Genomic DNA, 72,089 nt, shown 5'->3' on the forward strand with positions numbered 1-72,089 from the left:
GTTAAAAAAAAAAAAACCGCTGTTCCTTTTCATCCGCAGTACCTGTCTGCAGCCCTAGTGCGATGAAGGCTGATCATATTTCTCTGTTATGGACAACTAAATTGCCGCCACAAGAAAAGAGGCAACCCACCTTAGCTATGCAAAGGCATTCCAAGTAAGGTGGGTGACCAGAGAGGACTCTGACATCAGGCCAGCAAAGCTTCCCAGTTCCAATGGCCTTCATTGCTGCTATGCTGAGTCAGCCTTAGCAGAGAGAGAGAGAGAGAGAGAGAGAGAGAGAAAGAAAGAAAGAGAGAGAAAGAGAAAGAGAAAGAGAGAGAAAGAGAAAGAGAGAGAGAGAGAGAGAGAGAGAAAGAAAGAGAGAGAAAGAGAAAGAGAAAGAGAGAGAAAGAGAGAGAGAGAGAGAGAGAGAGAAAGAGAGAGAAAGAAAGAGAGAGAAAGAGAAAGAGAAAGAGAGAGAAAGAGAGAGAGAGAGAGAGAGAGAAAGAGAGAGAAAGAAAGAGAGAGAAAGAGAAAGAGAGAGAAAGAGAGAGAGAGAGAGAGAGAGAAAGAAAGAGAGAGAAAGAGAAAGAGAGAGAAAGAGAGAGAGAGAGAGAGAGAGAGAGAGAGAAAGAGAGAGAAAGAAAGAGAGAGAAAGAGAAAGAGAGAGAAAGAGAGAGAGAGAGAGAGAGAGAAAGAGAAAGAAAGAAAGAAAGAGAGAGACAGAAATAGAGAGAGAGAGAGAGAGAGATACTTTCTATTCAGAGTATATTATTTTTGTTACTACCCGTCTTGTCCCCATCTAATATCTGCATTTGACCCCCCTCCGCTCTAGGATAAGCTATATCATAGAAAAGCATCAGCGTCATGTCTCTCTTATTTGAATTCCAGTTTGAACTGTTTCATGGTAGTCCTATTATTAAATTTCAATTTGCCGATTTTGAACTCTACCTCGTTCATTTTATTTGATCTTTTTATTACAGTTATGCTGTTAACAATTGAAAGTTTTAAGCTGAATTATACCTGCTGTACACCGCCTTGGGTGAATCTCTTCATGAAGGTGGTTAATAAATCCCAATAAATAAATATTTTTTTAAAAAAGTTTAAAACCTTTTTTTTTTCTACATTGTTTTTTTGCTTCTCTTTCCCCTTGGCTTTTGCTCCTGGTTGATTTTATGGCTCGCTTTAGCCTTCATTGGTGACCTACTCAGGTGTCTGCTCAACCTTTCTTCAGCCCAAGAGCTGGTAAGTTGTGTCCTTTGAGATGTACCTCAATGCCACTGGTTGGGGGGTGGGGGGGGGGGAGTGGTGCCCAAAGAGTGGCAGTCATCTGCCATTCCTTCTGCTGTTAGTTTCCTCTGCTGATGTACTTTGCTTTCCATTTATTCTGTTCAGAATCTTATTGTAACATATTAATTGCTGTTAGTAATTTACTTATGTAAAATTAATAACATAAATTTATAACTGGGGTTGTAATCCTTCTAGAATGTTAATAGTGCAGTGTGGACTAGAAATGTTGAAACTGAATTAAATTATGGGGATATTAAGCAACACTGAACAGGATGGTGTTGCCGAATATTCCTGCTAACTGGTCACCGCCTAACCGGCAAGGCTAGGGGCAGGCCGGGACAGAGCTAGGATGGAACGGCGACTTTGCCGGTTAGTGATGATATTCAGACTGCTAACTACCTAGGCAACCGCCTAAACCCCCTCCTTTCCAAAGCCGTGCTAGCGTTTTTAGCGCCGGCTGCCACGCTCGTAGAGTTCCTATGAGCGTCCAAGCTGTTACTGTGGCGGCCGGTGCTAAAAACGCGTGCGCAGCTTTGCAATGACATCATCGGTGATGCGGCAGAGGGGAGGCCCCGGCGGGGAAGGCCAAGAAGCAGCCCATTCAAAGCGCTGCCAACGCTGCTGTTTTTGGAGGCCTCAGAGGTATGGTATGTCGATCTCACAGTGGGAGGGTCGGTGGGGTTCTGCTGCACAAGAGGATGAGTGAGAGGGGAGGAAAGATGCTGCACATGGGGGGGGGGTAAGGAACGAGGAAGAATTGGGCTGGAGGAGAGGAAGGGAGAGATGATTGTTGCACATGAAAAAAAAAAAAAAAAGACATGCCCCCAAAATAAGCCCTATTGCATTTTTTGGAGCAAAAATTAATATAAGACCCGGTCTTATTTTTTGGGGAAACGGGGCCTTTTTACTAATGGTTTTCTCCAGTTTTGCCTCCTCACAGCAGTCCTGGACAAATCAGTTTCCATATCCTCTGGGCAAGTGCATTATAAGGAAATCCTTCATATAACCTGACTGGCCAGCCATTGGCAATAGAGCAGTTTTCACAGTGCTGGATGGATGCAAACTTATCTAGCTATGCTCAAACCTTAACAATGGAACCACTAACCCTTAGAAACTAGATCCAAAAGTTTAATTCCAAAACAATACAGCTTTCACCTGCTGGGACTCATGAACAGTAAATGTGTCATTGCTCAGTGGATGTTTGTGATATAATCAATTACCGTGAAGGCTGCGCTCCGTGCTATTGGCTATATATGCAAACCGCTTCTCTATGACTTAAACTGAATGGTAAGGTAGGTGCTACAACACCTCAAAAAATTCGAAAACAAGACGACACAAGAGCTGTAGAAATATAAATCCACCAAGTTCACCCTCCCATGATTGTCTTTTTTGCTCTAGTGAGCTTGGACAGCAACTCCGGCACTGGGGCCCTGAAAACAGCACGGACAAATCAAGAACACTTCTGCAGTATTACATCCAACTTAATTAATTTATCGTGTTAGGCAGACCGGATGGACCGTGTGGGTCCTTATCTGCCGTCATCGACTATATTACTATTATACGTCTACGGTTTTGGCACAATATCATTTCTGCAGCAACAACGTGTTCTAGACAAGTGCTTTGTCGTACTTGGCCTTGCTTGTCTTCTCAAGCTCATACGGGGGGTCGCATGAGCAAGGGACTCTTGGGCCCCGATTGTATAAACAGCGTTTAACTCCTAGGCACCATTTTGCATGGTTGTCATTCAACCGCTAGACGCCATTTATAGAATCGCACCTAGCAGTGCCTAAGCGTTCTTAGGTGCTGGTAGGCATTAAGGCCCAAATTCTGTAACCAACGCCTAAAGTTAGGCAACTCTTTCGGAGGCGCCCATCTACATAGGAGCCTATCTAAATTGAAGAACAAGCTCAATTAAGCTTTTTAATCAGCACGGATTGAAAAATAGGCGCCTATGAAGAAAGCGCGATTCTGCAACAAGATGCCTCTAAAAATTGAGGCGGCCTTCAAAAAAATAGGCGCTATGTACGTGAGGCATGGGCATGGCGCCTTGTTGCAGAATCGCTGTTCTTAAGCTCAGCTGCAGCATTTTCCGATATCTCGATAGCGCATTCAACTGGCCCAAGTTCAAATAAGATGCAAGAGTCTACTTGGTACTTTTAGAAACCCCCCATGTCCATGACGCCTCCCTTGAGTCTCTCCAGTTCCCTAAATGTGCCGTTTTGCTTGGAGACTGCTGTGCCACGTTGACCGAGGGTTTGCGACCACATCTCTAGACTTGCTGAGACGGCTCCGCCCTTTCCACATTCATAGGTTTTCATTTTGCTTTGACTAAGGCAATACTTAATGCAGTTATAAAAGCCCCCTGAAAAATGTAGTGTCCCTGAAGAACATATCAATCAGTCACACCTCCCAGAAATGACATTATAACCATCGGCTCCTGAAATTGCCACAGCATGAAAGCAGCTGTGCTCTGCTTCCTGTTGGTAATGTACATATGTATAAGTCGCTTCGAGGCAGCCGCCTGTCCTGGGTCTTTCTCCACAGAAATTTGTGGACATCTTCTCCTCCCCTGGCAACTTCAGGCTAGGCAGCAAGAAGAGAGAGATAGATTGGGTGCACTTTGCTCATTATACGCAGTGCGATTCCAAGACATCCAAAGGACATGTTTCTTCTAATAAGGGCACTGCATGGACAGAAGAATTTAGCACATGGCTGGTGAGAAGGTTTACTCTCATTTTAGTCTCTTAAAAGGAAAACCCTGGGTTCCAACACCAAATTTCAACAATTGTCGACACCTAAGAGAGATAACGCTGGATCTGCCCATTTGGCAAACTGCATTGCATTAAAAAAAAAAAAAAAAAAAAAAAAAAAAAAATTAACCACCAGAGCATTCAGCTGCCTGTGATGTCCACTAGCTCAGTGTTTCCCAACTCTGACCTGGCCACACACCTAACAGGGTTGGTTTTCAGGATATGAATAAAGAATATGCATGTGATAGATCTGCATTCCTCGGAAACCTAGAGAATGCAAATTTCTCTCAGGTATCTTCATTGTGATAATCTTGACGAAGGTTGTCTTCGAGAAACTTCTGACAAAGACTACACTAACTCAGCTGTCAACACCTCATTTTTTTATTTCCTACCTCTGTTGCTATATAATTTGCATTTTTTTTTCTTTTGTTTTGTTTTAAATGTGTGGTTTAGTCCTTCCACTTTGACCAGGATCCAAATGATTTATTGTCTCCAGTGGAGGAGATAGGGTATTAGCCCTTTTCCCCCTGTTCTGTTGTAGAAGTTGTCACTCTCAACCACAAGACCAAGGAAGGACCATTCTCAAATTATAGCTCAAACCCTACACTTGGATCTTAGGAAAAAGGAAATGAGATAATTAGAAAAAGGCCACGGGGGTGGCATCAACCAAACATTTTTCAACATTCACGACTGCTTTGTCAGGGCTGCGTCACACTCGCTGCTGGAGGAAATTCTACGATGGCTTCTGATGGTAAATGTGATTCAACAGAAATCCCTGCCGTCACTTATAGATTACCTCTGTATTCAATTAACATCAGCAGTTGGTTCTCAGCTTGGTCCTCAGCCAGGACATACCCAAGCAGCCAGATTTTCAGGCTATCCATCATTAATATGCATGCGATAAATTTGCATGCATCTCTTCCACTACATACAAATTATTGCAAGCATATTAATTTGTAAATTTCCTGAAAATCTCACTAGCTCGGTATGACCAGAAAACTGAGTTGAGAACGTCTGGCGTATAGGTTAAAATTCTAGGCCAAATATAGTTCTCCATGTCCCCTCCTTGAGGGCCGCGCTAAGCTTTTTAGCGTGGATTTAGTGCACGCTGAATCAATGCACGGGCTAACCGCTAATGCTAATCCATAGGATAACATGCACGCATTAGCGTTTAGCGTGTGTTCAGCATGCGATAATATTTAGCGCGCGCTAAAAACCTTAGCGCGCCTTTGTAAAAGAGGGGGCAGGTTTCAGGGCTACCAAATATGCCTGATCTCAGAAGGAACATGTAGATAAAGCTGCTGAATATTCATGGTAGATAATACCACAAAGACTAGATCAATTTTGTAGCCTTCCAAAACTGGAATTAAAGAGCCTCACGATGGCCGTTCCAGTACTGCCTGTGGTCTGTGGAAGATTCTTTCATGAGTAGGCGGTGCCTCCCTCTTGATGCTCATATGCTATTTTAATAAAGCAACTAAATTATGAATGACTTTAATATAACAATATGATCTGAATGGAGTTTTTTTAATATCTGAATGAGCATCAGCACTTCAAGGCAACATTTTCACATATCAGCCACGAGACTTTAATTATTTGAAAACCAAAAGATGAACTCAGGTCTGCCACTGTGAGGTTCTACCACAATGATCGCACCTGAGAATCCATCTTCCTTTGCAGGTGTTGATACATTTTCAGCCCCATTTTGTATATGAGAAAGATTGTCCAGGTCAGGAGGTTCTTCAACACTTGCAATGTAATTTACAAAAGGCTTGCTAAATACAGATCCTTTTGTAAAATACACATAAAGACGCACAAATATGTGTATTTAATGGCACATAAAGCCCACAGAGCAGCATCACACAGAATTTTGTATAGTGAGAAATGTTCCTACCTTCCCATGTGAACACCACCATTTAGACAAATAAGTAGGTTTTTGCAAAACTGTTGGGGAAATTCTAGATATGGGGGCTAACCTTAGGCCAACCAAACAAGCAAAGAGAAAATCTTGCCATACTGTAGTAATAGACCAAAGGAAAGGCAGGAGCGATGTCCTCTCAATCAAATAGTATTTATTCTTTAAAATGCATATTGTCCCCACATGGATCCAGGTTTTGGCATACGGATATGCCTTCTTCAGGGGACTCTGTAAGCCAGCCAGCAGCACAGCGGGAATGTTCTAGAAGAGTCACCCTGGCACCAATAGAAGACACCTATGCCGCTTGAGAAGGCTATCTGAAAAAGGAAAGAGGGGCAGTAGAGACCAAGCTTAGCTGCAACTCTCAGTTCCTTTAAACAATTAGGTCCTAAATCATTTCTTCTTCTGCCTCTAAGCTTTCAGGATAAGCACTTTCAAAGTCCATAGGCTCTACCTCTTCAGCGGCTGCAATATTCTCCTCTGAATACTGGACATCTGTTCCTCTAGGGCTTTTCCCTCTGGACAGCTTACAGCAGGATTCAAATAATATCTGGACCCACCAAGCACAGGCTGCACAGATCGCTTGGGCAGAGGGAAGGTAGGCAGGAAGCCCGTCCCTGTTCTCAGAACTAGCTGAATAAGGAGGCTTGGCGAGTCCAGATATTATTTGAAACCTGCTGTAAGCTGTCCAGGAGTTTAAAATGTTTGAGAGACGTCTGGTTTAGAGGGAACAGTGCCAGAGAGGTAAATATTATTCCCTGTTCAAACTCTTTTCCAAACTACAGTCCCACATGAGCAGTCAGCTGACTTGGAGCAAATATAAGCGCTGATGGGGGAAATATTTTAGATGTGCATTCATTTGCAAAATAGAAAATGCACATGTTCCCTTCAGCTCTTTGCACGCCACTTTCAAATATGCGCAAATACTGCCTCTTCTACAATCATCACTTACATGTGACATGAAGTCTCTCTAAAATCAATTCCTTTAGGGGACCCACAAACAAATTGTCTATGACTCGGCGGTACAAATATTTTCTAAAGCCACAGAAGTCCCATTTTCAAATCATTCGGTAAAATCTTACCTGACCATGCAATCTGTTTCCAAAATATTTGATGACTTAAAAAGCTACTTCCGATTATGTAATTTGCAGTTTGGGTATTATTCTGTTATTAATATTGATTGTAATTCACCAGAATATACTGGGCATCTTTAGTTGTAATATGCTAAAAACCACAAGGTATTGCCTAGGAAGTTTTTCCCAGACCTATATGGATCCTAAAATGTTGCGCTTCTCATATTGCATGAAATAAAAGATGAGGGATCTCTCATCCGCTACCCCTCTGAATAGGGTTTCTGGACACCTTTGGTGGCTGAATGCTCTGGTGGTGAGGATGGGGTCTTATCCTGATCTCCTTCTAGAAATTACTTTTTCGGTTTCCCGAGAGCTTTGGATCTCACCAAATGCTCTTTTCTCCTCCTCATTCTGCAACTTTTGCTTTCTTAAAGAAAGTCATGATCTAAAAAGCTTATTGGGTTCTGCGGCTCACCTTTCATTTCCCTTAAATGCAAAAATCTTGCTGTTCTCCTTCTCCTCTGTTGTAAATTGATGAGCGATTACAGAAATGTTCTCCTCTGCCACTTTTTGAGAGATCAGTTTATCTTGCTTCTTCCAATTCTGTTCCTTTTTTTATCCACTAAAATCTGTCTTTGGCTGTCCAAAATCTAAAAGGCAGCAGTCTTTTTTTTCTGATTTACTGTTAATATTAAATTGTCTTTAATTCTTCTTTATCTTTCTTTATAAATTGTTTCTGTTTCTTTTTATCTTCCATTGGAACTCTGTTAAATATATCAATCCTCCCATAGGAAGTCTTTAGAATATTTAATTCTTTAAAAAATGAATCCAATCAAAAGAAAATATTACTGAGGTTTCCTTTTCCCTATCCCCCTCCGCCCAAGTCACTGGATTAAAATTCCGTGGTGCTGATTTGGGTAATTTCTGATTGAAGTTCATCTTCCACCCTGCAGCGGGAACTGCGTTGGCGGTTGTCCATGCCTAGTCATACCGGCTTGTTCATGACCTCTGACGGGGTGCAGGTGGACACCCGCTCCCTTGTAGCATTCTTAGCCCGGGTGAAACTATTCTGTTCTATGCTTGAGCGGAAGGGTAGGCAGAACTCTCGGAAACATCTCTTGAAATTCTCATCAAGGAACGCATAAAGGACAGGGTTGAGGCTGCTGTTGGTGTAGCCCAGGGCAATGCAGAAGTGCCAGCTGGCGACCACAAAGGGATTCTTTTTATCAATGTCCACCAGAGTCCAGACGATGACAAAGATGTGGATGGGGGTCCAGCAGATGATGAAGGCTGCCACAACCACCAGCACCATCCGGGTGATTCTGCGCAAGTTACGGTCTTTTTCCTTGGAACCTGAGAGGAGACGCACGCTCTTGAGACGGAGGATCATCAGGCCGTAGCAGACTGTGATTACCAGGACGGGCACCACGAAGGCAAAGATGAAAACGCAGATCTTGGTCACCGTGTCCCAGTACCAGTCGGGGCTGGGAAACTGGAGGGTACAGATGATCGTTCCAGCTGCGAGAGAGGAAACAAAAAAGACTTCCTTGAACATAAGAACATCCATGTTGGGGAGTGGGGCTCCATCTGTTCCAGAATCTGATGCGCCATAGTGGCTAATAATTGGTGCTTGCTGGAAGCCTAAAACGGGTAAGACATGTAGAGTGATCAAGCCCTCTCAAAACCTCCCAGTTTCCAGCAGCCACAATTTATAGAAACTCCTTCACTTCAACTCTCTCTTTGCGAAAAGAAGTTGAAATAAGTAACATGCCTCTTTTTAAGTGGAGGTGGCAAAGTTGTCTTGGACATGACTCTTTATCGAAAATCATTTTAAAATCAAGATGTCTCTGAATCTAGAGATGTTTACTTTCTGTTACTGGAAAGTTCATCGCTCACTTTCACAGCTGTTCAATGGTGTAAGGCAGTGTTTCTCAATTCGGTCTTGGAGTACCCCTTTGCCAGTCAGGTTTTCAGGATAGCCACAATGAATATGCATGAAACAAATTTGTGTATAATGGAGGCAGTGTATGCAAATCAAGTTTATGCATATTCATTGTGGATATCCTGAAAACCTGACAGGCAAGGGGGTACTCCAGGACTGAGTTGAGAAACTCTGGTGTAAGGTAGTGATTGTAGCAGAGATGGATGGAAGTGGGTGGGCCTGGGGGGCAGGTCTAGGGTTTCAGATTTTACTACAGTAAAATCTGGCAACCATACCTAACCTCACCCAACTTTGGGTGTGAGGACTTACACTTGCTATAACATGGCATAAATCCTAGTGCACAAGTTGGACAGATAACCTTACTATTTTATAACACTGTACCTATATTTGGGGGGGGGGTGTCCTTGACCTGCCCATGCTCCTCCCATGACCACACCACTTTTGGGGGCCACACAAGATAATTTAGGGGAGATTCTAGAAACGGCACCTAAATGTAAGTGCCAGTAGGTGCCTTATAAGCGCCATTTAAAACAGCAACGAATAACACCATGAAAGCGCCTACTGGCACCTAAATAATATGTACCAGAATCATGCCTACATAGGTGCTTTAGGACACTAAATGCCACTATGGGTGTGGCTAACACCAGAAGTAGCATTAGGCGTCCTAAAAAGCCTATGTAGGCGTGATTCATGACAAAGATAGGCGCCATAAATGTAGGCCCAGAAAACGCTGGCCTACATTTCCGGTGCCTATCTTTTACGGAGGCACGGTTCTCTATAGGGCGCCATTGCATGACTAACATGTGAGCAGCAGCCACTGATATCGGCGCCTGATAGAGAATCCAGGCCTTTATGCACACGGTGTTATAGAAAAGCACACAGGAAGATTGGCACGCAAATCCAAATTCGTGTCAATTAACATCAATAACTGACATCTCGTTAACTCATGAATTTGCATCCACATCTGCCCCGCACACTCAGATTCTGGCGCCCAATTTTGAGGAGCCCTCTATAGAATCTGGAGGCAAGTCAGTGAGATTTTTAGGAAATCCACAATGAATATGCATGAGGTCTCCTACATATTCACTGAGGATATCTTGAAAACTAGACTGGTAGGTTTGTCCTTTGATTTAGAGGATGGAAGAGGAAAAAGTGGATCTCCTCCTACCCTTGTCCGTCTTGGTAACTGCCATGACCATAATTGGGACACCAATAATGGAGGAGAGAATCCAGATGCAGACATTGATGACCTTGGCCTTCATGGGTGTGCGGAAGTCCAGCGCCTTGACAGGGTGGCAGACGGCCACATAGCGGTCCACGCTCATCATGGTGAGGGTGAAGATGCTGGTGAACATGTTGTAGTAGTCAATGGACAGGACCACCTTGCAGAGATGCTCCCCAAAGGGCCACGTCTCCATGAGGTATTTGGCACTCTGGAACGGCAAGGTGCTGGTTGCCAGGGCATCAGCCAGTGCCAGATTGAAGATGTAAATGTTGGTGGCAGTCTTCATTTTGGTGTATCTGTCAACACAATTTTTAAAATAAGCACGTCATTTCATATAATCAATCAGATTTTATGTTTTCATTTTCATTTTTAATTCTCTTTATTAGCATTTTAATATAACAATACAAACATCCAAAGAAAATACAGGTCATATACCATGTTTGAAAAATGATGGTACACACAATCTTGACCAAAGTAAAATAGGCACATAGAGGCACAAACCAGTAAGTAAAATCATGCCTACTACCAAGTCCAAAAAACAGTGTAACAAAACAACCGTAAAGTAAGGATTTGCATATTGATATATCGTCTGCAACAAAATCAAATACTACAATTTCACATGAGTGAACAGTTAGATAACAAAGTACAAATACCTTATGATAAGGAGGAGAACAAATAAAGCTGGAACCAGTAATAGCCGAAAAACCATCAGCCAAAGGCAACCAAATCTCGATTTTGTATCTGACAAGAGAATTCTTAGTCGCCAAATATTCATAATGCGTCATCATAACAGTGGCACACCAAAATGTAGCATTAAGTAGGTTAGCGGACTTCCAATTAGACAAGATCATTTGAATCGTTAACGCAATTAACATGTCCAACAACTTTTTCTGATCCTTAGTGAACGCATCAGGTAAAACCAAAAGATCTAAAAATAATTATGTCAAATGTTGGAACAGAAGAGATAGGAAGAAGCTTGCATATAAGTTTCTGTAAGGAGATTTATGTTTTAAGTGAACGTATTGTCTGTCGATAGCTTTTTAATTTTTATAAAACATCTTTTTCAAAAATTCTACAGAGTTCTTTAACATATTGGCACTTGTCAGCAGGGGACAGGGTTTTTTTTTTCAACGCTAAAGAATTAAATTAACGGCAGGGGGAATTATAGCAAGGATTTGGGTCAATATTTGTTAGCGTTTAAGCTGAGACCTCCTGCAAGTTGCCTGTGGAACTCTATAGCCCACAAATTACCTGTGACTTAGTTTAACTCTTAAGATCACAAGGTTGCATGCTCTTGATTAATGCACTCTGATTGGCTGAAAGTGAAGAGGCTGTCTTGCATAAACAATCACCAACCCTGCCTCCGTGCACTCACGCAACAAGGGATGCATTATGCCTAGGACAAACTGTGTATTAATCAAAATTAATGCAATCCCCGGGTTTTTTAACAGCTAATTGAAATAAATTAACTTAGTAGGTCACCCTTGGAGTGTGTGTGGGTTGAAATCTCACGAAACACCTCCGTGTTGGTTAGTTCCTCAGAAAGCTACACAAAGTTCTTCTCATTTTAATTGCTTTACTCAGCTTTCTGGTGAATGCACTTCCTTCTGTAAGTCATGTACAAAAAACCCCCCATTTATTCGGTATTTCTACATATATAGGTACAGATTTATATTCATCTGGTGGAAATCCTGATGCCGTGCTTCCCAGGGAACAGATCCAGAGCAAGCTCCGAAGAGCTGATAGACTAGAGAATAGGAGTGGGTTTGAGAAATGCTGGGGAAAGAAGCCAAAGACAGAAGGACCTCAACTCCTTTTGTTCAGGACTTGGCTCAGGTTTGACGATGGTTTCAGCCAGAACGGGGACATTCTGAGCTGGTTTGTTCCTTCATGGGAGGCATTTCAGAGTACAATTGCATCGCAAATAGGCACAAAAATTATTTGCATTTGGTATTATTTTTAATTTTTCCAGTTGATATTCTGCTAGTGGTAGCCTTCCTCGGGGGTCCTTATTAATATGTACCAGTAATTATATTATTCATATGAAGAACACTATCATGATATATGTATCACTGAACGAATAGACTTGCTACCAATGATATAAAGAATATCCTGAGTATTCTGTAAAGGTCATCTCACATAGAGTGCCCGTTACAGAATACTAGCGTAGCGTGGATCATCTTGGCTCCCAATGCCATTTACTGAGTTTCCCCCCATTAGACCGTAGGGTTTTCTTTAACTAAGATGGCCGCCCTCCAATCACCATTTGGTTGTTCAAGCAATGGTACATTTTTTAATGGAACAAAGACATCTGAAAATTAGCAAAATACCTGAGAGACCTACAATTGAGGACTTGAGCGTTCATTTTGTATGCTTTGCAGTTAACTGTTCTGTCCTATTAACTGAAGCAATTGACTTCTGCTGTTACAGCCCTGGGAGACTGCTCTAAGGGGCTGGAAATGAGAAAGACGGCTGCAAAAGGTTCTTTCAAGACAGAAGAAAGAGAAACGTTAATAAAGGCAAAAGTAACTTCCTTGAGCAACTTTAATTTTCAAGGTAATATTTTTCAGTGTGCAAAAGCACACATGAAGCCATTTGGAAATGTGTTACTCATGTAGCCCGCTGTTCTAATTTACTTTCTTTGGTGCCTAATTATCTCTCACTTCAACTAGGAAATCATCTGAGGCTTCATTTTGCAAGTTTGCTGGTGGCGAAAGAGGATGTGTGGATGAGGGCAATGGGAAAGAAGCAATAAGAAGGTGCCGGGAGATCTCAAATAGTTCACAAAAATTAGATTACTGCACCCAGGGGGAATTCTGGGAAGTACAGATCAGAGAAGCCTTATGTTAGCTTCTGCTTGCTAGCGTGAGCAGAAGAAATGTTTGAACGATAGGTTGTACAGCACACAGGGCTACATTTAAGAGTTTGGCGCCCATGGGCAGGACTGGAGAGTGAGATATTGGAAAGGTTAGGGATTTTCTTATGTGGACGATATCTTTGTGTAGCCAGAGACTCTTTTGAGGCCACCCTACACGACCTAGTAAGGACCATAGAGGTCCTGAGCAGGTGGATACAAAAGAACTTTCTCAAACTTAATAAATAGAAGACCAAAGTGCTTTGGTTTGAGGACTATAACTCACTTCCATGTAAAGATCTGGTACTGTCCACTGGCGAGATCCTCATAATTGAAAAAAAACTTTGGAAATCCTAGGCTTCACCCTCGACTATCAATTGACCTCAAAGATCAGATCAACTCCCTAGTCAAAAAATTCTTCTTCAGACTACGACAACTAAGAACAATATGACCTCTCTTATAATAATAATAATAATAATAATTTTATTTTTGTATACCGACATACACAGGGAGTTCTAGGCGGTTCAGAACAGTTAAATGCAGTACAAACAGTGTAGTTGGAATTGAAGAACATAACAAAGCAATCGTAGAGTCAAACAAGTTATACGTCTATAATTTAAATGAAGGGAAAAAAAGGTACATACACGCCAATAGGAGGGAGCAACAATCTTAAAAGAATGGGAAGTGATAGCGATGGAGAACGTTAAGGTTTTGGTCTGTTGAAAAGTTGAGTTTTAATCTGTTTTCTAAAATTGAGATAAGAAGAGGCATCAAGCACCATTTGGGCAAGCCATGAGTTTAGTTTGGCCGCTTGAAAAGAGAAGGTCCTTTCGAAGAATCTTTTAAGATGACACGATTTCAGTGAGGGAAAAGCGAACAGGTTTATTCTGCGGGAGCTCTTATTGTTGTAATTCAGGTTGAAGTGGGGGGTAAAGATAATCCGGTGACAGACCAAATATTGTTTTGTAGCAGAATCATGAGAACTTAAAAAGGACTCTGGATTCGAACGGCAGCCAGTGCGGCTTGTGGTAGAAAGGGGTTATGTGTTCCCATTTCTTCAGGCCAAAGATGAGACGGACGGCAGTGTTTTGGACCAACCTCAACTTCCTGTTGTACACGCATTGTCAAATACTTCAATGCGTATGACAGTTTAAAATTAGGAGACAAACGATAAAACAATTTTATACAAATAAAAGTACAGCATATACGTACAAATAATTACTGGAAAAGAGGGTGAACTACAATCTTTAAAGAAAATAAAGATGCATTTAGGGAAAAACCCTCTGGAGGGTAATAAAAATAATCTTGAAAGCATGGCTAAGCCTAGAGGAGAAAGTAAAGGAGATTGCGACCTATCCGTAAAGTCTGATTAAAATTAATTAAGCATTAATGATAGAAGAATGATGCTATCTATGTCTCAAATGCGTCCCTATACAAGTTACTTTTTAAAGAGCTTTTAAATTTTTCTAGTGAGGATTCACCACGTAAGTAAATTGGTAAATTGTTCCAGATCTGGGGTGCTATAACCGAAGATAGTAGATCTCCCAGTACCTATTACTTTTAAAGAAGGGATAGTCCGCAGATGTTGTTCTGTTGATCTGAGTGTCCTGACTGGAAAATATGGTACCAGAAAACGATCCAGAAATATTGGTGCGTTAGTTTGTCAGTGCGATTTTATAAATTATTCTATGCGAGATTGGTAGCCAGTGTGCTTTTTGTAACAGAGCTGTGACATGATCATATTTTTTGGAATTGGTAACAATTTTTATTGCTGTATTTTATATACTTTGCAGTCTTCTTATTTCTTTCTGGGTTGTACCATGATACAATGTATTGCAATAATCAAGCCTAGAAATGACCAAAAGGGTGAATGAGAATGTTAAGATCATCTAGTTTTAAGACTTTTGATAAGGATCTGATAAGACGTAACTTTTAGGAAACAGTTTTTAACCACTGAACTAATCTGATCATGATTTACAGGTGCATCCACTCTGCGGCTCCTCAGTCTCTCTCCTCTGTTATATCTCCCTATACTCCTCCCCGGGAACTCCATTCATCAGTTGTGTCTTATCTGTACCCTTCTCTTCTACTGCCAACTCCAGACTCCGTCCTTTCTATCTCACCGCACCATATGCCTGGAACAGACTGCCTAAGTCAGTATGTCAAACTCCATCTCTGGCAGTGCTCAAATCTAGGCTAAAAGCCCACTTTTTCAAGGATGCTTTTAACTCCTAACGCTTACCCGATGTCTGCTTTATCATTCCCTTTGTGAGAAATTCCCTAGCCCCTGTTTGTCCCATTTGTCTGTTTTGATTAGATTGCAAGCTCTATCGAGCGGGGATTGTCTCTTAACTGTGCATATCTGGCAGCGCTGTAGAAATGATAGCAGTGGTAGTGGTAGGATGTGAGGATTTATACCGACTGAACTCTGATATAAATCCTTGTTCCTAAATTAGATATGGATAGCCTACATTCTCTAATACTGTGTGCATCTGTAGTGAATGCCCCTGACCAACTCATATCCCTCCTATGATCATAAGAACATAAGCAATGCCTCCGCTGGGTTAGACCTGAGGTCCATCGTGCCCAGCAGTCCACTCACGTGGCGGCCCAACAGGTCCAGGACCTGTGCAGTAATCCTCTATCTATACCCCTCTATCCCCTTTTCCAGCAGGAAATTGTCCAATCCTTTCTTGAACCCCAGTACCGTACTCTGCCCTATTATGCCCTCTGGAAGCGCATTCCAGGTGTCCACCACACGTTGGGTAAAGAAGAACCTCCTAGCATTGGTTTTGAATCTGTCCCCTTTCAACTTTTCCGAGTGTCCTCTTGTTCTTATATTTTTTGAAAGTTTGAAGAATCTGTCCCTCTCTACTCTCTCTATGCCCTTCATGATCTTGTAAGTCTCTATCATATCCCCTCTTCACCCCTTTTCAGTTATCTGCATATACACACGCATGTTTATAGAATGGCACCTAGCAATTTGTGATTATAAATTCAAATTTTTGCCAATTAGCACTAATAATTGATTGTTGACACCCATTTAATGGCGCTAATTGGCTCATTATAGAATTTTGGGGTAAATCCCTTCCGCCCAATGTGTGGCGGTGGCCAAAAAAGCAAACAGGATGCTAGGAATTATTAAAAAAGGGATGGTTAACAAGACTAAGAATGTTATAAGGCCCCTGTATCGCTCCATGGTGCGACCTCATCTGGAGTATTGCGTTCAATTCTGGTCTCCGTATCTCAAGAAAGATATAACAGCAATAGAAAAAGTTCAAATAAGAGCGACCAAGATGATAAAGGGGATGGAACTCCTCTCGTATGAGGAAAGACTAAAATGGTTAGGGCTCTTCAGCTTGGAAAAAAGACGACTGAGGGGAGATATGGTTGAAGTCTACAAAATCCTGAATGGGTACAAGTGGATCGATTTTTCACTCCGTCAAAAATTACAAAGACTAGGGGACATTCAATGAAGTTACATTGAAATACTTTTAAAACAGTGGTCCCAAATTCAAACCCTTTGCGAGGCCACATTTTGGATTAGTAGGTACTTGGAGGGCCGCAAAAAAAATAGTTAAAGTCTTATTAAAGAAATGACAATTTTGCAAGAGGTAAAACTCTATAGTTTATAAAACTTTCCTTTAACAGTTAAAAGGAAAGATATATAAACTATAAAGAGTTTTACCTCATGCAAAATTGTCATTTCTTTAATAAGACATTAACTATTTTTTCTGCAGCCCTCACATATAAAGTTTAATATCTTTTCTTTCTCAAAACTGGCACATTTCAATCACTATATTGAAAATAAAATCATTTTCCCTACCTTTGTTGTCTGGTGACTTTATTTTTCTGTGCTTTCAACTATGTTTCCAGGGCCTTCTTGTCCTTTGACTCTTTTTCTCTCCGTCTTCACTTTCTGCCTTGCATCCATCTTTGGCATTAACTTAATGTTCAATTTTTCTGCTTTCTTTTCAAAATCTACGTTTCCATGTCTTCCCTTCCCTTCCCATCTCTCTCTTCTTCCGTCCTATTTCCATGGTCTGGCATCTCTTTCCTTCCTTTCTCTTCCTCCCTCCTTCCTTCCTTTCCCCTGGTCTGGCATCTGTCTCCTTCCCTTCCCCCATGCCCTGGCATCTCCCCCTCCCCCTCCATGGTCTGATATCTCCTTTCCTTCCCTCCCTCCCATGAACTTAGCTTCTTCTCTTGTTCCTCTCCTCTCCCTTCTCCTTCCTTCCCTCTCTTTCCCCAGTTGGGTGCAGCAGCAACAGAAGCAGCATTTCCCTTCCCCCTTTCCTGAGCAGGAGAGGCATTTCTCTTCCCCTTTCCCTTCCTCTCCCTTTCCCTGTACAGCAGCAGCAGCAGCAGCAGCATTTCCCTAGGGTCCCCCTTTCCTATGTAGCAGAAGCATTTCTCTTTCTCCTTCCCTTCCGTTCTCTTCCTTGTGGAGCAGCAGCGTGTCTGCCTGGCTTGTTCCGTTCAAAGCTGCAGGTGGCGGCTCCTTGCGAGATCCGCGCCTGCGTCTGAAGCCTCTCTGATGTTGTGATGTCAGAGAGGCTTCCGATGCAGGAGTGGATAGCGAGAGGAGCCGCCAACCTGCGGCTTTGAACGGAACGAGCCGGCCAGACACGCTGCTGCTCCAAAAGGAAGGGAAAGGGGAAGATAAATGCTGTTGATTGCGTCCAGACCGCGGGCCGCAAATAAAACCTGGAGAGCCACATGCGGCCCGCGGGCTGCTTGTTTGAGATCGCTGTTTTAAAACCAATAGGAGGAAAATTTTTTCACTCAGAGAATGGTTAAACTCTTGAACGCATTGCCAGAGGTTGGGGTATGAGCGGATAGCGTAGCTAGTTCTAAGAAAGGTTTGGACAAGTTCCTGGAGGAAAAGTCCATAGTCTATTATAGAGGAAGCCACTTCTTGCCCTGGATCAGTAGAATGGAATATTGCTAGTCCTTGGGTTTTGGCCAGGTACTAATGACCTGGATTGGCCACCATGAGAACGGGCTACTAAGCTTAAAGGATGATTAATCTGACCCAGTAAGGATATTCTCATGTTCTTAAAACTTAACAAAATCAGTGCTGCAGGTTCCATAATGCATTAGGACAGAGTTATCAGAAATCTAGAACTGACCTAAAATCTCTTTCTTGGAAATGGGTAACTTGGCGGCTTTATTGGAAGGAGGTGGTGTGGGTATATGACCCCAAAATAAGTAGGAATATGTCATCTTCAGTCCAAATATTTAATGCCTTCCAAATCTGGTACCCTAGGCAGTGGCCTTTCCTGTCTATGCATAAGTCCATCTTAACTGTATGCTTATCTGAGTTGTATGAACAAATAATCTCTGTTAAAAAAAGCCAAAAAGGCAATTAGAAAACAGCAAGGCAAGGGGTCTACTAGGTCCAATATGGAGGAAGAAGAAGTAGACCTTAGAATCACAATCAAAGTCTTTATTTGTATATACAAAGTACCAGGGATTAAAAGCTGATGTTTCACCATACATAAGGGCAATGGAACCAGTAGATGTATAAACCACAAACTTCACCAACTGGTAAGCAATGTTTCCTCTCCTGGGTCAGAATGGTCTGCTTCTTCTTCTTTCTCCAAAATGGCAGTCGGGTAGGCATGCCTTGGTGGACAAGATTATATTAGATACTGAGCAATGGTGTCCTCCAGATGGATTGTTTGGAGGGTCCTGAGGTTAACATGGATGGGCACTAATCCATGCAGCAGATATTGACACTACCTCTAGCTCTTCCCTCATTGGTCTGTGCCACTGCTGCCAACTGAGGGGGGAACGGGGGGCTGACTCAAAAGTGAGAGAGGACCATGAGCCACCAAAGCCCACCTGTGGCTATGGCTCTGGTATTGAGAAAGAAGAGAACCAGAACCAAATTGGTCAAATGAAAAACATAGCTTCCTGGATGACAAATCTTTCCACACAGCTAGTTCACAGGTAAACTATAGTCAAAGGCAAGTATGCCGAAGGCCAACTCTAGTGAGTTGATGACTTTAAGAACATAAGAATAGCCTTACTGGGCAAGACCAATGGTTTATCAAACCCAGTAGTAGCCCATCCTCACGGTAGCCAATCCAGGTCACTAGTACCTGGTCAAAACCTAAACATTAGGATGTAGCGGTATATAAGAAATAAATTACATTACATTACATTACATTACATTAGCAACATTCCAGAATCTCAAGGAGTAAGCAAGATTCTGGAACCCCAATGAGAGCAACATTCCAGAGCTGAGATTGTGATGTCATAATGCCTCATTTCACAGTGCCTCAGAGCCAACCTCATCAGTGATGTCACAATGGCTTAATTGTCCTATACTTGGCTCACATAAGAAAATAAGAATAATGGGTCAGCCCAATGATCCATCTTGCTCAGTAGCCCGTCCTCACAGTGGCCAATCCAGGTCACTAGTACCTGGCAAAAACCCCAAACAGTAGCAACAAATGAGCACGCAGACAGACTGGAAGTTAATAATGGCTGACCTTGGACCTATGTGCTGTGCATGTAGAGACAGTCTAGTATAATACACAGCTTGCAGTTATTAGCTGAATTCCACACCCCACTGGCATTTCAATCACCAGTCAATTAGCAAGCAGTTAGCATGTTCTAACCATGCAAAAGGTTACACAGTTATCAGCTACTGCATTCCATTTGCAAACCCTGTTGGACTGACTGAACCACGGAGTGAGAGACACTGCCCTGGAGACCTGAGCTGCCGGATCGTCAAATGAGAGCCAGCTGGCTGGCTACTATTCTTCTAGTGCGGTGGAGCACGCCACCTGCCACCCGGAGAAGTAAAACTGCAAACAGCCAGCCAGGCAAAGCACTTTTGCTTGAGGAACTGCAGTGGTGCAAACCTAGCCTCTCCGTAACCCAAAATGGCATTACGTGTAAAGGGATATGCCAAACCCTCTGCGCTGTCCTAAAGCTGAAAATTATTACATTATACCAAGGACAGATTTCTCCCTATGCCTTTGTTAGCTTTTCACATTAATATCGCTTGTGTATCGTACATCCCTTTAATGAAGAGACTTGCTTTACTAAGTTGTAGCCCCACAGACAAATAATGAGACAACAGATCTGCAAATTAGGCCCAAAGAGGCACTTAATATTATAGGAAGCCTGTCCTCATAGCAAAATAGTAATTGAGATCCATAGGAATGAGATCATCAACAAGACAAGAGAGAGGGGATATGATTGAGACATTTAAATATTTCCATGGCATAGATGCACTTGAGGTAGGTCTCTTGCAACTGAAAGGAAGCTCTGGAATAGGGTTACCAAACGTCTGGATTTCCCCAGACATGTTCCCCTTTTGAGGACACATCCGGGGGTCCGGATGGCTTTTCAAAACCCGGCACTTTGTCCTGGTTTTGAAAAGCCCCCTCAAATCGTGTCTGATGAGAGCAGGCAGCAGGGGTGGGGGTTAGGGGGGGTGGTAGGGTGGGACTGGGGGGCGGGATTAGGGCATTACAGGGCGGGGATGGGTGTAACTGGGTAGGCCTGGGGGCTGGTCTAGGGGTCTGGATTTTCCCATTGGAAAATCTGGCAACCCTACTCTGGAATGAGAGGGCATAAGATGAAGTTCAAGGGGAGCCAGGCTCAAAAGTAGCCTAAGGAAATACTTCTAGTGGAAAGGGCGGTAGATGCGTAAAATGGCTTCCTGGTGGAGAAGGTGAAGATGAGGATTGTGTCTGAATTCAACAAAGCATGGGACAGGCATATGGGACCTCTTAGGGGAAGGAGGAAATAGCAGATGATATGGATGGCCCATATGATCTTTATCTGCCCTCATCTCCTAGGCTTCTGTATAACATGTTTTTTTTTTTTTATATATATATATAAGGCCTGATACCCTGAATAGGCCTCTTTAAAATTTTACTAAGGTTGGATTGCCTAAATCAGGGGTGTCAAACTCAGTCACATTAAGGGGCTGAAATCCAAAACACAGGCTAAGTTGCGGGCCAGACCCCGCCCATTCTCCCCCGAAACCCCGCCCCCATAATACACTTCTCCCTCCGTATTCGCTGTGATAGGGGATTAAGAGAACCGCAAATAGAGAAAAACCGCGAATAACTTTTTCGTATGTTATTCGCTGTTTTCTATGAAAAACCATCGTGAATATAGCGAAACCGCGAATAACATGGTGGGAGACCTGGCCTGTTCCTGAAGGAGAGGCAAAACACGGTGAAGAAAGCGCTGGGAATCAGCGATTTTCACTGTAAACGCTTGGAATCAGCGATTTCTCTATGCAAGTTGATGTAATTTGGGGGGAGGAGCCAGCAAGCTAAAAACCGTGAATAATCGAAACCGCAAATGCTGAGACCGTGAATACGGAGGGAGAAGTATAGTAATAATTGTAATACCATTTTTTCCATTCATTTTTCATATATATACACAATATAATCTTATTAACAACACATAATGGTTAACCACAAAATTAAACTACACAAAAGCACACTGTATGCTTCTCAACATTCATTCCTACCAGAACACAGATAAATGTGGGACCAAAAACAAAAAAGTACTAATATATACACAGGAAACCCTAAGATTCAAGACTCTGCATGCAGTACAACCCCCAGAGAAACAGAAATAAATGCATTTCTTCCTGAACATTGCAAAATATAGACAACAGATTAAAATGCTCAAAATTGACACAATTCAATCACTAAATTGAAAATAAAATAATTCCCCCTACCTTTGTTGTTTTCCTCCCTCCATGCTGTGCCTCAATAGGGATCTCCCTATAATCTTATCTTCTGGCCGGCTCCCGCCTGGTCATTTTATGTGGCCCGCAGTGCGATGCGGCGTTTTCATTGCCACCGCCGGTGTTATCTTCTGGCCAGTTTCTCCTCCTCACTACCGCAGTGTGCACAAAGCCATGGACAACAGTTCCTCGCACATCCCACGCCTCTTCTGGAAGCATTCTTTCCGATGTTGTGATGTCATAGAGAAGTCTTCCAGTTCAGGTGCAGGACGTGCGTAGAAGCCGCAGCCACCGCCCGCGGCTTTGTGCACACTGCAGCAGTGAGGAGGAGGAAGCAATGGGGGGCGGCAATGAAAACGCTGCATTGCACCGCGGACTGCACAAAAGTGCCAGGCGGGCCGGATTCGGCCCACGGGCCTTGAGTTTGACACCTGTGGCCTAAATTTATACTCAAAAACTTTCACTAAATTTCTAAATTTAGGGGCATAAAAAGCGGTTGGCAAGAGAGGTGAATTTAGGGAGGTGAAGATGATAGGTGTTCAGTCCTGACTTTTAACACTAGGCTCATAAATTAGATTCATAAATCTAGACAAATGAATGGCAAGCCTAAATTAATAAGCCTAACTTTTAAGAAGATATATTTTCAACTAGAATTTGGCTGAAAACAGAGCACAAATAAGGACCGTTGCAATGCTGCCTTGGCAAATGCACCAAAGCCCATTCAATTCCTACAGGCTTTGGAGCATTTACCGTGGCCGCGTCGCTACCACGGCTTTATAAAAGGGGCCCTAACTTAGTTGGATAAATATAGGAGCTCAGCCTTTTTTGAACATCAGTCCCACAGGTCCTTTATTTTCATTCTTAGCTTTCCCTCTAGATTAAGAGCCACTCAGCTACGCTATGTCAAGAAATTCATACACTCTCCCCCAGATTCTATACCGGCGCTTTGGGTTGTTGCATGTGCAAATCTGGACACTTGCCCTATTTACGTGTGCAACGCAATTGATTAAGGATGCAATCAGCACCGATAATGGACCACTAACAAGTAATTGTCAGCAATAATTAGAATTTACGCATGCATCTCTTTTAGGTGTATTCTACAAAATCCTGAGAGGAGTAGAACGGGTACAAGGGGATCGATTTTTCATTCCGTCAAAAATTGCAAAGACTAGCGGACACCCGATGAAGTTACAGGGAAATACTTTTAAAACCAATAGAAGGAAATATTTTTTCACTCAGAGAAGCTCTGGAACGCGTTGCCAGAGGATCTGGTAAGAGCAGATAGTGTAGCTGTTTTTAAGAAAGGTTTGGACAAGTTCCTGGAGGAAAAGTCCATAGTCTGTTATTGAGAAAGACATGGGGGAAGCCAGTGCTTGCCCTGGATCAGTAGCATGGAATATTGCTACTCCTTGGGTTTTGGCCAGGTACTAGGGACCTGGATTGACCACCGTGAGAACAGGCTACTGGGCTTGATGGACCATTGGTCTTACCCTGTAAAGCTATTCTTGTTTTTAATCAAGTTGTGGCCTTTTGTTCCCATAATGTTGTTGTTATGGAAGTGTATAATGGGAAGCCTGGCTGTGTGCAGCATGCCTATGTTACATTACTATATGTCAGCCTTCTTTCAGCGTGAGTCATCTGATGTTGATCAGCAGTTTCCTCATCCGTAACTCCATTTCTGCCACATGAATTCTGCTAAGCCTTAATCTGCCTCATTTGAAAGGCAATTTCTAAAACACATCTCAACAAGTACAAATCGATTTGTGTCCACAATGAATTTTACCGCTCCGCACGGCGATGTCAGAAACATTACTGAATTTTATAAATGGTAGGTGAGAACACCGAAGTCATGTTAGAAAGTCTGTTTCTGCCTGGGCCGTGCAGTGTTTTCGAGCCTTCTAGCAGTCAAAAACTGTGATGGTTATGCTTTGCATGGTCTCATTTTTTTAGACTTGTCTTGTTCACACTCCTGGGGGCAGCCATGTTTGATACGAGAAGAGAGGATGACATCACACACACTCTGGGATCTAGCTGGGACTTCTTGTGTGTGTATGTGTGATGTCATATTACTACACTCAAATAGCAAAATAGGTGCAGGTATATTAGGCCCGGTTTTACCTGATACTAGGACACTGGGGACCTTAGACATCTGAGCCAATCAGGCCCTTAGGCCCCTCCCCATGCATCTCAAGATGCACTGGGAAGGCATGCCGCTTTGTAGTGGCGGTGCTGCGAGCCGGAGGGACTGGCCATCCTTTCTACTGTCAACATAATTTAAAGGAACAGAGGAGGTTCGGGGGGGGGGGCATCCAGTGGTGGGAGGGAGTGGGCATCCCTCCTGCCAATTTTTCATAAAGTGGGGAAGAGGAGAGGAGGAGTTGGTTTGGGAGGTCCTGGTGGGGGGTGGGGGGGTCAGTTTAACAGGGTGGGTTCGCGGAAGCAGGAGGGATGTGGGCATCCCTCCTGGCAATTTTTATTGAAGTGCAGTGAGGGGGGTCCTGCTGGGGTGGCGGGGGAGGGGTACAGTTTGGCTGCTGTGGAGGGGTTTCACAGCAGCAGGAGGGAGTGGGCTTTCCTCTCTTTTTTTTTTTGTATGGGACACACACACACACCTGTGCCCATAGGAAAAAAAAAAGAAAAAAGGAAAAAACAGGTAGACCTGTCTGTTTTTTGGGGTCGGTATGGGCTGGTTTTAATATTAATGACCTCGTTTGAATAGTAATGAGGTTGTTTGCATGCCAGAATATTTGAGAATATACGGCCGCACGGAAAACCACACAGTGAGCCGTTTTGAGAATCGGGTCGGTAAATTCCATCGGTTGCTAAACCAGCCGAACAGTTTTAGCGACCATTGGTACAAGATCGGAGAGTTTTGTGCATGTAGCCCTTAGTTGGGAAGTGACTAGGTATAATCAAGAAGGGTATTACAACAAGAACAAAAGAAATTATCCTGCCGTTGTATCGGGCGATGGTGCGTCCGCATCTGGAGTACTGCGTCCAATACTGGTCGCTGTACCTAAAGAAGGATATGGCGATACTCGAGAGGGTTCAGAGGAGAGCGACACGTCTGATAAAAGATTTGGAAAACCTTTCATACGCTGAGAGATTGGAGAAACTGGGTCTCTTTTCCCTGGAGAAGAGGAGACTTAGAGGGGATATGATAGAGACTTACAAGGTCATGAAGGGCATAGAGAGAGTGGAGAGGGACAGAACGAGAGAAAGGGAGACAGAGAGAAATAGGGAGAGACAGAGAGAGAGATAGAAAGAGAGAGAGAAAGGGAGAGAGACAGAAAGACAGAGAGAGAGAGAGAAAGGGAGAGAGAGAAAGAGAAAGAGAGAAAGATAGAAAGAAAAAGGGAGAGAGACAGAAGAGAGAGAGAAAGGGAGAGAGACAGAAATAGAGAGATAGATAGAGAAAGATTGGAGAAACTGGGACTCTTTTCCCTGGAGAAGAGGAGACTTAGAAGGGATATGATAGAGACTTACAAGATCATGAAGGGCATAGAAAGAGTAGAGAGGGACAGGTTCTTCGAACTTTTGAAAAATAAAAGAACGAGAGGGCATTCGGAAAAGTTGAAAGGGGACAGATTCAAAACGAATGCTAGGAAGTTCTTCTTTATCCAGCGTGTGGTGGACACCTGGAATGCGCTTCCAGAGGACGTAATAGGGCAGAGTACGGTACTGGGGTTTAAGAAAGGATTGGACAATTTCCTGCTGGAAAAGGGGATAGAGGGGTGTAGATAGAGGATTACAGCACAGGTCCTGGACCTGTTGGGCCGCCGCACGAGCAGACTGCTGGGCACGATGGACCTCAGGTCTGACCCAGCGGAGGCATTGCTTATGTTCTTATGACTTGACTGGAACCTGGACCCTTCCTGCCGTTCCTTCAGCATGAAAAGGAAGAGGACTTTTCTGTTGGTTTTTTCCTAAAGTCTGCAGTCTGAGGCTGAGCTGTAACCACACAGTTTTCTGGACGCGCTTGTCTTGTCTGCAATTAGCTGTCCGGACACCATGGTTTCTCTCTAATGGCACTGAATGTGAGTTACTTCTGCTTTGATTTAAGAGCTTCATTAATGGAAGCCATCCAACTCTTCGTTAAATAAATGTGCCTGTAAACGGTCAGGAGCATCAGGGCAATAACTGCAGCTCCACGTCTATCATTCATTCTTCCTTAATGCCCTCAGTGTGTTCCCGTACATTCGAGTCCCATAGCTACACCTGCGCTCGCACTTAGGACTGACATTGCAGCCAGTAGTAAAAAAAGAGCACAGAACAATCTTTCTCACACTGGCACATAGTTGGCTATTTACTCAGTTTTCTATAATGTTCTCCCAGGGGAGCTGAGAACAGTTTAAATGAATTTATTTAGGCACTCAAGCATTTTTCACCGTCTGTCCCGGTGGGCTCACAATCGATCTATTGTACCTGGAGCAATGGGGGGATTAAGTGACTTGCCCAGGGTCAGAAGGAACAGCATGGGTTTGAACCCACAACCTCAGGGTGCTGAGGCTGTAGCTGTAACCACTGCACCACTCTAGAAATCAAAATGTAGTATAAGTGAGTCAAGTATAGGCCAATCAGGCCATTGTGACATCACTGATGAGGTTGGCTCTTATTGGTGGAATGAAGCATTATGATGTCACAATACCAGCTCTGGTTATCAGAGGCTGAAACTCTTCACACTATTTATTTCTTCAATTTTCTATACTGTTCTGAGCTCAGAACAGTTTACATGAATTTATTCAGGCACTCAAGCATTTTTCCCTATCTGTCCTGGTGGGCTCACAATCTATCTAATGCACCTGGGGCAATGAGGGGATTAAGTGACTTGCCCAGGGTCACAAGGAGCAACGTGGGTTTGAACCCACAACCTTAGGGTGCCGAGGCTGTAGCTTTAGCCTCATATAAACCTAGAAGGGGAATTCTTCTTAAAATAAGCTCTCATAACTGCTGACTTATCCATGTTATTTCGTGTAAGATTATTCAAAAATTTCCCAGAAATATCAAGGACCATTCATGTGACCTGGATTGGCCACCATGAGGTCGGGCTACTGGGGTTGGTAGCACAGAATGCTGCTACTATTTGGGTTTTTGCCAGGTACTAGTGACCTGGATTGGCCACCGTAAGGACCATTAGCCTGACCCAGTAAGGCTATTCTTATGTTCTTAAGTGTTGAGAAAAACCTTTTTGGCTTGGAACTATTGGAGCTAATTTTTTTCCCTTCAATTACCATGTTAAGTGCTATATTCCCTTTCAGGGGACACAATGCATTTTTTTCTGATCCATTACATCTTGAGAAAGTTATTCAAGATCACGGTAATTAATGTTTTGACTGGGTTGGCTGTTTAGGAGTTATAAAGGTTATTCTGAGTGTCATTGTTTACATTTTTGACTTTTAGTTTTTCAATTTTGGGGGGGTTCTATTTAAATTTATTCACTCTTCTGTCTTTGATATCATTTGTGTTCTCTACTTTTGTGCAAAATCAATAAAATCTTTGAACTGAAACTAAAAATGTATTCACTCTTCTTCCTTGATGTAGGCTATGTATGATTCGTTATATTTAATCAATGCATTATCATTTTTCTAGGATGATGGATTCTGATATTTTCTTTTCTGAATTTTGGAAAATGTATAGTCTACAAAAGCAACCCTCCCCCCCAAAAAAAAAATCAACAAACAATGCCCCCAGAAGCATAGAGTGAGTAATTCTCTACAGGTCACATAATGTTAGACATGTTAGAATGTTAGAATTCTATGAGCGTCAGGAGCAGCGCGGAGCAGTCAGCACAGCTCCCTGCACTAATAACCGCTTACGCGGTTTAATTAAAAAAGGGGGGGGGGCAGTTAATTGGCAAAATACCCTTACTAGGCTCAATAATTGCTCAAAATAATATTTAATTGGGCAACAGGCACTGTGGCAGAGCCCAGGCCAGACTCACCCGGAATACTATCCACATGCACTTAAAACAGCCCAAACAACCACTGTAAAAAGGTGCAGCAACAAGAAAGCTTTTCAATTTTCTAGAGACCTGAGTCTGTTTCCTCACCAACTCAGGCAAGGCACAAACAGTTGCTTAGTTTTTCATAGCCTTAAGTCCCTTCCACATTTATTTTCCTTATGGGCTTGGCTTACCCTACTTCAGTTCTTGCAAACATCCCAAACCTTTCCAAGGCTCCCTCAGCCTACAGCTAGGAAAGGGGAAGTCTCTCTCTCTCTCCCCGGGACTCCTTCCTTCCTTGGAGACTTTTCTCTTTCATGGGGACCTCTCTCCAATGAGCCTCCTCTGTGGCAGATAAACACTTCCCTGTTGAACCTTGCCTCCCCCCCCTCCCCAACTCAGCAGGGTTACCTTGTTAAGATAGATGAGCACTGAGTTGTAAAGCCTAGTGCGGTCTGGGACATGTAGTCTGCTCTGTCTTGGGCTGGCACCCCCTGATGTATGGAGGTGGAATGGTAGCCCAGTGTAGTCTGGGACATGTAGTCCACTCAGTCTCGGGTTAGCAGCCCCTGCTGTATGGAGGTAGAATGGTAGCATTAGCATTAACTGAAAGCTAGTTGTAGAATGAGGGGGCATAGGATGAAGGTGAAAGGGTACAGACTCAGGAGTAATGAAAGGAAATATTTCTTCACAGAAGCTTCCCGGTGGAGGTGGTGGAGACAAAGACTGTATCTGAATTCAAGAAAGCTTGGGATAAGTATAGAGGATCTCCAAGGTAGAGGAAGGGATAGGAGCAGGTATGTATGGGTAGGCTGGATAGATCACATGGTCTTCTCCAAAATATTGTTACCGGATGCTAGGGTCCACTTTAGGGTTCAGTACCCAAGAAAAAGATCTAGGTGTCATCATAGACAATATGCTGAAACCTTCTGCCCAATGTACAATGATGGCCAAAAAAGCAAACATGATGCTAGGAATTATTAGGAAAGGGACCAAGAATATTATGATGCCTCTGTATCGCTCTGTGGTAGAACCTCACCTTGAGTATTGTGCTCAATTCTGGTTGTCGTTTCTCAAAAAGTTATAGTGGAATTTGAAAAGGCTGGAAAAAGAGCAAGCAAAATGTTAAAGGGGATGGAACGCCTCTCGCATGAGGAAAGGGTAAAGATGTTAGGGCTCTTGAGCTTGGAAAAGAGATAGCTGATGGGAGATATGATTGAGGTCTACAAAATCCTGAGTGGTGTAGAACAGGTAAAAGTGAATCAATTTTTAACTCTTTCAAAAATTGCAATGACTGGGGGACACTCAATGAAGATACATAGATATACCTTTAAAACAAATAGGAGGCAATATCTTTTTCACTCAGAGAATGGTTAAGCTCTGGAACTTGTTGCCAGAGGATGTAGTAACAGCCGTTAGTGTATCTGTGTTAGAAAAAGGTTTAGACAAGATCCTGGAGGAAAAGTTCATAGTCTGTTATTGAGACAAACATGATGGAAGCCACTACTTGCCCTAGGTTCGGTAGCATAGAATGTTGCTACTATTTGGGTTTCTGCCACATACTTGTGACCTGGATTGGCCACTGTGGAAGCAGGATATTGGGCTAGATGGACCATTGGTTTGGCCCAGTATGGCTATTCTTATGTGAGCCAAGTATAGGATAGTCAAGCCATTGTGACATCACTGATGAAGCTGGCTCTTAGGCATTGGTGGAATGAAGCATTATGACATCACAATCTAAGCTCTGGAATGTTGCTGCTCTTTGGGTTTATGCCAGGTACTTTTGACCTGGATTGGCCACTGTGGAAGCAGGATATTGGGTAGATGGACCACTAGTCTGACCCAGTATGGCTGTTCTTATGTTCTTTGTTCCATGAGCAAAATGTGCCCAGTGTTCTGTCCTTCAAGCTCTTTTAAGCATTGGAAACCATCCTTTTTAAAAGAGAATCCTTTATTTAAGCTGAATTTGGTCAAGGAAGATGCTGTCCAGATGGGTACAAAATAGGTCTGGAAAACTTTCTGGAGAATATGTTCTTTTTTTTTTTAAGTTCAATAAAATTTATTGAATATATAAGTAACATAGTATAAATCAAAACAAAACAGAACTTCAACTGCAAGATTCAAAGAATATGTTCTTTAATAATTCGCTAGCCAATGAAATTTTTTCACCAGGGAGTGAGAAACAGAGAATGAATTTCCCCATTAGAATCTCCCCTGTGCTTCCAAGTGATACGGATTGGCCGCTGTCAAAAACCGGATGTTGAATTTCAGGAAGTCTACCCTCATCTTAGGGGAAAATTCCCTTGCCCATTTCCATTAGGGGTGTGCCTTGGTGAGCATGCATTCACTTTATTTCAGCATGCAAAAATTCAAAGTGCTTTTTTTGGGATAGTACTGGGGCGGTCCAGAATAGTTAACTAGGTAATACTGTTGAAGATTACTCACTGGCTCCGGTCAGGCTATTTATCTGGGTCATAGCACCTGCTACCCAGATAAGTAGCTTTGAATTTTAGGCCGTATTAATAAGTTGTGATCTAGGCATTTGCTCTGATTGACTCTTTGGAGTCTGGAAGGAATTTTTATACCTGGATAACACAATTTGCTTACGTACCACAGGCACAGAAGTAATATTTATCCTTCCTATGGCTCAGTGCACACAATTATTACCAAAAAGTGGATAATTTAAAGAAAGCAGAACTCAGTGAATCAGTGCCAGAAGCCAGTCAAATTATCCAAGCATGTAAATGCTTCACATATAGCTACTTTGTATCATAGACTCAGTTCTGCCACCTCTTTAAAGATAATCAATTTGGGAAAATGCACTAGACAAACCTTTAATCTTATGCCCCATTTCTCTCTGCAATCTAGCATCTCCTTCCCTGGGTAGTCCAACATCTTTCTGTCTCCCCTCCCTGTGGATCATAAATCTCCCTGGGGGGCGGGTCTAGGGGTCCAGATATTCCAATTGGAAAATCTGGGACCCTACTTGTAGATCTACTGTGGTATGGTAGGTGCCTACACATAATGAGATATCAACCATAAGCAACTCAAAGACTCCAGTGACGGGCTCCAGTGGCAGTATTTAGCAAATATCTGGATGGTTCCTGACCCTCTGAAATTCCTGGCTTTCAGGAGTGGAAAAGGGAGAAATGAACTAAGTGGAAAAAAAATAAAAAGAGGACCCGCAGATCAACAGAGATTCTGTTCTTGAAAATGTAAAAGATTCATTTGCCTCCTCCAAGGAAAAAGACTAAACTGTCTCAGACTGAAGAAGCTGATAAACGACCTTGTGAACAACCATTATGTGTTGTCAATAACACTACAGAAGAGCACAGGGCCAGGAAAGAATAATGATAAATGATTTCATTCAATGCACAGCTCCTGCAGAGAGTAGGAGAAGAATACCGATGTGGGGATTAGTTGGACAATTTTCTCCCTTCAGTTGTAGTTCTGTCGAACTCTTGAACGGCATCACACTGGCCACAGAAGCCTGGGCTTTGGGTTGCAGAGATGATGTATCCTTTCTACCCATTATCTTAAGGCTGCACTGACCCTTGGCTATAGTCCATATTTGTATCTGCAAGCTTAAACGGACAAGCAACGTTAAACTTAGGGGTAAACCATCTCTAGCCATGTTGGACACCAACCACTTGGGTTTTTAAGGATCTCTTTAATTAATGAGTTGCATTTAGGCCCTCTTTTACTAAGGAACACAAGTTCAAGTTTCAAGTTTATTAGCATTTTATGAATCGCCTATCGAAATATCTAGGCGATGTACACTCTAAAAGCCACAGATAGTGGTTTCACATATAATTTTGACAGATTAGACATAATACAGACAATTTAAAACAGTATAAAAATTATAAGGAACAGCCAATACAATACATTTGAGGTCAAGGAATAACATGAATAGGCAGGAAAGAAGGGGAAAGTTACATCATTTTTATCTATTGAAATTTACATGAAAGGGAAAACACAGTACGGAGCAAGGGGATTTGGAAAGTCCAATATTTGTAATAAAATGTATAAAAATTATGTGTGTTATATCATGTGTTCAAATGCATCTTGAAATAAAAAAGTTTTTAAGAATCTTTTAAACGTTTGTAAGTCTTTTTCTATTCTTATGTAATTTGGTAATGAGTTCCATAATGTAGGTGCCATAACGGAAAATATGTCGTTTCTTCTTATGCCAATAATTTTTAAGGAGGGGATAGATAATAAGTTCGAAGTAGATGATCGTAAAGAACGTACGGAGTTATATGGAATGATCATTTTTAGAAATAAATTGTGGTTCGTTGAAAGTCAGTGTTTTATGTACTAAGAGTATAATTTTAAAAGTAATACGGTGGGAAATGGGTAGCCAATGTGATTTAATCAGAAGTGGAGTGACGTGATCATATTTTTTAACTTTATGGATTCATTTTATTGCGGTATTTTGAATGATCTGAAGTTGTCTTTTTTCTTTCTGGGTTATATTAATGAAGAGGGAGTTACAATAATCTAATTTAGATATGATGAGAGAATGAATAAGAATATTGATAGATTTGGAATCAAGAAAGGTGGAAATTGATCGAATAAGACATAATCTATAGAAGCACGCTTTTTAGCACACGGTACATATTAGAATGCGCTCAACGCTAATGCATGCACGTTATCCTATGGACGCATTAGCAGTTAGCGCAGGCGTCGATTTAACGTGCACTAAAATGCTTAGCGCACCTTAGTAAAAGAGGGGGTTAGTTTTTTGGGGTTTTTTTTAGTTTAGTTTAGTTTATTGATTTATATCCTGCCTTTCCCAAGGTGGGTAGCAACAAGGTACAAACATAATCAACACCACATACATAGCAACAATATCAACCATCGTAAAACATCTCAAAAATCACGCCACATAAAGTCATTTAAATGCACACTGCTTTCAGTGTATGCAAATGGGCTAGTTTTATGGGCAAGTGGGCTAGACCATTTTTTTTCCACATCGGAGGTGGTTGGCTCCGTTGGGCCTGTGACCAATAGAGACAGTCCATTCAATCACATGCAAAAATCTGTGAAATTCATTGGCTTTTAGCTTAGTCCAATTGTTCATAGGCAAATATTAATGTTTTGATGCACTAGATAAAGCTGCGAATTGGGAAAAATTGGGAGGCTGGCCTATATGTCTTTAAGGCCATCAAAATCGATCATGTTCGCATTTATTAAAGACTGGAGGCTGCCTACCCTCAGGCTAACTTTGGCAAGCAAAAAACTCAAGACTTTATTGGCATGGGTTAGAATCTGTTTAAAAAAAAAATATTCCGATTCAAAGGTAATAGATGGAAGCATGGTTATAGAGGTTACCTGGACTGAAACTAGGTCCAATAATTATATTTATTTATTTAAAGCTAACCAACTGAAGCTTTCAAGTGAAATGAACGTCGCTCATTGCCAGAAGCTTTCAAAACCCAAAGTGCTGGGTTTTTAAAAGCCATCTGTCCTGGGAAATCAAGACGTCTAGTAACCCTATTATTTAGACCTTTTTCAGGAATGTGTAGGGTACAAGAAGGTGCTCTGGTTGAGCAGCTGTCCCCGGAGGGATTAAGGCATGACACCTCCTTAATCCCCCAGTGGTTGCTGTCCCCTCTCTCTCTCTCTTGAAAGTGAAAGGACAACTTGTGAGCATTCTTAGCAAAGCAAGTCTGAGGGTCAGCACAGGTTCAAATCCCACTTTAACTCTTTTAATATTTTATATTGTGAATCCTCAAGGAACAGAAAAATACTTACTGTACCTATACATATAAGTCATCCGCAAGTCTTAAGGCTATTGAAAGGGGGGGAGGAGTGTGGCACAGTGGTTAAAGCTACAGCCTCAGCACCCTGGTCCCTGGGCAAGTCACTCAATCCCCTCATTGCTCTACATTCATCAAATAGATTGTGAGCCTGCTGGGACAGACAGGGAAAAATGCTTAAGTAGCTGAGCTCCCCTGGGAGAATAGTACAGAAAATTAAATAAATACTGAGTGGCGTATATTCAGATACAGTAGGTATTTCTCCTGTTTGTGGAGGGCTCACAATTACAAAATAAAAGGGTTAAAGTGGGATTTGAATCAGGATGTCATGGTTTATGGCCTACTCATTAGCCACCAGACCAGTGGTCAGGAGCCTTTTCAAAGAAAAGAGCCATTTTATCTTAAATGCTTGACCCAAGATTTGCAAAGAACCATAATGGGTAAAGAAGGGGATTTGAGCTATGATTATTAAAGCAAAATGGGTAAATCTGCATTTAGCACAAAAACAAAACTTCAGTTTGCCTCCCTACCTGCAGAAACAGGAAGTTCTCACAGAGGGCAAGATGGGGCACAGGGAAGTCTTCTCTCCTGTGGCTGTAGGAATCGCTGCCACTAACCCGTTGAAGCAAGAGAAATGCGGGAGATTCAGCGACCGCGGGATCTCAGTGCAGGAGGTAAAATAGTTGGCAGGGGCAACGGCGGCTCCACGAACTGAGAGAGCCGCAGCCACTTGGTCAAAGAGCCGTGGGTTGTTGACCCCTGTACTAGACTGTCCCTCTGCTCTGTACTGATATCTGAGTGACTGTTTTCTAAGAATGCTGTCATGTACCTTGCTTCCTCCATTCACAATTTGGACCTTCCAGTTTGTAAAATGGCTGTTCATGCTGGATGCCTCCAACACAAGGATGTCCTTCTCACATATTTTCGAACAGGAAATCTCAACATATTTCTTGTTTGAAAATACATATGAGATAGACATCCATTTGGGATGTTCTGACATGGATGTCCCTCTGTAGGGTTGACAGATTTTACATAAGTAAAATCAGGATTCCTAGACACGCCCCCAGGCCCGCCCAGTTCCACCCATCCCTGCCCTATTATGCCCCAGTCCCGCCACAGCCCCGCCACAGTCCTGCTCCCTGCTGCCTGCTCTCGTTGGTCAGGATGAAATGTGGAGGCAGCTTGTCAAAAACCCAAAGTGCCGGGTTTTGAAAAGCCGTCCGGACCCCCTGGACATGTCTTCGTAAAGGAAGACATGTCCAGGGAAATCTGGACGTATAGTAACCCTACCCTTTATTTATGGGCAAGTGGGCTAGACCATTTTTTTCCACATCGGAGGTGGATGTCCTTTTAAAAAATGCGTCTCCACCGTTGTTAAGATCCCAGACTTTGTTTCCTGGATGGAGAATCTGGATTTTTCTAGATGTTACAAAAGAGACTCTGCAAAGTCAAAAGTTATTTCACTCCTTGTATCAGGAAGATCATATAGTTTACATTTTCCTCATAAATGTGTGATTTGCCAAGTTTCTAAGCTTCCACCTTTATTTTGAACTTAATATACCGCTTTAGAGAAGTGGTTTACAATGCAATAAATACATGTACCCCCCTTTTACGAAGCCGGGTTAGGCCTTTTTATCGCCGGCCGTGGACGTATGAGCTCTGACGCTCATAGGAATTCTATGAGCCGGTGATAAAAAAAAAGCCTAACCCGGCTTCGTAAAAGGGGGGATAATTAGAAAGGAAATACAATTGCAAAGAAAAGGGACGGGGAGAGGATGTCTTTAAAGGAAGTTTTTGTATCGAACAATTGCATATCAGACTGCTAGTTGGGATTCGAAACTGCGTATTTTGCTTGCTTCTTCAAGTTCATATATGCATTTCCGAAAACTATTAAAGGGGAAAAGGAAAGAAGAAACCAAGCCTCGAACTACAATTGAACAAGCAACAGAAAGAGGCACTGGAGATGACAAACCCAACTGAGGGTCACGAGTATTTTATTAAAAGTAAAACATCGAAAAAATATGAAACAAACAAAGTCCCAACTAGGATCCAAGTTTCAGCGATGGGTGCATAAAAAGATATACATATTCATAAATACATATATATTAATATAAATATAAATGCTTTTATACATTTAATAGATTACAGGGATGTAGGAATAGGCCAGAAACAAATTGCGTCATATTTTTTCGATGTTTTAATAAAAGACTCGTGACCATCAGTTGGGTTTGACATCTCCAGTACCTCTTTCTGTTGCTTGTGAAAACTCTTAAAGACATCTCTTTTTGTAAAATTCTTAGGAAAGTAAGGAAGATGATATTTCTCTTGCATTTCACTGTGATGCACAGTCTCTTGATGATGTAAACCGCATCGATCTGGAAGGTATTGCGGTCTAGAAATGTATTTTAATGCAATGCATTGAAAACAGAGAGTAAGCAAAGCTAGCTAGACAACCGGCACTGCTTGGAGAGGAATCCTCTAAAAACACCACTATAACAAATGCCTTTTCAAAGAAATACAGTATGTGTTAAGCTATGTGTGCTATGCCAATGTTAGATACATATTTTGTAACATTTTTTTTTTCTTTTCTATGAATTAGGCTCTCTTCTTGCGCTTGTCAGAGGAGTAGCCTAGTGGTTAATGCAGTGGCCTGGGAGCCTGGGGAATTAGACTCCATTCTCACTGCAGCTCCCTGTGACCCCACGCAAGTCACATACCTTCCATTGCCCCAGGTACAAAATAAGCCTCTCTCTGCTTTGATTGCAGCTACAGGAAGGCGGACTATCAAGTCCCATCCCCTTTTTATACATTTGACTTATTTTCAACCCTCCTCCTTATCTTTCCTTTCCTGAAGGTTCCGAGGTCTCCTTTTGCAATGTTTTTATGTTTCTGTTTATTAAAATATGTTCTACCGCCGCAGCATTCAACAGTTCTTAGCTTCTCTATAACCTTTCCTTAATGTACCATTAAATTTCTTCTGCTTAGTTTAAGTTGATGTCATTGAGTTCACAGAATTATAGACTTATAAAACACTTTAGAAAAATCGTTACACTGTATTGCATTGATTTTGTGAATTTTATATTATTATTTTTACTGTAGAGTGAATAAACCTAGAAACTTCTTTTACATAAAGAAAGATCTGGTGCATGCTTCAGCCAATAAATGAAAAGCAAGTTATCTCAAAGGGACACCCTGATACTGGTAGCAAATACTTCTACCTCCAAAACCTGGAGCAGATCTTGTTCCACTGTTCCAGTCCAAAATGGCAGATCTTCCCTTCCCAAGTGCATCATGTGATGCACCGGGAGGGGCCTATGTCCCTGATTGGCTCAGATGCCTAAGGCCATCATCTGTGCCCATTTTTTTTTAAAAAAGGGCTAAACTATGGTTAGACAGGTAAGCGTCTGGGCTTGACCAGTCGCTTTTTTGGACCGCTAAAAGCAATCATATTTTTTTGTGCATCGGCAAGCCACGTTAGAGCATCAGTCGCTCTGCTAGTTTGCATGGCATGTCAATATTAATGCACTTATTTGAACGGTTGGATCAGAGAATGAGCGATCATGCAGAGAACCACACGGTGAACCGTTTTCTGCATCGGGTCGGTAAATGCAATTGCCGCTAAACCAGTCATAACTGGTTTAGTGACGATCGTTAGATGATTACTTTCTTTAGTGCATCTGGCCCTCAGTGTGGTCCTTGGGCTGCCTTAGGGTTTACATGCATTACCTCCACCGTATGCAAATATATCTTATAATTCAGAATACTGCTGCGAAGCTGATCTTTGGAAAACATAAATTTGACCATGTGACCCTTCTGCTTCAGAGTCTTCATTGGCTCCCGGTTTACTTTAGAATTCAATTAAATGCGCTTGTATTTCTTTTAAAATTCTACATGGTATCCTTAATCCTCTTATTCCTTTATTTTGGAACGTTTACCGATTCTCCTTTGCAAGAGGTATCCAACAATTTAAACTCTCCCTTCCTTCTAAAAAAGGGATTAAAGGAGTCAAGATCTTCAGTCAATCTTTGGTCTTTAAACTCTCTGAACTCTTGAATGATCTCCCCTTTTTTTTTTTTAAGGAGTTCCAGTTCGTTTTAATTTTCCCGTAAATCTTTAAAAACGACTCTATTTGCCAAACATTTTGAAAATTAATGCTTTTGAAATTTTGCTATTATAGTAACATTTTAGATGACGGCAGATGAAGACCCGAATGGTCCATCCAGTCTAGCCCAACCTGATTCAATTTAAATTTTTTAATTTTTTTCTTAGCTATTTCTGGGCAAGAATCCAAAGCTCTGCCCGGTACTGTGCTTGGGTTCCAACTGCCGAAATCTCCGTTAAAACCTACTCCAGCCCATCTACACCCTCCCAGCCACTGAAGAAACTTATCTTCTATTTATCATTTGTAAATCATTCCCTGTTTATTTAACTGCTGTAAACCAAGTCGAGCTTTCTCAGAATGATGACTCGGTATACAAAGTTAAGCTTTGGTTTAGTTTACGCCTAACCCATTAGGAAAATCCTGAAAATCCTGACTCGGCTGTGGAGTGATCCAAAGACAAGTCTGAACATCAATACTGCCTCGCCAATCTCAGATCATCCATCTAAAGCTTTTGATGTGCAAATGAAGTGGATTCATTACACTGAAATCATTACAGTGTGCTTAACGAAGGGTCAGCAGTGCATTAACACTGTGCAGAAATGGGCTTCACTTAGAGCCTGAGTTTTATCTTAATGAATGAGAAAAGTCTTATAAATCATTCAAAGGATGAGTCATGAAGCACAATAAGAGTTCTTCTTTCAAACGCGCCATTTGCCGTGTGCAACTCAAAACCCTATTTTAGGGTGTATTACAGTTATGAAATACATGACCAGGTTATCTGAGTGTGAGGAAGGATTTTTGAGTGCGTTAGAGAATAACACGGGGACAAATTTGTCCCGTCCCTGCGAGTTTTGTTGCTGTCGCTGTCCCTGCCCCATCCCTGTAAGCTCTGCCTTTACCACTTAAGCCTCGGACACATGATTTTTTATTTTAATAATTTTTATTGGTGTTTAAAGAAAAAAAAATCATATGATTTTAAAGTGTTTGAGGCTTGTGCAGATGAGGACGGAGCTTAGGCATTGGTGGAATGAGGCATTATGACATCACAATCGGAGCTCTAGAATGTTGCTACTTAGGATTTGAAAGCTTTTGAGGCTTGTGCAGATGAGGACGAAGCTTAGGCATTGGTGGAATGAGGCATTATGACATCACAATTGGAGCTCTAGAATGTTGCCACTTAGGATTTGAAAGCGTTTGAGGCTTTTGCAGATGAGGATGAAGCTTAGGCATTGGTGGAATGAGGCATTATGACATCACAATTGGAGCTCTAGAATGTTGCCACTTAGGATTTGAAAGCGTTTGAGGCTTGTGCAGGTGAGGACGGAGCTTAGGCATTGGTGGAATGAGGCATTATGACATCACAATCTGAGCTCTAGATTGTTGCTACTTAGGATTTTAAAGTATTTGAGGCCTGTGCAGATGAGGACGGAGCTTAGGCATTGGTGGAATGAGGCATTATGACATCACCATATGAGCTCTAGAACGTTGCTACTTAGGATTTTCAAGTGTTTGAAGCTTGTGCAGATGAGGACGGAGCAGAATAGGGCAATGCCAGGGACAGGAAAATAACTCGTGGGGACGGGTTCAAGAGTCATTCTTTACTTCCATGTCATTCTCTACTTGGGAGAACAGTATAGAAAATTGAATAAAAAATATGAAGAGTTTCAGCCTCTGATAACCAGAAAGAGGGGGGAGAAGATTTGAAAACCAGTGTGTGATTTTGTTTGGTTATTTTCACTTTGATTAGCACTATTTTGCACACTGAGACATCATGATGTACAGGGCCTTATCTTTAACAATATATATATTTACCAATTTTTTATGTACTTTATGTTATATATATATGACATAATCAACAACAACCAACAAATACGCTGACTAATTTCTGGAACAAGTAGTTTTATTAACTATTCGTATCATCTTTAACTTACAATTCAACCCAAATAAAACATCAAATACTCCAAAGCGACTTCACAATTCCAAAGAGCTATTCGACGATGAAACTAGCTCCCTAGAAATTCATACTTTTAAAATGTCATACAAGCACGACCCATGGTAACGTCAGGCCAGGCGTTCCCTCGGTGTTGCCTACGAGTGCTACATTTTATTTATGAACTTCTCATCTCCCAGCCGCATTTGAGACCAGTGCCCCCTTTTTACGCCCTCACTCCACAGCCACGACCTCTCCACCCTACCCCAAACCCTGCTTGCCCTCCAACCCCAAAGCCTAAGTGCCACCCCAAGAACCACCAAATCCACCACGACACAAAACAAAATACACGGGAGGAAAACTGCAACAGACGCCAACTAACCCTCTCCTTCCCTCAAACCCGCTCAAAGTTTCCACCGATCCCACTCTTTGTTTATTTAGCCTCCACCAGTCCAGGATTCCGTTACATCTCTGCTTCCACTCTTGCTATCTCTTCCATATGACTGCCCACGTCACCTCCCTTTATCCCTCCCCCATCCCCAACCCACTTACACAAATCCCACCTGCAGGTGTTCAGCTGTTATTAACACACCAGATTAGTCTGGTGTGTCTCCTATACTTGATGTTAAGTGCCACAAATTAGCACTTACTTACATAGTCAGTACAGTAATCTGTAAAATGCATATGCATAATTCATGGCATGCAACTCCAAGGGGAGGGGGAGGACAGGGAGGAGCATGGGCATGTCTTGCACACATATGTTCTAGAGCAGTGGTTCCCAACCCTGTCCTGGAGGACCCCCAGGCCAGTCGGGTTTTCAGGATAGCCCTCATGAATATGCATGAGAGAGATCTCTATATAATGGAGGTGCCAGGCATGCAAATCTGCTCCATGCATATTCATGAGGGCGATCCTGAAAACCCGACTTTCCTGGGGGTCCTCCAGGACAGGGTTGGGAACCACTGCTCTAGAATACTAGCAGTTACATATGTGCATTTATAGCAGCCTTTGAGCTAGCCTAAGGGCTCATGCCTAAAGTTAGGCGTTCAATTATGGACTTACATATTGCAATTACTGTTCTAGAAGTCACGTTTAATGCACAGCATCCCAGTGCCTAATTCTAGGTAACCTATAGAGAATTAACCTCATAGTGGATTAAGGGCTTATTTTCAAAGCGTTTAGTCACACACTGGGCCATTTTCCTATAGGCTAACTAAGCTAACTAGGCTTCAGCCTAGGGCCTCAAGATCAAGAGGGGCCTACATTCAAATTGTTAGCAAAATTAAAATTACACTATTCTAAAAACAGTGAACACTAAAACACTGAACCGAAAATAAGGAGAAATTCTACGCTTCGGGATCGGAACCGGCTCCGGCCGCAACGGGGCGCCAACTTGGCTTCTCCCTTTCTTTTTCTCGCCCTGGGAGGAGGATTGGGGAGGGAAAGACGTCAGTCCGGAAACAGCTGGGCAAAGCCAAGCCCCGCGGGGAGAAAGGCAAAACGTGGATCCGTCAGGACAGGGCGGCCCAGACTGGCATCAGGGAGTGGGGGGGGGGGGGTGGAGTGGGGGGTTTCAGTGGAAGGGGGATGGGAGGCAGGCAGGCATCGGAGGAGGGGGTGAGGTGAGGAAGGACGCACTGGGGGCACTATGGACATAGGAAGGGGTAATGGCAGAAACCCAAATATAGCAACATTCTAGAGCTCAGATTGTGATGTCATAATGCCTCATTCCACCAATGCCTAAGAGCCAACCTCATCAGTGATGTCACAATGGCTTGACTGTCCTGTACTTGGCTCACATAAGAATATAAGTACATATGAATTGCCGTACTGGGACAGACCGAAGGCCCATCAAGCCCAGTATCTTGTGTCTAATAATGGCCAAACCAGGTCACAAGTTCCTGGCAAGATCCCAAACAGCAAAACAGATTTTAGGCTGCTTATCCTAGAAATGAACATTAGCTTTTCCAAGTACATCTTAATAATGGCTTATGAACTTTTCGTTTAGGAAAATTAGCCACACATTTTTCAAACCCTGCTAAGCTAACTGCTTTACCTGTATAAGAGGCCATTTCCACCAGGTCCAAAGTGCACGTTGTTGTCTGCCACTAACAACTTCAACTATGGGGGAAGGGAAGGGGGGACATGCACATGGAGGGGAGGAATGGGAAGAGGTGGGGGTGGAGAGGAGGAGGCGCCCCCTCTTACTATGCCACTGAAGATACTGAGGAGCTGCAGAGTGGATATGCTTGTAGGTCAGTAAGAGGAGCTTGAACAGAGAGGGAACCACACACATGAAAATGTCCTTTGTTATAGTTGGACAACAGCTGTCTCTATTTTTGTCCCATTGGTGTTAGCAACAAATCAAATCAACGGATGAGCTACAGATAAAGAACAGGCCTCTCTTTTCAGCTCAGAGAAACCTAAATGTGATTTGAGCGCTCACACGGTGACACAAGACAAGCAGCATTTCAGGTTTTGCCTGTCCACAGTGACTGTTTTATGTTAAGTTGTTCAAAAGTGCTTTCACTGAGAAAGTGAAAGCTTGACAGGTAGCTTTGCTTTGCTGACACAGGAAGGGAGAGAAGCACTTCAGCCGGCTAATGAGAAAGGCTTCAGCTCTTCAGAGATCACACCTATGTAGGCCTACTATCATCAACCATGCTCTAACCATCTTCTTAATGAGCAGACTCTCAGGGTACGGTGACCCCCAGTCTGAGAATCAGTTCCGAAGAAGGGAAAATATTAGGAATGCCCGATATTCCTTTCAAAAGAAAGCATCACAAAATCGGATATCTACAGAGGAGTTTAGGGCTAGATTTAATTTGCGTTTACAGTGCATCACTGTCAGGTATTAGTCAATAATATATACAATCGCAATAGGGCATGTTAACATGTTAGAACATATTAGCAAATTTAGCTTTTTTATAATTATGCAAATGTGTTATCATGTTAGCACACACTAAACTGTTTTATTGGGATCCAGCTAGCTGCTTGGGACCTGGGTTCGCCACTGTTGGAGCAGGATGCTAGGCTTGATGAACCTTCGGTCTGTTCCAGGACAGCAATTCTCGTGCTCTTATGTGAGCCAAGTATAGGACAATCAAACCATTGTGACATCACTGATGAAGTTGGCTCTTAGGCATTGGTGGAATGAAGCATTATGACATCACAGTCTCAGCTCTGGAATGTTCTACTCTTTGAGTTACTTGGGACCAAGGTTGGCCACTGCTGGAAACAAGATACTGGGCCTGATGGACCTTCAATATTAATAACTAGGTCCCAAGGCATTGGGGGGTGATAATTACGCAATAGTTTACATACCTGGTACCTACTTTTCCTGTACTGAGTGTAATTGGGTATATACATGCGATATGTAGTTAGACACAAAGGCTTACATCTGCCATAGAGCTGATGTGAATGTTCATGCCTAGATGCCAGATGTGTATAACCCAAAAGTCAGTGCTGTTGTCTGTTGATGAATGATGGAGGTGGAGGCTTTGCTTTTCATTTAAACCTCATGTTTTCTAAAAATGTGTGTGTACATTACGGTTCATAGACAACGGCACGAAAGACAAAAGCGCACGCCGACAAATGAGCGCAGCGCGGAGGTGCGCGCCGCACAAAATTACAGTTTTTAGGGGCTCCGACGGGGGGTTTTGTTGGGGAACCCCCCCCAGTTTACTTAATAGACATCGCGCCGGCGTTATGGGGGGTTTGGGGGGTTGTAACCCTCCACATTTTACTGTAAACTGAACTTTTTCCCTAAAAACAGGGAAAAAGTTAAGTTTTCAGTAAAATGTGGGGGTTACAACCCCCCACCCCCCCACAATGCCCCCACAATGCGGCGCAATGTCTATTAAGTAAAGTGGGGGGTTCCCCCCCACACACACCCCCGTCGGAGCCCTAAAAACAGTAATTTAGAGCGGCGCGCGCCTCCGCGCTGCGCTCAATTGTCTGGGTGCGCCTTTGTCCTGGCGCACTTTTGACCTGACACCGTACAATACACTCCTGTCCTAGTTCTACCCCTGTGCACCCCTGTGCTCTACCCCTGTGCATTTCCCCTTAAAAAGTATGTGCTGTCTTTTGGTGTTGCATCCTGTTTATGCTTGACATGTGGAAAAAGCTTTATAAAATGATCCTTCATTTTATATCTGCTTTCTGTCCAAGAATCAATAGAACATCTAAATCTTACTCCTCTCTAGCTGTCTACTTGGTTTTTTTTTTCTTTCCTTAGCAAACTGTATCAGTGTATGTTCATACGAAACAACAGAGCAGATCTTTGAAACATTTCATCCGGGAATGACTTTTTTGTTGCTTCGGGCTTTGCAGACTTGAAATGTCATATTGATATTAGGTAAATATGTGTGGGTCAATGTCTAAACCCCGTGGTTTAAAAAAATGCTGGCAAGAGTATTGAAATCACCAAAATATGTTCAGCAGTATTATCCCCCGATTCTATGTATGATGTCGAAATTTCAGTGAAGATCCAAGATGCAACCAAACTGATTAACAAGCCATTAACTCACAATTAATTGGCCTTAACAATCAATAGTTGAAGTTAATTGACACAATTCTGTAACACCAGGCGCCTAAAGCCCATAGCGCGCAACTCGCAAGGGCAGATAGCCAAGGGAAGGGACTGTAAATATCCAATAGGGGGCGATATGATTCAGACGTTCAAATACTTGAAAGGTATTAACGTAGAAAAAGACCTATTCCAGAGAAAGGAAAATGGTAAAACCAGAGGACACAATTTGAGTTAAGGGGTGGTAGATTCAAGAGCAATGTTAGGAAATTCTTCTTTACGAAGAAGGGTGGTGGCGAGGAAAACGGTGACGGAGTTCAAAGAAGCGTGGGATGAACACAGAGGATCTAGAATCAGAAAATAATAGTAAATATTGAAGAACTAAGGCCAGTACTGAGCAGACTTGCACGGTCTGTGTCTGTATATGGCCGTTTGGTGGAGGATGGGCTGGGGAGGGCTTTAATGGCTGGGAGGGTGTAGATGGGCTGGAGTGAGCTATGACGGAGACTTTAGTAGAACTGGGCAGAGCTTTGGATTCTTGCCCAGAAATAGCTAAGAAGAAGAAAAAAATTTAAATTGAATCAGGTTGGGCAGACTGGATGGACCATTTGGGTCTTTATCTGCCGTCATCTACTATATTACAATACATTTTGCCTTTTTTTTTTTTGTATCTGCAACATTACACCAAGTTATCTGGTAATTCTGAAGCTTAATACGAGCTGAAGACTGGTTCCTGAAACGGTGACAAGTCAGTCCTTTGCCCAGTGCCAAATTCTCAGGTGCCCTTTGATATAATTGCAGAAAATGAATCTTAGTGACACACTAAAATCCAGAGGCGGCACGCCTCATTGCCTGAATGCAGAATTGCTAACTTGTAGAATGAATGTATTATCACAATAAGGACGATAGGGTCCTAATTAGTTTGAGTTACCAGTCAGCTTGCACCTCATCCGACAGGGCTAAGAGGAATTCCAGCGTTTATGTTTCTCTCTATAGTGTCTCAGCCATGACGGAAATTACTGTGTGATTTGTGCTTGGTACAGAACTTTGCAGACAAACTGCAAATGCTCGGTGACCCTACAAAAAAAAATTAGAGAACTCAATCTAGCACTATTTAAAAAATAATCAAACCCCAGACAAGTTTTTGTGAGCTACTTATCACTGGATCATCCTTGAGGTAAAGGATAATGATGTTCAGTGTTCTAGCAAAATTGAATTGAGTTATAGGAGAAAGCGCCCTCCAGGGATTAAAGAAAGGGTTAGATAAGTTCCTGCTGAACCAGAACGTACACAGGTAAGGCTAGACTCAAATAGGGCACTGGTCTTTGACTGCTGGGCACCCGATGGACCACTGGTCTGACCCAGCAGTGGCAAATCTTATGTTCTTATGTGCTGTCAGTTCAGGGCTGGCGATTGGGGTTTAACAAGATCAACTGAATGAACATTTCTATATGTTCTGGGGCAGTATGATATGGAGTGATCCCTACAGGCAAAGAATGGTAGGGCAGAGGGCTTCCACTCCCTTCCAGCCTAGAAGAGATTCTTTATGTGGCATCTGTCAAACAGAGAAAAATGAAGGACAAAACGAATTTAGCTTAAGTCTGCGGTACAAAGGACAGGCTGATCTGAACCCAATTTGGCTCCACTGTGGTTCTCATGCCAAATGTTGTTTTCAGCCACCGGTGGTGTTATTGCCGGATATTCAGTGCCGGGCCATTGAAAATCCAGGTTATGTCCCTAGCGATCTCTTAGAAAGTTAAGCGCACTTAACTGTCAAAGGCAACTCTGCATAAGCACAGGAGTTTTTTGTGGTTCCGTTTAAGCGCCAAACGTAGGCAGTTAAGTGCTGAATAACATTTAACTGCAGAAAGTGCCCACTCCGCCCACAGACTAAAAAATAGTCCGGCTTTCCCTTTAGCGATCTGTGGCGGTATTTGGCGGCAGTAACTGGTTAACTGCAGATAAAGATCAGCAATTATCCCCAAACAAGCAAATTAACTGGCCAGGAACCATTTCTTGCTGGTGAAATCACTTTGACCATCGACCTCCATGCTTTCTGAGTTCTTATCTTTCTGTGCATATATCCTGGGTAATTTTCTAAATGCCCAAGTGACCACATAGAACACTTTTACACATGCTGAAATCACATATTACGCCCCTAATAAGGTAATTCGATATAGAAGGCAAATATGCACATGCAAGTTTTTCTATAACGTTATATGCATATCACTAAGGCACCTAGGTCTACTATAGTCAGACACTGGCATAGCAAGGTTGGGAGGTGCCTGGGCAGTGTTACCCCTTCACCCTCTTTGCTGCCCCCCCCTCTCCTCTCCATGTGCGTGCCCCTTCCCCGGTACGTTTAGCTTCCCTGGCATGAGCCGCATCTCCAACTTACTGCCCACACCTGCATCGGCTCTCTCTCTCACTTCCTAGTTATGGGACCCAGAAGTAGTGTCAGAGGGGAGCACCGAGGCTGGCGCAATCAGCGGGTTGGCGTTTCTGCTCGTGCCGACGAAGAGCTAGAGGCAGGGCAGGATTAATTCGTACACAAGTACACTGGGCCCCCCCTGCCCCGCCCCACCCCACCATGCGCCCAGGCAGAAACAGGAAGCTGCGTCAGAGGGAAGCTTTGGGCAAGCAGCACCGCTCGCGCAATTACAGTTCCCATAGCTGTTCTTACCCGCGTTGCTTGCTTGTCTTATTTTCCATCGATGGGGGGGGGGGGGGGTGCGTTGCCGATCAGGGGGGGGCCCGCGTTGCCGATCGATGCAGGATGGGCCCATCACCGTTTGGAAAAAACAATGTTGATGCCCTCCTTCATCGGGCCCCCCTGACCATTTCGGGCCCTAGGCACGTGCCTACTGGGCCTATTGGTTAATCCTGCCCTGGCTAGAGGTACAGTGGGGGGGGGGGGGAGGGGGAAGTGAAGGCATGCACACAGCGGGGAAGGAGTGGGAAGGAGCTCGGGGGGGCAGAGAGGAGGAGAGGTGCCAGCACCCCCACCAAGATTGCTCCCGGGGTGGTCTGTCCCCCTGACTCCCCTTACTATGCCAGTGGACTCATATCACGAGGCCTTGGGACACTTAAATGGAAGTGCACCCTACACTGACCCCCTCTTTTACTAAGGTGCGCTAATCAATTAGCACACGCTAAAAAGTAACGCATCCATAGACTAACATGCACGCATTAGCGTTTAGTGTGCACTAAAAAAAATTTTCTTGGTGCCTTGGGTTCTTTGACCTGTTCCTGGGGTTATTTGGGGCGCTGATTCAGAAAACTGCATTAGATAGTCCGCATCAGCTCTAGTCTCTTAGATATGCCTTTGGGATAGTAGAGCCAAACAGGAACATTGGGCAAAAAAAAGACTGGCCTCCGAGGGAATATTTGGTGGTTGGAGGACAAAATGTAATCGATGAATCTTTGGTAGCACGAGAGAGAATCCTACTGCCACCACTACATATAAAACTAGGCCTGATGAAATAATTTGTAAAGGCTCTGAATAACGATGGTTCGTGCATTGAATATGTGACGCATATGTTAGTTACCTGGACTTACCATGGAAAAACTGAAGGCGGGAATTTTCAATGGTTCACAGATCAGACAACGTATAAATGACCCACATTTCATAGCATCAGTGAATAAAATCGAATTTGTTCTTGTTGTGAAAAACTTTCTTGGCAGCAAGAAGGCAGACAACGCCATCCAATGAGTAGAGGATTTGCTCGTTCATTTCAACAGGCCTGGCTGTAGCATGAGTGTTAAAGTCCATTATCTGCTCAGTCACTTAGATCGCTTTCCAGAGAACCCTGGTGACTTAAGTGAAGAGCAAGGTGCAAGATTTCACCAAGACATAGAAACAATGGAAGCCAGAAACCAAGGAAGATGGGATGCACACATGATGGAAGACCACTGTTGGAATCTTATGCGGGATTGTCTTGGCAGATCCCACTCTCGGAAGTCTTACAAAAGGAGCTTCTTGTGTGTCGAACAAACTTTCCAGTCATATCATAAACTTGTGCTTTTGCTATGAAATAAGTAGATTTTCATGTACACTTTTCTTTTAATTTTAAATGTTTCCTTCATACTTAAAAGTTATTAATTTAAACACTACATTAAAATTAGAGAATGACACTGCAACAAGATTTTCTCCGTCCCTGCGGGAATTCATTTTCCCGTCCCAGCCCAGTGGGTTCTTTTACTGTCCCTGCCCCATTCTGTCCTCATCTGCACAAGCCTTAAACACTTTAAAATCATAAGTGATCAAGGCTTGTGTTATTGAAGGCAGAGCTTACAGGAATGGGACAGGAACGGCGACAAAACTCACGGGGACGGGAAGGGGAATTGAGCTTCTGTTGGAACGGGGACAAATTTATCCCCATATCATTCTCCAATTAAAAATATCCTGATTTTTTAATGGGCGAGCAGAGTGAAGAGTGCTATATAGCACATGTTCTGTATCTTAAAAACTAGAGCTGATAGGAGAAAACTGGTGCCATTCTTGGAATCAACAGGTCAAATATACCCAGAAACAGGTGTAACATTTGAGGCACCAAAATGAGTGTTGGCCAGTGTAATTTGTATGCTAAAGGGACTAGATATGAAAGCCTATTTTATTAATAAAAGCAAATACTAGGTATCCATAATGCCTTTATGAAATAGTCTCAAAACAGTCTTTTACTGATAGTCCCCATAGGTGAACTGTTATAAACTCAAGTCTATATATCAGGGGTGCCCAAATAGTCGATCGCGATCGACCAGTATATCGCAAAGGAGAAATCGGCACGATGGCTTGGGGGGGGGCAGGGGGAGAGAGAAAGAACGGCAGAAATAAAGAGGGGGGCAGGGGGAGAGAGAAAGAACGGCAGAAATAAAGAGGGGGGCAGGGGGAGAGAGAAAGAACGGCAGAAATAAAGAGGGGGGCAGGGGGAGAGAGAAAGAACGGCAGAAATAAAGAGGGGGGCAGGGGGAGAGAGAACAAAAGGTAGAAAGAAAGAAATATTGGCTTTACAGATGAAGGAAGTGCAACCAGAGACTCATGAAATCACCAGACAAAAAGGTAGGAAAAATGATTTTTTCAGTTTAGTGACCAAAATGTGTCCGTTTTGAGAATTTATATCTGCTGTCTATATTTTGCACTATGGCCCCTTTTACTAAACCGCAATAGCGGTTTTTAGCGCAGGGAGCCTATGAGCATCGAGAGCAGCACAGCTTCCTGTGCTAAAAACCGCTATCGCGGTTTAGTAAAAGAGAAGGGGGTATATATTTGTCTATTTTTGTATCGTTGTTACTGAGGTGACATTGCATATTTTAAAGTCATCTGCCTTGACCTCTGAAAACCCCCTGAATACAAATGATAATTAATATTTTCTCTGCGTACAGTGTGTTCTCTTTGACAACAAACATGCTCACTCTCAGATCTTTTAGCATATTAAAATCTTATCCAAGCTCATCTGGGCCACAGTTTCTTTGGGTGAAATTAGGACTAGGAGAAGAGACTTCTCTTTTTTTTTTTTTTTTTCAGGCTAGGTCCTTTGCATGTAATTGTCTCCAGAAATGGAGAGTGAAAGCCTTTGAGATAACACTGCCCCAATTACAGTCCACTAGCTACCACCTATTCTAAACAAAGCGCTCGCTCACTTCAAAGGAGCTCTAAGCTTGACAGACTTCTGATTCAAAACCCATTAGTGTCTCTATACAAAATAGACTGTTTCACTTATGACTCCTGATAATAATCTCTTCCAGCAGGATTCAAATACCCCTCACTTCCCAAATGAAGAGTCCAGGGATACCAGGGATAGAGTGGTTGTATCCTAATTGGAGGTGTATACGGGGATGGGGGACAATGGGAAACCCTTGTAAATCCATGGGAATCCACAGTGTTGGAAACAAAATAGTCATTAATACCACAGGGATGGGAGGGGATAGTTTGGAAGGGAATGGGGATCAGAATATGTCCCTATGCACATTAGAGAATGACACGGTGACAAAATTCATCACTGTTCCCGTCCCCGCAGATAACCGCAGTAAATCATCTTCATGTCATTCTTTAAGGAGAGAGGGAAGAATCAGAGTATGAATGGGCACAACCACTGACCCGCAAGCTTTGCTTTGAAGAATGCTGGTGTAGAAGGACTGAAGTTGAAACAGACACTACAGAATGACAGTCTCTGGTATCCAGAGCAGATATTGTGATGTCATAATGCCTCATTCCACCAGTGCCTAAGAGCCAATCACATCAGTGATGTCACAATGGCTTCATTATTCTTGGCTCCCATAAGAATCAGAGTATGAATGGCCACAACCACTGACCCACAAGCTTTGCTTTGAAGAACGCTGGTGTAGAAGGACCGAGGTTGAAACAGACACTAGAAAATGACATGGGATTATTTCCCGCAGTTATCCGCGGGGACGGGAACGGTGATGAATTTTATCACCGTGTCATTCTCTAATGCACACCTCAGTTTGGAAACCTGAAACACCAACCCCTCAGCTAAAAACAAACAAACCAATTGAAAGAGGAATCCATGCTAGAAGGTTACTGAATTTTGGTTTTGGTTAACAGTGCCAAAACCAGCCTGAAATGCTATTTCCACAGGGTTTTGGATTCAGGAAGGGCTGTGGCTCACTGGTTTTGCCGCTGCCTCTACACCCAGAAGTTGTGAGATCAAATCCCAGTGCTGCTCCTTGTGACCCTGGGAAAGTCACTTAATCCTCCAGTGCCCACCGCTTTGAAATGCCAAGGCCACAAAAAAGACAGTGCATAAGTTCTCATTCCCTTTCAGCCATGTTTTTGGTTTTGGCCAAAAATGACCACATGTTTTTGGTGGAAGCCAAAAATTTGTACTTTGTCCCATTTGTCATCCTCCTTCCCTCCTCTCCCAAGTAAAAGTTTCCTCTCCTCCCAGACCCCCTTAAGTGCCTGCCTCCCCCCCCCCTCGGGCCTATTGTACAATCTCTAGTGGTCTAGGGATGTAGTTAGGACAGACATGATCCCTTCCTCTTGTCCATTCCAGCTTTGATTCGCGGTTTCAGCAATCACGGTTTCAATTATTCACGTTTTTAGCTTGCTGGCTCCTCCCCCCCAAATGACGTCAGCTTGCATAGAGAAATCGCTGATTCCAAGCATTTACAGAGAAAAATTGCCGATTCCGGCACTTTCTTTGTCGCGTTTTGCCTCTCCTTCAGGAACAGGCCAGGTCTCCCACCACGTTGATCGCGGTTTCGCCATATTCACGATGGGTCTTAATAGAAAACCGTGAATAGCATATGAAAAAGTTATTTGCGGTTTTTCTGTATTCGCGGGTCTGTTAATCTCCTACCACCGCGAATATGGAGGGAGAAGTGTAGTTTGTTCATATTCATAAGAAGAATATGTTTTTCTTGCATATTCATCAAAATAATACCTATTGTTTTGTGCTAAATTTTAAGACGTTATAGTCAGTGATGTAGTAAGGGCCCGATCCACGCTGGACGCCATGTTGGCGGGGTCACTGGCATCTCTCCTCCTTTCCGCCCTCCCGCCTCTTCCCACTCCTCCCCTCGCCCCATGTGCGCCCCCTGCACCTCTGGTGGTTCACTGCTGAGAGCGACAACTTCAGCGTGTTCCTCGTGACCGTATCGGTTCTCCCGCTGATGTCACTTCTGGGTGCCTCGCATAGGAAGTGACATCAGAGGGAGAGCTGATGGGGGTCACGAGGCGCACATCGAAGTTGTTACTCGTGGCAGTGAAGGAAGGAGTGGCGCAGTGGTTAGAGCTACAACCTCAGCGCCCTGAAGTTGTGGGCTCAAACCCCATGCTGTTCCTTGTGACCCACTTAATCCCCCCATTGCCTCAGGTACATTAGATAGATTGTGAGCCCACCAGGACACAGAGGGGGAAATGCTTGAGTACCATTTTGTGCTCCTCTGGGAGAACAGTATAGACAATTGAATAAATAAATAGTGTGAAAAGTTTCAGCCTCTGATAACCAGAGCTGGTATTGTGACATCATAATGTCTCATTCCACCAATAAGAGCCAACCTCATCAGTGATGCCACAATGGCTTGATTGTCCTGTCCCTGGCTCACTAAAGCTACATTTTGATATCTAGAGTGGTGCAGTGGTTAAAGCTACAGCCTCAACACCCTGAGGTTGTGGGTTCAATCCTACACTGCTCCTCATGACCCTGGGCAAGTCACTTAATCCCCCCCCCCATTGCTCCTTGTAGATTAGGTAGAGTGTGAGCCCATCAGGACAGACAGGGAAAATGCTTGAGTACCTGATTGTAAACCGCCTAGATAACCTTGATAAGAGGGGTGCATGTGCAGCAGGGGGGCAGAGATGAGGGCAGGGCAGGGGCACCACCGCTGCAGGCACCTCTCACCCTTGCTACGCCACTGGTTATAGTATGCATTTTATATTTTGTTTAAATTTACAAGATCTTTTAAATATGAGTTTGATATGAGGACGGGAAAGGAAACTATGAGGATGGTGAAGGGACAGTAGCGACATGGCGGGAGAATGAGGTGGGGTTGGAACAGTATTGACTGGGGCTGGTGGTATGACAGGGTGTGTGGGCTCACACTTCCCACCACAAGCGTAGTAGTAAGCGTGGGATATGGGCCTGGGTCTCTTTCTCTGGAGTCCACTGCACTGGCCACCAGGCTATTCCAGAGACCTTCTTGCTGCTCTAATAAGACTGGCCACACAATCTGAAGCTGTCACCCAAGCATGTTTCATTCACATCTTTGGGGAGGAGGGGGAGGGGGGGTCACTGACCATTGGGGAGTCATGCCTTTATTCCTCCAGTGGTCATCTAGTCCGTTTGGGCATCTTTGTGGCACTTATTCATTAGTAAAACAGGTCTAGCCTTAAACATTCAAAATGTGACCTGGACATATTCTTAAATGTTTGATTTTAGCAGAAAAATCTCCATCATTAGCCAACCCCAGTCCAGCCCACACCATGCCTCTAACACCCCCCCCCCCCTCTTTTAAATTTAGACAAAACTACTGTCAAACTACATAGAAACAGAAGAACAAAATCCACCGCAGACAAGGTCCAACACAAAGGAAGAGCGATGGACGGCACAAGCCAGGTTCAATTGCCTTTATGGTGGAAACCAATGGATCAAACAAAAATGATGGAACACTAATGATGTGTATAATGTGATTTAAATCAAGGGAAAAAAGACCTCAAAATACCCCAAGAGTGTGATCAATGAAGTCACGACTATTTCGGGGTTGGGTATCATCACAGGTCAAAAATCCTTGAATATAATATTTTTAATTAAATTTTTAGAATTTGCTTTCGTGATAAATATTTAAATGAATAATATAATATATATCAATTTTCTATCAATGTTTTCTTCTTTATAGATGAGCATTGAATGACCAGCAACTAATGATTCAATTCCATATAATTTTTTGTCATTCTTGATTTAGAAAATACTATTAAGCACTTATCTTAATAACCTGACGGAGGCCCAGTCCGTTTCGCACCATTGGGCTTCTTCAAGGGTACTGAAAAGGCTTATTAACTTGCCAGTTAGACTTCAATATTGCTCATTGATAATAATATTTGCCGCTGGTAAAGTCGTTGCTTGATCAAAACATGAAGAAGCCCATTGGTGCGAAACGGACTGGGCCTCCGTCGGGTTATTAAGATAAGTGCTTAATAGTATTTTCTAAATCAAGAATGACAAAAAATTATATGGAATTGAATCATTAGTTGCTGGTCATTCAATGCTCATCTATAAAGAAGAAAACATTGATAGAAAATTGATATATATTATATTATTTATTTAAATATTTATCACGAAATCAAATTCTAAAAATTTAATTAAAAATATTATATTCAAGGATTTTTGACCTGTGATGATACCCAACCCCAAAATAGTCGTGACTTCATTGATCACACTCTTGGGGGTATTTTGAGGTCTTTTTTCCCTTGATTTAAATCACATTATACACATCATTAGTGTTCCATCATTTTTGTTCGATTATATACAATTATTTGGACACTATACCTTGTTTTCCATTTCCTTATTCAGGAAACCAATGGATGACAGGAAACCAATGGATGACATCAAAAAGACTCAACACGAAATCGTGTTTCGGCCCCTAAGGCCTGCATCAGGAATCCAAACGCTCTGCTGGTTGCCCACAACGGTATTGCGTCAGGGCCGAAATGGAATCCTTACCGACTGACAAAGTGGCGGGTACTGCGGTAAATCCGAAAGCTGACAGGTAGGCAGCAAACCAGCCTGCTTTTCAGGATTTCCACAATGATGTTAGGCATGATTAAGAAGGGGATCACGAGTAGGTCGGAAGATGTTATAATGCCACTTTACAGAGCAATGGTCAGACCGCACTTAGAATACTGTGTCCAACACTGGTCTCCATACCTTAAGAAGGATAAAATTCTGTTGGAGAGGGTGCAGAGGCGAGCCATGAAACTAGTCAAAGGCATGGAGAATTTAAGCTACATGGAACGCCTCGGAAAACTGGGACTCTTCACCCTTGAAAAGAGAAGACTGCGTGGGGATCTGATAGAGACTTTTAAAATATTAAAGGGATTTGATCAAATTGACCAGGAAGCAGCATTACTGACATTTTCAGATGTGACGCGGACAAGAGGCCATAGCCTAAAACTGAATGGCAGCAGGTTCAGGACAAATGTCGGGAAATTCTGTTTCACACAAAGAGTGGTGGGCGCTTGGAATGCTCTCCCGGAGGAGGTGGTGGCAGAGGCTACTGTTCTGGGTTTCAAACGCAAGTTGGATGCACACCTTCTTGCAGATCATATTGAGGGATACGGGGAAAACCGGGTCTCCAAAAAGGAGCACCTAAATGGGCCTCCGCGTGTGCGGATCGCCGGACTAGATGGACCTCAGTCTGATCCGGTGAAGGCGTTTCTTATGTTCTTAAGACATATGCGATCTAGTCGCATGCAATAGGAGCAGTAAATGGAACCGGGATCTAATACATATTAATTGTGGAAATCCTGAAAACTGGGTTGTGGACCTTAAGGACTGGATTTGAGGGCCCATAATTTACATCAACCAATGAGCTAGTATAAGTGCTCATGCCTTACAGTTAGGCATGCAATGGACTTACGCTAACATTCTAGAACGGTTCTAGAATGAAAATTGCACGCACAATTCACTTAGGCCCCCTTTCATCAAGCTGTGTAAGGGCTTTTTTTTTTTTTTTTTTTTTAAATCACAGGCTAGTGCTGTACAAGCTCCCGTGCTCATAGAATTGCTATGAGCGTTGGAACATTACTGAAGTGGCCCATGATTATTTTTTATTTTTATTTTTTTTAAACTCTTATGCGACTTGAGAAAAGGGAGACTCGGTGTGCGTCATCCCAGTGCCTAACTTTAGATGCTCTGCAGGGAATAATTTCCGAGTCGCAGGCTATCCTACAGCTAAATGGGTGGTCACCACAGTATATTTCCCTGATGCCCTCCTTAAGTTTTAAATTCACTTGGAATTTCTTTTGAAAAGAGTTGAGGGAACCTATTGACACTGGCTTCCTTTCCCACTGACTTTCTATTGCACTTTGGCCAACTCTATCTTCTCTATAAGGCACAAGAACAAAGTGTCCCAAGCAACTGGGTGTGCCAAACCCTATAGAAATTACTCATATCTGGTCACAAAGGAGGAGTTTGTTCAATATTAGAGATGCTTAAGCATCCCCCTCATAGAACAGGCACTTATGTACTCAGGTGTCCAGCTGTGGCATGGGATGAGTAACGTATTTGCTCCTTCTCCCTCTTCGCAATCCAGAGGTTCCTGTGTAACTGCTGTTGGATTGAAAAGTTGCCATCTTACTGGGGTTGCTTTCAGAGTAGCACAGCCCTGAAGTTCATATAGTTTCTTACTGAATGCTAGAGATTATATGCAAAGTATTAGCAGAATCAAACCCAATAAATCATTTTCTTTTGGGGGGGTAGGGAGGAAGAGAATATGTTCATTTCTACCCTTCTTGTTTACTTTTTATTCCCGTGGTAAGGAATTCCCATCCTGGATGGGATGACGGAATAAAAAAGCAAGCGAGTGTAGGTGATGGCCAACAAAGAGAGAGAAGATTTGAAGTGGAGAATGACACAGGGACAGTTTATCATGGTAATCCGTGGCCACCGCAATAAATACGCAGGAATGGAGAAATTTGCAAGTGGTTTACCGCAGGAATGGAGACAAGACCTTTCACCGCCCCACGGGAGCGGTAAAAAGTCTTGCTCCTATGGTATAAAAATTGTGCCTGTGTCAGACTCGGCATCTCCTCCGCAGCTCTTCTTGGGCCTATTTTACCTTCAGGAGCCAGCTATGCCACGATGAAGACAAAAGGAACCCATAACCAAAGCCTGAGACCAATGTGATTTGAAGAATAAAATTACCAGAATATTTCATATTTGAAATATGTATCCTGCTAGAGCTGGTATTAGACATAATTGGGGACCGCAAAGCCCAGGCTGTGCTTCTTTAGCTTCCAGCTAGCTTAGGGCTCTCTCTCTGTTGCACTCCCCTAACTATTCCTGCCACGTGTGTCTGAAGTATTCTGTTAGCTTGATTTTTCTGTGTAGCATTTCTGTGTAGCATTTCATAATTTGGTTTGTTTAGTTTTCACAATAGTGGAGGGGATATTTGTGAAAAGGAGGGGAGACAGGGGTTTTGTTGATCCTTGCTCGGTATTATTTGTGTTTATAAAATGACAATTGTACAGAATAGTCTCTTTTTATACTTTAATAAAATAAGTTTGTATAAAATCATAACTATTCAAGACTTGTGTGGATGGGATCTGACAGTTTGCAGGGCGGGGACAGGGATCGAGCTTACGGGGCAGGGACGGGGACTGAAATGGCGGGGTCGGGGAAAGGACGAGGACTGAGCTCACGGGGACGGGGCGGGAACGGTGATAAATATTTTCCCCGTGTCATTCTCTAATTTGAAGTTCTATAGGAAGAAGCAAATGATTGGAAAGAAAATCATTATTATTATTATTATCATAGTCAGCCGACGCTTAAGTAACTTTTTTGGTACATCCACCTTCAGGTCACAGAATTCATTATGAGATTTGAAAGTTCATTTATTCTATTTTTGCAACACTGTTTTCCCATCTAAAAGGACACTGAAATGTTTGCTAAATTTGGTGCAACTTAGGTACGAGAACAAAAGTGGCCCCAAACTGTTCACAAAATGAATCCCCTTCCTGCATGCCTAATATCCCACGTCGCCATCTCAGATAGGAAAGAGCCTCTGTAAATATGGAATACCAGTAAATGAACTGACATGGAAGTATAAAAATGTGGCTTCAAATAATGCAGGGTTCGAAATTTGACGGTACACTGTCATTCGTGCGTTGAGTTTCCCTAACTCTTGACATACTGACATTTTGTGGAAGACCATTCGGGCTGGGCTGGCATTGAAATGTGTGACAACACTTCTGCCTTTTAATAAGACTTGAGGTTATTCTCATTTCCCAAATTTCTACAGTCACTATGTATGTTAATGAAATGCAAATGAATCACCAGTGATTCATTATTTATGTTGAATACCAGGAACATGAGTTTCTTGAACAAAAGCCGTTACAGGGGACAGCTGAAAAGGTCTCAGCCCAAGCAAGAAGAGAATGATGTGGAGCCATGAAACTTGCAAGCTATTCCACACTTTTCTTGACACTTTTTGTTTCAATGAGGTAAATGGGCACAAGTAGAGGGAAACCAAGTCATTGTGACATCGCCAATGGGGTTGGCTCTTAGGCATTGGTGGAACGAGGCATTATGACATCACGATAGGAAGGGCAGCTGGAAAGTTCTCAGCCCAACCTAGACGAGTGAAAAGTGTCAAGAGAAGTGCGGAATAACTTGTAAGTTTCATGGCTCCAGATCATTCTCTTCATGGTTGGGCTGAGAACTGTTCAGCAGCCCCTCTTATAATCCTTGTGAATTACTGATACAAACCCAAACACACATGTGGTTATAATATTGTGTAGATACATCCTACCTACCCAAGGTCGAACCAGGCACACCAGACCACATTACTTTGTAACTTCAAATCTACCATTGCATCGTTTTTGCATAGTCATTGGTGTTAATCCTCTTCTTAAGCCAACACGCCCAACCCCTCCCCAATCACAGCTAGTTCTGCATTATTTATTTTTAAATGACTTCCTCAATGCACCAATGCTAGCAACGTTGTAGAAAAGGGGATTTAAAAAAAAAAACCTCAGCTAGAACTATTTGCATTAAGAGCTTCAAGACCTGGGTATTATGTAGCTTCTAATTCACTTTGAGACATTTTGCATTGCAATAGAACTTTGCCCTTCTCTGCCTGGGTCTTGCAGATCTACTCGCCTTTGTCGCAGTGGAATATATTCAGATCATAGAAGAAATTAGAAAAACTGAGAGCACCCCTGGGGTTTTTTTTTTTTTTTTCTTCCTTACCTGACAATCCCATACATTACCAGGATATTTCCAAGGAGTCCCACTACACAGACCACAGAATACAAAGCCGTGATAGCTATGGCAATGGCTATGGAGGTGACATTTTTCACCGGGTAGGGTTCAGTGTCATTGAAGCTGGTATTGTAGTAGGAGGTCATGGTGAAGCCCTGTGACGCGTTGAAGAAAGACTCGGCGTACAGTTCAGCACCAGAGACCGTGGACAGCTCCATTTCTCTCCCAAGGCTCAGTCCGTTCTCCTCGGCAGAGGCAGCTCGTTTTTTTCAGTCGAAAAGCATCTGGGAAAGGCGGAAGGAGAGACTTCGTCCAAGGCTGGACGGACACCGTTAGCTTTCTTCTCGACTTAATCTCACGCGGGCTTATGAATATCCGGACAGTGACTAGGACAGCTGCAGTCTCAAAGTGGTCGCTAACTCCCTCAAGTCCCTGTATGGAGGTAGGGTTGGGCTACTCATGAAAAACCCAAAGACGGTAGGGTCTAACCCAAAGACGGTAGGGTCTTTCAGGTTGTTATCGGTGTGGGGCTCCTGCTTGAAATCGAGTGGATGCTTTGCAGATGTGGTGGTGGGGGTTTATGTGAGTGTGCGGGAGGGGGAGGGATCTCTGGGCTCCGGCTGCTTGCAATGATGGCTCCAGCGAGCTCCCGCAGCCTCCTTCCCTGTCGTGTATCACTTTGGGTGAGCCGTGGAAAATTGCGCTCTTTCGTAATGTAGTGATTTCGTCTGAAATATTTATTGAAAACGGAGCAGAATGCAGCAATTGGGGGGGACCCAGAAAGAATCCGTTTAGAGAACTACCCCTTGGTTTCCGGTTTCTCCACATTGCGAGCTCAATCTCTCTTCTCCCCCCCCCCCTCCCCCCATTAGTTTAATCGCATGAGATATCTAAATTGTTTGAAGTATTTCTCGGGAATAATCACTCCTATTGAATTCTTATTGGATGAGCCCTGGGTTTCACCTTCTCCTGCTGAATCGAATCTCCCTACCATGGTTAGTGCAACCTCCCTCTTCTTTTCCTATATGAGTTTCATCCCGATTTGTAGAGCTCAGTGTCTAGATTAATCCCGCCTTCTTGTACCATGACTGGACGAGTCTCCTGTCCATATGGTGTCCTTCACAATATTCTTCTTCCCTCTCAACCCTTTTACCTTTCATCCCCCCCCCCCCCCCGCCTAGTGCTATGCTCCGGACGATACCCTTACCCTGTTGCAATGAGCAACTGTTTTGCCCCATTCCTGCTCTCTGCACATGGATTTTGTTAATCTTCCACTTTGTAGGGTTGGTCAACGTCAACGATCTCCCGGACCTTGGTGTCCAGTAAAATCCAACCTTTGCAACCGAGGTAGGGAAAACACACGTGGTGGCTGAGTCCAAAAGACCGTTTTATTCCATGGAACCATTGAAAAAAAGAAACCCAATTACAGAAATTAAGCTTTGCAGTGGAACTACTCCAACGACAAAGATCCTAATGATTCATAGAAGGCCAACCTCTTATTAGAGAATATTTAGACGTCTTGTCCTCCCAACGGCATAAATTTCTCTCAAATGCTGTAATTGCAAAGCGCCCTTCAGGATGAAATGAGTGAAGCTGATGCATCTTAAAATGACACGTGTTGTTTTATTGATTACGATTCACTGGTAATGTGTTGGGCTAGAATCAGCGGGGTTTAGATAATTAAAAGTAAGCAATGTTGTTTTTTTTTCTTTGTTTTAAACTAATGTCCTGAGAAAGTCAGCATTTGACAGTTTATCCTCCTTCTCCAGTAATTGGAAATAGCTGTAAATTTCCAGTAAAACTATCTTTGAGGTTGACAATGATGACTATTGTGGTCTTTTTTGGGTGGCTTTGCTAGGTATGTTGTATTTTCATTCTGATTTGCAAATGAATTGTTGCTTTTGGTCTGATCTTGTCTTCTATTGTGTTCCTTTGATCTGGCGACGCCTTCATTCCTCCATCTGCCCCTCCCCAAAATTTTGAACGTTAACATCACGTCTACCCTTTTTGAACCACAGTTACGCGGGCAACAGACTGAAAATACAATGCCCGTTGTACGGAAAGATCTCGCGTAGCAGAACATAACGACTGTCTCTCCCAGGTTACCGAATTCACATAAATATTCATAAGCTGAGGGATTTATGAAGGGAATGTGGCGTCTGGGTCTTAATCTCGCCCCCGTCCCACTCCAAGGTTCTTCTCCAACCAAGGAGACATAAATCACCTCAACCTCCAGGTTTCTCCATTATTCGATTCCTGACTTAGGGTAGATGGTGCTAAAATGGAAACTCTAGAAGCAGAGGTCTGTCTTTTCTAAATACTTGCTTCCCTCATATGCTTAAAGTAGGGGTGTCAAAGCCCCTCCTCGAAGGCTGCAATCCAGTTGGGTTTTCAGGATTTCCTCAATGAATATGCATGAGATCTATTTGCATGCAATACATATTCATTGGGGAAATCCTGAAAACCCCACTGTATTGTGGCCCTCGAGGACCGACTTTGACACCTGTGGTTTAAGGAAAGGTAACAATGATGGAAAAAAATAATAGGTTGGGGACACAACAGGGGCAAAATCTCTTGTAAGAAGTAGATGAGGGTTAAGGATTAAATGTTCTACTGTTTAGATAAGCGCCTTAGACTAATGATTTTAGGTTTCAAATGCGTCCTTAAAGAGAGGTTTTCAAGGAACTCTTAAATCTATCTTCTCTAAGATGAGCTGGGAGCGAGTTCCATAACTGGGGAGCAGTGATTTAGAAGATCTCATTACGTCTGGTGCTAATGATTTTTAATGAGGGTACTGAAAGAAGATTTTGAGTACTCAAACGTAGGGCTCTTGGGAAGGTGTAGGGCAGGGGTGTCAAAGTCCCTCCTCGAGGGCCGCACTCCAGTTGGGTTTTCAGGATTTCCCCAATGAATATGCATGAGATCTATTTGCATGCACTGCTTTCATTGTATGCTAATAGATCTCATGCATATTCATTGGGGAAATCCTGAAAACCCGACTGGATGGCGGCTTTGGGACTTTGACACCCTTGGCTTAAAGTGTGAAGGAGACCCTGGATTCACACACTAACAGTGCTCCTGTTTCTTTAAGATACCGTCAGTCCTACTGCCTATATACATTTTCTTTACAGAGCTCATATAGCAGCTGTCGGTTTTCTAAAGTCCTCATCATTTCCCTTTCCTGCTTTTTCCCTTTTATTAATTTTCCAGCTGACCAAACAAACTAAAGGTAAAATATGCTTAAGTGAAAGAACAAAGGATGTGGTTCATCTCCAGCGGGAGGCGCCAGAGGGATACGATGGCCAAGATGAAAGAGAAAATGAACTGCACCTTTGCCGACAACACAACTCACAGCTTAACATTCATGGCTTGATTTTGCTCTCTGATAATCAAATGCAGAATCTACCCACAGAAAAAAAGATCTCAAAACACCCCTGGAGTCCAATCAGTAGAAGGAAACCGATTTTGGGGTTAGGGTATCAACATTGATCACAATTTCTGTGGGAAAATTTTAATAATTTAATTTTTTAAAATTATTTTTATAAATATTTGTGGAAACTTTAATACATTTCAACTATTCCTTTTTCTCCCATTCAAGGATTTCACAGAGCTGGCAACAATCATAATGTGACATAGGACATTAAATCTGGCAAATCATCTTTATAATTAGCAACAAGCACTTATTTTTTTAAACACGACGGAGGCCAAGTCCATTTCACGCCAACAGGCTTCTTCAGGGAAAACACCGCGGTTTGTGCTTGAATGCCAGTGTCTAACAATTAACGATTGTCCAATATTCTTTAAAACAAGAGAAAAAGAACAGACATGCATTATATTTTTTATCTTTTTAACTTAAACTTAAAAACATTAAATAATCTCATTGAGTAGAGAAGAAAAGCACTAATTACATGTCACAGCGTTGCTTTAAAACAACTCATTTTCCCGTCCAATCCCTGCAAGTTCTTTTCCTGTCCCTGCCCCATCCCTGCAAGCTCCGTCCTCATCTGCACAAGCCTCAGACACTTTAAAATCATAAGCAGCAACATTCTAGAGCTCAGATTGTGATGTCATAATGCCTCATTCCACCAATGCCTAAGCTCCGTCCTCATCTGCACAAGCCTCAAATCCTTTAAAATCCTAAGTAGCAACATTCTAGAGCTCAGGTTGTGATGTCATAATGCCTCATTCCACCAATGCCTAAGCTCCGTCCTCATCTGCACAAGCCTCAAATCCTTTAAAATCCTAAGTAGCAACATTCTAGAGCTCAGGTTGTGATGTCATAATGCCTCATTCCACCAATTCCTAAGCTCCATCCTCATCTGCACAAGCCTCAAATCCTTTAAAATCCTAAGTAGCAACATTCTAGAGCTCAGGTTGTGATGTCATAATGTCTCATTCCACCAATGCCTAAGCTCCATCCTCATCTGCACAAGCCTCAAATCCTTTAAAATCCTAAGTAGCAACATTCTAGAGCTCAGATTGTGATGTCATAATGTCTCATTCCACCAATGCCTAAGCTCCGTCCTCATCCGCACAAGCCTCAAACACTTTAAAACAAGCTCTTAAAACTGTTTACAAAATGTGTCCGATTTTAAACAGGACGCTGATGAAGTGAGTCAGCAATCAGAGCTTAGACAGCTTCTACCATAGGTTCTGTACCTCATTTATTCTCTGAGAGATTCTCACCTCTTTCAACTTAAGTAATGTATTTGTTCTATGGATGACGCCATGATGACCCTTAAAAAGGGTCATAGAAAGTTGGTGGGCATAAGTTGCTCACAACATAATGGCCTGCAAAATGTCTGCCTAGCAGAAAACCTTTTTGTCTAGTCTGTTTGAAATGAGTGTCTGGGGGTTTTTTTTGTTCCATATAGAGATCCCCCTTCACAGGGGGCACGAGCCATTCAAGCCCAGAGCCGCCAAGTTACCCACTTACATAAAAACAGCCATACTGGGCCAGACCAATGGTCCATGTAGCCCAGTATCTGTTTTCTACAGTAGCCAATCCAGGTCACACAAGCACCCGGCAGAAGCCCAAATAGTAACAACATTCCATGTTACCAATCATAGGGCAAGCAGTGGCTTCCCCATCTTTGACTGAATAGTAGACTACAGACTTTTCCTCCAGGAACATGTCCAAACCTTTTTTAAACCCAGCTATGTTAATCACTGTTACAACATCCTTTGGCAATGAGTTCCAGAGCTTCACTATTTTTTGCATAGGCAGTGGAACACTGTTTGTTTCAAGTCTATTAAAAATTTGATAAAACGCTAATCATAAATTCTAAGCATTATACAGTAAAAATTTAAAAAGGGGTCCAGTTAACAAACTATTAATGACATAAGTTTACGTACACGAGACAACAGGATAGTGGGGAGAAATACAATTTGAAAGAAAGAAAGAACAATTAAGGAGAGTAATATGGGGAAAGGGAAAAATCCATTTTAGTAAAGAAAATAAGCTTCCAGCCTAGAATAGCCAGGTGTCTGTGGTCACCCAGAAGTTAATCAGGTCTTGACCGATAGTGAGATCGGTGCTCAGTTAATTCAGCAGATAACAACCGCCTCCCTCTCCCCTGTTACTAAGTCACGATAAAGGTTTTTACCACGGCCCGGAGCGCTACAATGTTCCGACGCTGCTCGGACACTCACAGAATTTCTATAAATGTCGGAGCAGCGTGGGAGCATTTAGCGAAAAACCTCTATTGCGGCTTAGTAAAAGAAATCCCAAATTAGGAGAGCCCTTTCACAGTCCCAGCTTTTTTTCCCAGAGCAGGTTAATGGACTGAATATTCACCCTAACTGGCTAAATCATGGATCTGGCCAAACTTTGCCTGTGGATCACCCTTAGCCTTTCTGGTTAGGAAAGTGCAGGTAAGAACCAATATTTATTGGCTTTACCTGGGTAACTGCTGTTAAATATGCAACTGGAGACCTCAGTGGAGTTTAACAAAGCAGGCGCCTGGTAAACCCCTATGAATATTGTACCCGACAGCTCTTGATTTAGTTGTATCCTGTTTAAAAATAACCCAACAAATTCTTTGCGTTTAGGTTCGGCTGTGCATGGTCTTAAGAGTGGCAGATTCCAGCTGCCGCCCACCTCTAGGCACCGTTGGTGCTTTTGCCATGTCAGCCCGCCTCTCCCTGGATATCCGTTCATACCCGCTCCTGCTATTACTACCTAAAACTTATATAGCGCTGAAAGGCATACAAAGCGCTGTATATTTTCACATTTATAGATGGTCCCTGTTCTGAAGAGCTTACAATCTATCTGCACCGCATGGAAACTCAGAGCAGGCAGGGTCTTTGAGAGTGGGCTCATTCCCCATGGCCACTGCCGTCTGAAGATCACATCGTTAAAAACAGAAGTCTCACGTGGGGGAGGCAGGAATGGGGGAAGGGGTAAAACACGGACCTCATGGACCTGATGGACCTCGCGGATCTAAACCCGTACGGCCTTAAAAATCTGAGGTCCATGTCGGTCCGTGTCCCTGCCGCTTGTAGTTTCTGTCGCTGACAGACTTTGATGAGATTTGAGCGCTGACGGATCCGTCTCAGTATAGAGAGGGAAAAGTGTTAGGATCCGTCAGCGCTAAAATCTCTTTGAGGTCTGTCAGAGCTAGAGACTAGTGCTGGAGTTTGGAGACTTCTTTTCCATAACGCACGTCCAAAACCTATGTCCCCGCTCTCTTGGCTTCTGCTCTGCCGCTCCAGCACTATCTCTGACTCTGACAGACCTCAAAGAGATTTTAGTGCTGATGGATCCGTCTCAGCATAGGGACGGAAAAGTGTTAGGACCCGTCAGCACTAAAATCTCTTTGAGGTCTGTCAGAGCCAGAGACTAGTGCTGGAGTTTGGAGACTTCTTTTCCCCGCTCTCTTGGCTTCTGTTCTGCCGCTCCAGCACTAGTCTCTGGCTCTGACAGACCTCGAAGAGATTTTTAGCGCTGACGGATCCTAACACTTTTCCCTCCCTATGCTGAGACGGATCCGTCAGCGCTAAAATCTCATCAAGGTCTGTCAGCGACAGAAACTACAAGCGGCACGGACACCGGACCGACACGGACCTCAGATTTTTAAGGCCGTACGGGTTTAGATCCGCGAGGTCTGTCAGGTCCGTGTTTTACCCCTTCCCCAGGAATGGGAGGGATGGACAGGATAGGTAACCTGTAGGAGAATTTTGTTTGTAGACCTGTGTATGAATCTACACCTGCATGTTGCTGTTTTTCATGGAGGTAACGCCATTTCACTCAGGAGGTTTTGAGAAGGGGAAGCTCACCAGTGTTCTCTTTTACACCCGTTCAAATCAGTGAGAGTGACTGAAAGGGAAGAATTTCCAAAAGTCTAATGACAGTTTCTCCTCAGAACAACCAAAACACAAGAAGCTGTGGAGATGGATGTTACTGCTATCGACTTTATTTGAAGCAATAATTCACAACTTAGAACGCTGAAGATCATCCACAATTTGTGAATTATTGCTTCAAATAAAGTCGATAACAGTAACAAACATTGCCACGGCTTCTTTTGGTTTGGATTTTCATCTTTCTGTGGATTTGACGGGTCAGCTCTCTTGTAGTTTCTCCTCAGAAGCATGGCCAATCTGTTTGGATTCCCATAATCCACCTTGGAAAGTAATCATTAATTCCAAGCTTCTCTTTTGCAAATCAATCTGCTGTAGGTTCCCCTTCAAAAATAGCTATAACGTATTCTGTAAACATTCCAAGTGGAGGGGACTTGCACTGAATTTGTTTAGCTAAGCAAAATGGACCAATTTACATTTAGATGAGATAAGATAATGGGGGATGCAAACAGAAAGACGACTTTCCAAAAATACTAGGACTAGGGGGCATGTGATGAAGCTACTAAGTAGTAGATTTAAAACAAACCAGAGAAAATATTTCTTCACACAAAGTGTAATTAAACTTTGGAATTCTATGCCAGAGAATGTGGCGAAATCAGTTAGTTTAGCGGGGTTTAAAAAATATTTTGATAATTTTGCTAAAAGAAAATCCTTAGGCCATTATTGAAATGGCTTGGGGAAATCCATTGCTTATTCCTAGGATAAACAGCATAAAATCTATTGTACTACTTGGAATCTAACTAGGTACTTGGGACCTGGGTTAGCCACTGTTGGAAGCAGGATACTGGACTTGAATAATAATAATAATAACTTTATTTTTCTATACCGCCATAGTCAGGCGACTTCTAGGGGTTCACATTGAAAGAAGGCTGGACATTCAGCGAATAACAATAAGTCTTAATACAATACAATAAGTCTAAATAAAAAATTTACATACTAATCTAATCTAATCCTTAGGTTTGTATACCGCATCATCTCCACGTTCGTAGAGCTCGACACGGTTTACAGTAGGAGAAATAGGAAAGAACTACAACAGAGGGTTAGAGGTAGAAGTGTGAAGAAAATTTAGAGGACTTGGGATGCCAAGATATAAGAGTTTCCTTGATTCCTAAGTTGGAGGGAGACTTACATTTTTTGAGAAAAGCCAGGTTTTCAGATGTTTGCGGAAAACTTGGAGAGAGCTCAAGTTCCAAAGAGGGGAGGTAAAGTTGTTCCAGAGCTCAGTGATTTTGAAGTGGAGGGAGGTCCCTAGCTTTCCTGTGTGGGAAATGCCTTTTAGCGAGGGGAAGGATAGTTTTAATTTGTGGGAGGATCTGATGGTATTAGGGTTTGAGGAATTCCAAGAAAGAGGGATAATTGGAGTTCTATGGGTAAAGAATACATGAATACATGAAAGGAGCTTCTTGAGAGAAAGAAAAAGGCGTTTACAGAGGGGGAAATCCTAGTGAGGGAGAGGACAGTTTTAGTCAATGAATTTGGCGAATAGGGCGGTTTTTTTATTTTTTTTTTAAATTTTATTTACAACATTTTACAATATTACCAAGCATATACATCTTGTACAGAAAAGTGAGATCAAACTACATATTAAACTATAATTCCAAAATTAATATTTGCTACAAGGAAATACCAATCTAGCTGTTCTCACACTAGTCCTCAATATTATTGGATCCATTATTAAGAGCAGAACTTATATACTTCAAATTAATTAAGCAAGAAAAATCCTTGTCTAACTAAAGTGCAGGGAACTAATTTCTCATAGGCATTATTACGTTGTTATTCCTTTTTCAAGACGTTTCATTGAGAGAAAACTAATCAATTGAGATGGCTCTGTAAATATATATTTCAATGATAAATATCTAACTACACATTTACATGGATATCTCAAGAAAAAACTACCCCCTATTTGAGTCACTCCAGATTTTAAAATTAAAACTTTTCTTTAAAAATAGGTCTAAAGACTTCCTGGGGCAACATATTCAGATTTTCCCTGATGTCTCCAGAGAGACTCAAAAAAGAAGGAAAGAATTTTTAATTTTAAAATCTGGAGTGACTCAAATAGGGCGGTTTTAATTGATTTTCGAAACGCACTGTAAGTCAGATTGGGTTCATTTATGTAGTTTCTCAGCCAGACTTGCTGTCTGTTCGCTTGGAACTTAAAGGTTCTATCCAGGAATGATTTGTATCTACAGCCTGTGATCTTTGGATATGCAAAGATGTTTTTATTTCTGGTTGTTCGTGTGGGGTTGTGTAGGATGAAGTGAGTTTGCAGGTATGAAGGTGCTAGTCCCCAGACTTGTTTGAAACAGGTGCAGGCAAATTTGAATAGTATTCGCGCTTCAATTGGTAGCCAATGCAGTTTTTTATAGTAGGGGCTAATGTGGTCATTTTTTCTTAGTCCAAAGATTAGGCGAACGGCGGTGTTTTTTTTACTGTTTTTTGTGGGATAACCAGGTAGATGATGTTGCAGTAGTCAAGAATGGATAGGATCAGCGCCTGCACCTGCAACCTGAAGGATGTTGGGTCGAAGTATTTTTTAATGGTCCTTAGTTTCCATAGCGTGAAGAAACATTTTTTCACTAGTGAGTTTGTGTGGTCAGTCATGGTTAGGTGTGTATCTAGAGTGATACCGAGTATTTTTATGGTTTTGGATATTGGGTATTCGTGATTGTTTATTTTTATCGATGTTCTCGTAATTTTGTCATTAGGGCTTGCCAGAAAGACTGTCCCAGTATGTTTTTATGTGAGCCAAGTATAGGACAGTCAAGCCATTGTGACATCACTGATGAGTTTGGCTCTTAGGCACTGGTGGAATGAGGCATTATGACATCACAATCACAGCTCTGGAATTCTGCTATTATTTGGGTTTCTGTTTGGTACTTGGTACTTGGGTTGGCCACCGTTGGAAACAGGATACTGGGCTTGAAGGACCTTCGGTCTGTCCCAGTATGTTCTTATGTGAGCCAAGTATAGGACAGTCTAGCCATTGTGACATCACTGATGAGTTTGGATCTTAGGCATTGGTGGAATGAGGCATTATGACATCACAATCACAGCTCTGGAATGCTGCTATTATTTGAGTTTCTGTTTGGTACTTGGGACCTGGGTTGGCCACTGTTGGATGCAGGATACTGGACTTGAAGGACCTTCGGTCTGTCCCAGTATGTTCTTATGTGAGCCAAGTATAGGACAGTCAAGCCATTGTGACATCACTGATGAGTTTGGCTCTTAGGCACTGGTGGAATGAGGCATTATGACATCACAATCACAGCTCTGGAATGCTGCTATTATTTGAGTTTCTGTTTGGTACTTGGGACCTGGGTTGGCCACTGTTGGATGCAGGATACTGGACTTGAAGGACCTTCGGTCTGTCCCAGTATGTTCTTATGTGAGCCAAGTATAGGACAGTCAAGCCATTGTGACATCACTGATGAGTTTGGATCTTAGGCATTGGTGGAATGAGGCATTATGACATCACAATCACAGCTCTGGAATGCTGCTATTATTTGAGTTTCTGTTTGGTACTTGGGACCTGGGTTGGCCACTGTTGGATGCAGGATACTGGACTTGAAGGACCTTCGGTCTGTCCCAGTATGTTCTTATGTGAGCCAAGTATAGGACAGTCAAGCCATTGTGACATCACTGATGAGTTTGGCTCTTAGGCACTGGTGGAATGAGGCATTATGACATCACAATCACAGCTCTGGAATTCTGCTATTATTTGGGTTTCTGTTTGGTACTTGGTACTTGGGTTGGCCACTGTTGGACCTAGTATGGCAATTCTTATGATCTGCAAACGGGGCGTAATGTGGGTGGGTCATGGGCATTTCCTTAAGATGGGCACAGTATTATACAGAATAGTGCAGGTCTGTACCCATTCAGTTGGGTGTAACTCCTTGTGCACAATGTTGAGCCCAGATCCCAGCTCTATACACTGTTTTATAAAAGGTGCCTGTCCCGGAATGCTGATTACAGAATAACGTTCAGCGCTGATTTGTTGTTTTTTTAATGCGCCAAATTTCAAGCCCCATCTACTGAACTCATCTTTAAGGGCTTCTTATTACCCTTTAGTAACAGTCCCCCTCCCCCCTGACTATGTAGCCTCGGCACCAGAGAATGAAGCAACTTGCTCAAGATTACAAAGGATACCAGTAAAAATTTAAATGGTGATTTACCTGGGTTAGAGAATCACATGGGGACAAATTTTTCCCCATCCCCCGGGAACTCATTTTCCCGTCCCATCCCGGTGAGTTCTTTTCCTGTCCTGCCCCATTCCTGCAAGCTCCATCCTCATCTGCACAAGCCTCAAACACTTTAAAATCCTAAGTAGCAACATTCCAGAGCTCAGATTGTGACTGGGTGACCAGAGAATTGGGTAGAGGGAGTGCGCTAGAGGTTGTATATTTAGATTTTAGCAAAGCCTTTGACAGTGTTCCACACATACATCTAATAAATAAACTGAGAGCCCTTGGGATGGGCCCCAAAGTGACAGGCTGGGTCAGGAACTGGTTGAGTGGAAGACAACAGAGGGTAGTGGTCAATGGAGATTGCTCAGAGGAAAGGGAGGTTACCAGTGGTGTGCCTCAAGGTCCTGTTCTTGGCCCTGTTCTTTTTAACATATTTATAAGCGACATTGCTGAAGGGTTGCCAGGTAAGATTTGCCCCTTTGTGGATGATACCAAAATTTGCAATAAAGTAGACACCCCGGATGGTGTGAATAACATGAAGAAAGACCTAGCGAAGCTTGAAGAATGGCGTGAAATTTGGCAGCTAAAATTTAATGCTAAAAAATGCAAGGCCATGCATTTGGGCTGCAAAAATCCGAAGGAATGGTACTGTTTAGGGGGTGAAGAACTTATGTGCACGACAGAAGAGCGGGACTTGGGTGTGATTGTATGTGATGATCTTAAGGTGGCCAAACAGGTCGAAAAGGTGACGGCAAAAGGTAGAAGGATATTAGGATGCATAGGGAGAGGTATAGCCAGTAGGGAAAAGGAGGTACTGATGCCCTTGTATAAGACTCTGGTGAGACCTCGTTTAGAATATTGTGTACAATTTTGGAGACCACAAAGATACAAAAAGGATGGAGTCAGTCCAGAGGAAGGCTACTAAAATGGTGTGTGGTCTACGTCATGAATCGTATGGGGACAGACTTAAAGATCCCAATCTGTATACTTTGGAGAAAAAGCGGGAAAGGGGAGATATGATAGAGACGTTTAAATACCTACATGGCGTAAATGCACATGAGTTGAGTCTCTTTCATTTGATAGGAAGCTCTGAAATGAGAGGGCATGGGATGAAGTTAAGAGATGATAGGCTTAGGAGTAATCTAAGAAAATACTTTTTTTACAGAGAGGGTGGTAGATGTGTGGAACAGTCTTCCGGAAGAATTGAAGAATTGGTGGAGACAGAATCTGTGTCTGATTTCAAGAAATCCTGGGATAGGCACATGGGAATCTCTTAGAGAGAGGAAGAGATCATGGTTACTGCGGATGGGCAGACTGGATGGACCATTTGGTCTTTATCTGCCATCACGTTACAATGTTTCTATTATCACAAAGTTCTATGACATCATAATGCAGGTATAAAGTACCTTCCCTATAGGAAGAGGAGATGCAAATGTTAAGAGCCTTACCCAATAGGGAGAGGAGGAGAGAGTGGCTGCTGCTGATACCAGAAAGTATTTCTTCACAGAGAGAGTGGTTGATCATTGGAACAAGCTTCCAGTGCAGGTGATCGAGGCAGACAGCGTGCCAGACTTTAAGAATAAATGGGATACCCATGTGGGATCCCTACGAGGGTCAAGATAAGGAAATTGAGTCATTAGGGCATAGACAGGGGGTGGGTAAACAGAGTGGGCAGACTTGATGGGCTGTAGCCCTTTTCTGCCGTCATCTTCTATGTTTCTATGTTTCTATGATGGGTCATTTGGCCTTTATCTGCCATCATGTTTCTATGTTTCTATAATCAGATAGTTCTATGACATCACAATGCAGGTGTAAAGAGCCTTAGCCTATAGGAAGAGGAGATGCAAATGTTAAGAGCCTTACCCAATAGGGAGAGGAGGAGATAGTGGATGTTGCAGATGGGAAGACTGGATGGACCATATGGTCTTTATCTGCCATCACATTACAATGTTTCTATTATCACAAAGTTCTATGACATCACAATGCAGGTATAAAGAACCTTCCCTATAGGAAGAGGAGATGCAAATGTTAAGAGCCTTACCCAATAGGGAGAGGAGGAGATAGTGGATGTTGCAGATGG

General features: G+C 42.8%; 1 protein-coding gene across 1 annotated transcript; it reads right to left on the reverse strand.

Moving 5' to 3' along the window:
- Positions 1-7,052: 7,052 nt before the first annotated feature.
- Positions 7,053-58,684, reverse strand: OPRD1 (opioid receptor delta 1). Its single transcript, XM_033956397.1, has 3 exons — positions 58,455-58,684; positions 10,121-10,473; positions 7,053-8,528 (listed from the first exon to the last, which is right to left on the reverse strand). The coding sequence occupies exons 1-3, from the start codon at positions 58,682-58,684 to the stop codon at positions 7,996-7,998; spliced, it is 1,116 nt and encodes a 371-aa protein (XP_033812288.1). The 3' UTR covers positions 7,053-7,995.
- Between the last annotated feature and the right edge of the window lie 13,405 nt (positions 58,685-72,089).

This window comes from Geotrypetes seraphini, chromosome 8 (genome assembly GCF_902459505.1).
Source record: "Geotrypetes seraphini chromosome 8, aGeoSer1.1, whole genome shotgun sequence".
Lineage (NCBI taxonomy): Eukaryota > Metazoa > Chordata > Amphibia > Gymnophiona > Dermophiidae > Geotrypetes > Geotrypetes seraphini.

Coding starts and splice junctions, on each gene's coding strand:
- OPRD1 (XM_033956397.1), bottom strand. CDS start 58,684: ATGGAGCTGTCCACGGTCTCTGGTGCTGAACTGTACGCCGAGTCTTTC. Junction 10,474..58,454: donor GTAATGTATGGGATTGTCAG/GTAAGGAAGAAA, acceptor TTGTGTTGACAG/ATACACCAAAATGAAGACTG. Junction 8,529..10,120: donor AGTTACCAAGACGGACAAGG/GTAGGAGGAGAT, acceptor CCTCTCTCGCAG/CTGGAACGATCATCTGTACC.